Here is a 69,608-nt window from a genome sequence, read left to right as displayed (position 1 = left end):
GGCAGAGGAGCAGGTGCCAAGGGAAAGAGCAGTGTGACAGGGACGGCCCATCATCTCACCTGGCTGAGCAGGTGGGTACCCAAGGAAAGGAAGTAGATAGATAGTACATTAGGCCCAGACACTGAGGCTGTCGGTGCTCAGGTTGGGGGACAAAGGAAGCTGTCATCAGGGTACAAGATGGTCATCCTAATCAAGCAGAAAGGGAACAAACTGAGGTTGGCCAGGGAACAAGACACACGTCGAATCAGAGTGGGAGATGAGACAGAGATGCGGAGGAAGCTGGGGCTCCCTCCTCCCTCAGTGTTTGAAGTGAGGCCACGTCTTGATGATGTCATACAAAGCCTTCCCAGGGGACAGAGTGTTGACAACATCACTGTGGCCCATCAGCAGGTAGTTGGAGGTTAGGTAGCCCTTGTCAACAGCACACTGGATCAGGTCCTGGGCTGCCGCCAGTGCTATGGCATTGGGAGGGGCACCTGCAAAACATAGCCAGCCCACTGGTCATCTTAGGTCTTCCTGAGTTAAATGCACTAAGCCTGGAGTCATAATGACAGTTCTGCGTATGTACGATGCCTTTCTCCACTATAAAAGGTTAGTCTGGTGGGGAAGTTTATCCCCTCCCCCTCCCCCAGGTGACATTTTACATATATGGTGATATTTTTGGTTATCAGAATTGAGGATACTGTTATCATTTAGTTAGACGAAGCTGGAGGCACTGTTAAACATCCTGGAGGCACAGACAGCCCCACAACAAATGATTATCTGGCCTGCTGTGTCAATAGCATGGGAAGTTAGGAAAACTTGTTTTGGCCACATATATGCTTCATGTATCTTCACATGCCCAGATGCAGTGCTCAGCCCCAACTTGGGTCACCCCTGCCCTCACCCACCACCCCTGCCCCAGTTCAGGGCCCCTTCCCTTGCCCTATGCCCACTTTAACATCAGCCTGAACCAGCTTCTGATGCAGCTTCCACTTTTCAAGAGATTCAACAAAGGAAACCTTGATTGTCAATACACTCCAGTCAAGCACTCTGAGCCATGAAAATTCTCCATACAGTACACCATTTCAGTGTGTTCATGGCTCATCAGGGCTTTGGCATATAAGGCAGCATGGACTCCTGTTGTTGCCATGGTAACCACCTGCTCACCAAGATGAGCTAAAACGATGCATTGGTCTTTTTCGTCCCTTAGGAATTGGAAGACAGTGACATTTAACTTGTGCAAAGGAGGTAAAGTTAGGGTAAGCCTTGTGTGTAAGGATCAACTCTGGTCACATTCGTTCTGCTTTGTTACATGTCACATAAGTTTCATCACTTAGTTACATGTTGCATGATGCTCCAGCATCCAGCATGATTCAAATGAAATCTGTGTCCGATGTCTTTGTCGTCCACATCAGTCAATCTCCCTCCAACAACATAGAATGTCCACCACTACCCAAAGCTTCCACTTACCTGAAAAGGTTCCCATGAAGGTGATGGACAAAGCAATGTCGTTGTAGCCAGCATTGCGCGACCCTTGGATGTTCCAGCCTACCCCTTCATAAATACTGCCATCCTGGCCCACAGCGAAGCTAGAGGTCCACAAGGGGAGACGGCGATCAGCATGAAAGTAAGAAACTCTAGGATTGCTTCTCACATGTGTCCTCACTTGTCAGACACTATTAAATTCTAAGTTCTGAGTTACAGAGTCAAGAAAAACAGAGTACTTGCCAGTAATGTGCTAGCCTAGAGGCATGAGGAGACGTATCTCTGGTTTATACCATTTGCAGACTTCTATAGGAGAAGGTCCCTACTATGATGTTTAGACTCCCAATGGTTTCATTTGTTTGGTTGTTTCTTTTTGGTGATACTAAGGTTTGTGTTTGGTAGGCAGAGCTTTGTGTTTGTTTGCAGTGCTGCACCCCTAGCCTTTTCAGCTTTAGTTATCTTTCTAATACGGTCTTAAATTTATACCTAAGCTGGTTTGGACCACAATCCTCCCATTTATGCTTCCTACACAGCTGGGATGAAAGGTGTAAACCACTAAATTCCAGCTTATTTACTGATTGAGATGGAGGTCTCACAATTGTTTTGCCCCAGCTGGCCTCAAACTGCAATCCTCACTATCTCTGCCCCTGGAGAAGCTACAAATATAAATTTGAGCCAAGATACCTGGTTATTAAAGCAGTACTGGTTTGTAAAGCAGTACTCTTTACCAGAAAAATATGTCACAGAATTTTGAGACACATTTAGACTATACTTAATAGGGAGGAAAAGAGGGGAAAAGTTTTCCTTTCTCAGTAAGGTCAAAATCAACACAGTATTTATGAAAGAACCACAGTCCTTGGCACTACAGAAATTGAAGTGCACCATCTGGGCCCTCCCTCAGACAAGAAGACTCTCCCCCATGAAGGTTCACAGCCTCTAGAGGAACACTGAGGGAGAACAAGCCACAGGACTCAAAGCCTGAGCCCTGAGTCCTAAGAGGAAAGGCATGGCCTGAGGAAAAACATGGAAAAGGCATAACCCTGAGATGAACTTCTCTGTAGGTCCCCTGCTCCTTCATGCAAATGGATTCCTCTAATGTCTTTTCAGCATCTTTAGCATACATCAAGTCATATACTATGTTTATAGTAGCACAGGCTTAGAGGTGACTATCCTTAGCTATCTCCATAAAACCATCCCAGGTTAGGAAATCAATGTGGTTGTACCTCAACTGTCTGTCAGACCATGAGTCCTCAGCGGTATGTGCTCCCTTTCCCCTTCCTCCAACATCTTCCTCCAAGAGAAAATAAGTCTCCCATCCTCAGGTCTACTTACTTATACCCAATGTCACATGCATGGAGCGTGTCCATGAAGTAGGACTGGAGATCTCGGACCAGCAGGCGACACTCATCATACATGCTGCAGGTTCTCCCACCGGTGTGAAGGATGATGACATACCTAGCAGGCAGGGTCATACTGAGGCAATTGGCCTTCCTAGCCCCCCAGGCAGACCGTGGGACAATGTTAGGGCAAGCTGTGATGGGAGAAGAAAACATGGAGGGTTTTGCCAGCTCATGTCAACCTCCTGACTACTGAAAGCCAATGTAACCCTCAGGATGTTGAGACACTCCAGCCACCCTGGGGCCCACTGGACCCTGACTGTGGGACTTGGGAGCAAACTGTGATCCAGCTGCAATATGTGGGTGCTTTATTCTGAAAGACATCCATGAAATCTGCCAATAGGAAGGAAGCATTCATGTTGACAGAAGGCACCAGTCTAAATGCGGAGATCAAATTGACTCAGAATTATAACATAGCTATAATAAAGTCTATATCTATAACCATAGACTTTATTACGTCAAAGTAAAGGCTGATCATGCTTATTAACTTTATTGTTTCTGTTTTTATTTGCTTGTTATTATCTTTAGTGGTGCTAGTGGGTTTTAATTCAACAGGTCAGTTTATGAGTCCAATGCATCTTTGACCAAGGCCACCCCCTCCTATCATTCTTCTCCATCTCTGCCAACCCCACCTGTTACCTAAAGTTACTTCAAGTTTCATTTTTGTATATGTACAATGAATTTTATGACAGTAGTCACTCACTTTTCTCTCCATTTCGCTTTATTGCTTTTTTTATATTGCTCCTGCTGCTGCTGCTGCTCCTGCTCCTGCTGCTGCTACTAGGGTGTGTGTGTGTGTGTGTGTGTGTGTGTGTGTGTGTGTGTGTGTGTGTGTGTGTGTGTGTGTGGTGTGTGTGTGTGTGTGTGTGTGTGTGTGTGTGTGTGTGCATTTGCGCACAGTACTAGGGCTTAAGCCTAGGCCTGGGCACTGTCTCTGAGCTTGTTTTGCTCAAGGCTAGTGCTCTACTACTTGAGCCACAACTCTACTTCCAGCTTTTTTTGGTAGTTAAGTGGAGATAAGAATCTCATGGACTTTCCTTCCCAGCCTGGCTTCAAACTGTGGTTCTCAGATCTTAGCATCCTGAGTAGCTAAGATTACAGGCATGAGCTACCAGTGCCGGGTGATATTGCAGTTTTTTTAAACCAAAAATGGCATTAACCTTATTGTCTGAAGTAATTCTATTTTCTTCTTTTAAAGTGAGTGTTAAGTGGTAATTCTGTTTTCCTCAGCACTTAATTCGCAGTGCTATTTGACTTATTGTATTCAGAAATATATGCTTGCTTAAGCATATGAACATCTAAATATATATAAATAGATGAATCTATATAAATAGATATAAATGCCTTATGTATAAATATATAAATTTCTTTTTCCTTCTTAGCACTTTTTTTGGGGGGGGTCCAGTCATGGGGCCTGAACTCTGGGCCTGGGCGCTGTCCCTCAGCTATTCAGCTCAAGGCTAGCGCTCTACCACTTGAGCCACAACGCCACTTTCGGCTTTTTTCTTTTTGCTTATGTGGTGCTGAGGAATCGAACCCAGGGCCTCAGGCATGCAAGGCAAGCGCTCTACCACTGAGCCACCTTCCCAGCCCCCTTCCTAGCACTTTTTTACCACATAACATACCAAGTATTTTTTCTATGTATTTATATGTTTTCTTTCTCTAGATTGAAACTCCATGAGCTCAGAGATCTTTGCATCTCATTCCTTAATGTTTCCTCAAGGTCTGATAAGTATAATAAGTGCTCCTTGAATAACTGAAGAAATGAGTGTATATTTATGACACCAGGCATAATGCTAAGGCTCTATCACTCTAAGAATCTGAGCGGTGAAGAGGTGGCCTGGGGAGTCCCAGGAGGAGGAATCCTAAGCCCAAGGCTGGAAGGGGCCCTGTGAAGGCCAACAATCTCACCTTTCTTCAGATTCTCCTTTTGAAGAGGGGCAAGACAGTTCTCGCCTTTCACAAGAAGTGGCTGGATATACCCAGATGACAAGTAGCCTTTCTGGACAGCATAGGAGATTAGGCCCTTCATGGCTGACAAGGCAGCAGGACTGGGACTGTGTCCTGGAAGAGAGCAATTCATAAGAAATCTCAGTCTGAGCAAGATAGCTGGAGGAAGAAGGAAGACCCCTTGTCTTCCTCTGCATAGCTCTTGGAGGCACAACTTATGACTCATCCTTCAGGTCAAAGAAATGAGAGTCAAGGACCTGCTGCCACAGCAGCCAAGGACTCAAGGCAAAATCCTTTTCCAATAACCTTCCAAGACTTCACTCATCCCTTTCCTCCACCAAGCTCTCTGAGAGCACACAGCTGCTCAGACCAGTGCCTGCCATCCACAGGGGCCCTTCTAGGCACAGGCCAGGCCCTTTCCCTACAATAACCCGCTTCATCTCAACACCGACCTCTGAGGCAGTTGCTAGTATTCATAAAGAGACATTTGAGGATCTAAAACCTAATACTGCCAAAATCCCAAGCCAACAAATAGCAACAAGTGGCCTTTTATTTGTACTCTATAAATAGGCAGACCTAGTGGTTCATATCTATAATCCCAGAGCACTGAGGAGGCTGAGACAGGAAGATCATAAGTTCAAGGTTAGCCTGGGCCACATAGCCAACCCTATGTAAAAAATATATATATATATATATTAATTTATAAATAAATATATTAAATTGATTCATAAATGACTAATACATTTTGTTTATAATTTAATAGATTAATGTGTTAATTTATAAGTATATAAATGAACCGATTATTAATTGGCAAGCTGAACACAGCTTCTGGCAGGACTGAAACTACCCTGAAATTGAATAAAGAAGGGCCAGGCTCGTGTTCTGATTCTTCTCCTCACAAGTGTGTCATTTTGGATTCCTTTCTTCTCTGAAACACAGGATACACTCTGTGGGAGTAGGAATCATGAAATCTACCTAGACTGTCTCCATGGGTACCAGGAGGGAAAATGAAGAGCAAGGCATATACAATCTCTGTTCAAAGTAAGGGTATGCACATTGTAAGGACTCATTCTGAAGATCACAGATTCCACACACAGGTGAAGGGGGCTTGGAGCAACCAGAAGACAGTCTGAGATTAGAGGCTTCAAGGTGTTTATTGGTTTTATGTATAAAAAGCTAAGAGTGAGAGATGAAAGGAAGAGAGCACTGACAGGCAGCTGGAGGCACAATTTATGGCTACCATGTTGTCCATGTCAGAGAGAGGAAGACAGGAGAGTGGCTCATACAGAGGTGAGAAATGATGCCCAGATCTTCCCAACTGGAGGGCAGGAGAGCTAGCTTGCAGAGAGAAGATGCTAGGCATCTCTGCCTATGAGGTGGCTGGAGCTGTTGCAGAGACAGAGAAAGGAACCACAGCAGTTACAGAAGGACCGTTACAGCACTATATCATGGAAGTCAAGGAGAAGAAGAGAATCATGAGAAAGTATGGATCATCAGAGAAGACTGAGATGGCAGCAGAACATTGTGATAAGACAGAAAGAAAAAAAAAACAACTCTTTGGAGAAAGGTCAGCCAGGTTGACCATTACCTTCCTTGGTGCCAAAGAAAGCAAGACCCAGGGAGATGTTGTTGTAGCCTTGGGTGTGCGAGCCTTGGATGTTCCAGCCAACACCTTCATACACCCTGCCATCATCCCCAACCAGAAAGCTGTGCAGCAAGGAAATAGGGGTTAATAGCTAGCACTGTCACACATTGAGACAGGAAAACACCTGCTCAGACAACACAGTTGGCTGTAGATCCTTTGTACTTGGAAAGAGACATTCCCAAAATGCTGGCATCTCCTGAGATTCTACATGTCCTTAAACACGGCTCCCCTGGCTCCTCTAAAATGCGTGCCACCCCTGCCGTCCCCACGCAGGCTGCTCTTTTGATGTCTCCCGGCCAGCAAACTGTCTTGCATAGCCCTGGTACCTGAGACAAGGCCCTGGCTGCACTTGGGAAATGATCCCAGGAGCCATAGTGAGGGAACAAGGAGAGAGAGTGAGGAAGAAGGGGAAGCCCAACAAAGTGCATAACCCAATCCTCTGGCCTCACAGCGGCTACCTGGAGCTGAGCCCTGGCTGCCACACACACCACATCCATCTGACCAACTGTGGACGTGCACGTTAGAGCTGTCCTTCAAAGGGCTGGGACTGAGGAAGGTACCCACCAACTCCTGTCCTCCGGAGCACATTAACTCCCATTCCCCATCAACCTCTGGGGAAGAGCCCAAAGTGAGAAAGCAGACATGTGGTGGGCACTTGAGCCAGGAAGTCATCACCATGCTCAGGAACTGTCCACCACTAATAGAAGTCGCATGTGGGTCTCCTGGACTCGCCATTGGGGCTACAGGTTGGACAACTGCCCCTCCAGTGTCAGAACCCATGTACAAGGTGCAGTGGAGAAGAGTCTGCCATGAACCAAGAGGCAACTTGAAGCCGGTTTAGGCTTCACGACCCCACAGCTGGGTGACTTCTAGGAATGATCACCTTTCCTCCCTGGGGAAGATTGCAATATCCACTGTACCAAATTCAGAATTTCTGGGGAGCAGAGGCAATCAGATACACAGAAGGAAGTTGCCTGTAATCACAATGTGTAGGCTAAAGCAAATTTGGAGGAGGTAGTAGGGACAGTGGAATTATTTAAGTTCCATGCTTCCTTTTGGAAGATCTTCCAGACCAGAGCCCTCATAGAAAAATTCCAGTGGATTTGAAATTTCATGTGGGTTTCTTTTATTTTTACGTATTATAAAGCCTGCAATAACCACAACCTGGAAAATGAGGGAAAACACCAGAAGAAACAGAAGAACCCTAGGATGACAGCTTTGATCACCTATCCAAGACCCAGGCCCAGCTACGAGACTCTTACTTGTAGGCCACATCACATGCACTGTTGTTGTGGACATGGTAGGCCTGCAGTTCACGCAGCCTCTGACTACAGACAGCCTGATTATGGCACTCCAATCCAAAGATGTGGTGTGTGACAAGGACATCCACTGGCCTGGTCAGCGGAGAGCTGCAGCCAACATCTTCTGCCCCCCACTCCTTGCGAGAGGCCATGGTGACATCTGGGAGAGGAGGAGAGCCAGGAGACATCACTCAGCACATCCCACCTTGTGCCTGCTCCATTACTGGCTGTCCGAGCTGCTGTGGGCTACCTCTGCCCCCTGGTGGTAGGAGGAGGCCTCCTCAGGTAGACACATGCTGCTCACTTCCACATGCACAGTCTGCACCCACTGGAGGCCTAGAGGCTTTGCCATTTTGTTCCAGATCATCCTCCAACATAGACAGACCCTGCTGTCCAGCTCCTTCCATTCTTCCCCAGGCCCCATACCCCAAGGATCTTCTTCATCTCACCCACTCTTCCTGCCTGAGCCCTCATCATGTCATTGTGCACTCATACCTCTGGGTATCTGAGCTCCTCAACCTGGGACTTCATCCAGGTGAGGCTGTGTCTTCTCATCAATCTCTGGATTCCCTGAGCTGAAAGCTTAGGTCTCCATCTTCAGGCTACAAAGGCTATTTCTCCCCTTCCTAGGTTTCCTTCCTTTCTAGTGTCTGCCCTATTCCCGCAAGTGGCTGGCCAGTGCTTCCCTCTACAAATCAACCCAGATCACCTCACCCCAGTCACGTGTCTGTGCAGACCTAAGGAATATTTATGGCTGCCTCAGAGACCCCACCCAGTCCCCCAATCCTCCTCACCATCAAGATTCAGTTTGCCCTTTTCAATGAGCTGGGAGATGTTGCCAAACAGGTACTGCAGCCCCTCTGACAGCTGTTTAGTTTGTGTCTTGTTCCAGGAAGAAACACCTGAAAAAGAATGTTTCACTTTGCATGGTTCTTCACCAAGCCCGGTGCCAGGCATCCCAGTGGCACAGGCTCTGGCCAGACACAGCCCCTCCCTCTTTACTACCCTATGTATTCCCAACTCTCCATGCCCCCTCCAAGAAGCTGCTCTAGGCTGACCAGGGGAATCACCTCTCAGCAGATTATATGCCCTTCTCCAAAGCCATTTTAAGTAGTCCTCCAAAATGATAGCTGATAATTAAGGGGAGGGAGGACTCAGAAATATTGTCATGACCTCCATCTATACACCCAGTTTGACCCCCTGGAAATGTATTCAGGAATCTCAGTGCTCTTCCAGGTAAAGTTTCAACATAATAGAAACTATGGAGAAGCCATTCAAATTGGCTGTGAGAACTCAGGCCAGTTCCTGGTTGGTCTGGAAGCATCTGTTATGTGAAAGATCATGGGAGGATGATCATGGGTGCTTATTTACATCTTTACCCCCAAGGAACTTTAATTCATGGACAGGCATCACGCCAAATCAGGTTAGATTCCAAATGACCTAACTGTAATATAACTATAATATTGCTCCCATCTATTTGCTTTTACTGACTATGTGCTAAATCCTTCACATGCATCCTTTGGTTTATCATCATAGTACATTTAAGAAGCTGGGGACTTTATCTCCATTTTCAAGTGGGAAAATTTAGATTTAAGGAGCTAATTGCTTGCTTAAAACCATTTCCAGAGGCAGGGCAGAGAATCATAGTTTAGGTTAATAGATTCCAAATCTTGAACTCTAAACCTAAAGCTATTCTTCCATAGCAGAGAAGAGCAAGTACTTAAATTTTTTCCGTTACAAGACATTAGGATACCCTTTGGTCCAGAGAAGGAAAACTTACTCCAGGCTGGAAAAGCCAAAACAGAGAAGACAAAAAGCCAAGGCAGCATCCTCGTGTGGTCCCAAGATACCTATGGGGAGAATATGGTCACAGCCCTGGTCAGGCAGTGATTCTGGGAAGAACACTGAGAGTTTGCTCATGCTGCACATGGACTGCCCCTGGACTGCATGGCCCCCTTGCCTGTCTTCACATATAGACTGCAAGCATCCTGAGGGTCAGCACCTGGCTCAGGCTTCTGTGTTTTTCCTCATTGCAGCAAGTACACAGTGTCCTTCACCTGTGACATGTTACTCACTGGGTACCTACCCTGTGCCAGGCCTGAATAGACACCTGCACACAGTCTTGCTTAATCTTCACACTAATTTCGCAATGTAGGTTTTTATCCCCATTTCTATAGATGAAGGAAGCAAGATGCAAGAATAATCCAGACAAAATTCCAAATTCACATAAATAGATCGAATACAGAGAGATCCTCCCCTGTTGGGGAAGGGGAGAGGACAGACAGGAGTTGGAGAAAAGGGAGATCTCACTCTAGGAGAGAGGATAGCTGATCTTAAGGCTCCATCTGGTGGCTCAAAGTCCTATTTTTTTTTCTTTTTTTATTGTGAAAATACTGTACACAGGGGTTACAATTACATAGGCAAGGTTATTGGGGGGGGGAGGGTTCGGTCGTGGGGCCTGAACTATGGGCCTGGGCGCTGTCCTTCAGCTCTTCACCTCAAGGCTAGCGCTCTACCACTTGAGCCACAGCACCACTTCTTTTTTTCTTTTTGCTTATGTGGTGCTGAGGAATTGGACCCAGGGCCTCATGCATGCAAGGCAAGCACTCTACCACTGAGCCACCTTTCCAGCCCCATGAGTACATTTCTTATCAAGCATTGTTGCCTCTTCCTTTGTTTCCCCTTACCATCCCTTCTCATCTTCCCCCCTCCTTTTCATCCCCCTCCCCCCCCAAAGTTATAAAGTTTGTTTTTGACATAACATCTTGTACATTTCATTGTTGCAATGGGTCCACCTGTATCCCTTTTTAAACAATTTGTCTTTTCCTTTCCCCTTCCCAAATTATACCAACATCAAATACAGTGAAAACAGGGTAGTTATATTGTGGGGGAGGGACATACAAAGCAACAAAGAAATCATCTTATAAATATGTTAGAAACAATAGCAAAGAAAGAAAAAACATTGGAGTCCTTATCTTGGGGTTCATTTCGCCTAACATCAACTTATCTGACCATTTCTGCTTGTCCCAGACATATACTAGTAATTGTAAATAAGGGAAACCATGGGACCTATGTTTCTTTGGGCCTGGCTTACTTCACTTAATATAATTTTTCTTTTTCTTTTTCTTTTTTTTTTTTTGGTCCGGTCGTGGGGCCTGAACTCTGGGCCTGGGCGCTGTCCCTCAACTCTTCAGCTCAAGGCTAGCGCTCTACCACTTGAGCCACAGCGCCACTTCCAGCTTTTTTCTTTTTGCTTATGTGGTACTGAGGAATCGAACCCAGGGCCTCAGGCATGCAAGGCAAGCGCTCTACCACTGAGCTACCTTCCCAGCCCCCACTTAATATAATTTTTCTAAGTCTTTCCATTTCCTAACAAATGGGGCAATGTCATTCTTTCTGATGGAGGCATAGAATTCCATTGTGTATACATACCATATTTTCTTGACCATTCATCTACTGAAGGGCATCTGGGTTGGTTTCATATCTTAGCTATGGTAAATAATACTGCAATAAACATAGTTGTTCATCACATCAACAAGAGCAAGGATAAGAACTACATGGTTATCTCAATAGATGCAGAAAAAGCATTTGACAAGATCCAAACCCCTTTATGATGAAGGTTCTGGAAAAATTAGGAATCCATGGAACATTCCTCAATACAATAAAGGCTGTATATGACAAACCTACAGCCAGCATTATACTTAATGGTGAACAACTAAAGCCATTTCCTGGACATGGATGTCCACTCTCTCCACTGCTCTTCAATCTAGTATTAGAATGCCTGGCTACAGCAATAAAACAAGATGCAGGGGGGGAGGGGGGAGGCTGGGAAGGGATGTGAAGGGTAAACAAAGGAGGAGGCTGCAATGCTTGGTAAGAAATGTACACATTATCCTGCCCATGTAACTGTAACTCCTCTGTACAGTATGTTCACAAATAAAATTAAATTAAATTTAAAAAAATAAAAAAAATAAAAAATAAAAAAACAAGATGCAAACATAAAAAGGATCCAAATAGGGAAAGATGAAGTAAAACTCTCCCTCTTTGCAGATGACATGATCTTGTATTTAAAGAATCCCATGGACTCCACTCCCAAATTACTTGAGCTGATTCAAAACTTTAGCAAAGTATCAGGGTATAAAATTAACCCTCAAAAAATCAATGGCTTTTCTGTATGCCAATAATGAGAAAAGCATGGCTGAAATCAGGAAAGCAACTCCATTCATAATAGCCCCACAAAAAATAAAATACCTAGGAATTAACAACCAAAGAAGTGAAGGGCCTCTATGATGAAAACTTTAAAAACCTGACAAAGGACATCAAAAAAGAACTTAGAAAGTGGCAAAACCTCCCATGCTCCTGGATTGGAAGGATCAACATCGTGAAAGTGGCAATACTTCCCAAGGCTATCTACAATTCAATGGGATGCCTATCAATATTCCAACCTCATTCTTCAAGGAAATAGAAAATGAAATCCAAAAATTCATAGGGAACAATGAAAGACCCCAAATAGGAAAAACAATCCTTAACAGAAAGAACAGTGCTGGAGGAATATCAATACCAAATTTCAAAGTCCTTTCTTTAGGCAGAAGCTTTAGAAGAGGAACCTCACTCACAGAAATACCTGAGGACCTATGTTTTCTCAGTCCAGCGGCTCAGGGTGCTGTCTGCTTGTCCCTCATTGGCTGGCAGTTCCTTCCCTTCAGCCTTGGCCTCCAGATCCTACCCCTCTTCCGGCCAAGGCCCCTCCTCTCCCTTGCACTTAGGGGCAATTTCTCCCCAGAATGGAGCCCTAGACTCTGGCTTCTCCAAGAGGAGCAGACAGCCTCTGATTCCGGACAGCAGATGGAGATGAGAAGGAAGGCAGAGGTATGTAGCTCGGTCCACAGCTCTGAGAAGAATTCAGCTGAAATCAGACTCAGGCTGAGAGCACCTGGGAACCCGCCCTGTGAATAAGCCTATCGGTTCCTCCTCCCTGGGAAAGGGCACAATTGCCCAATCCTCCCGGAGCTCCTTCCTCATGCCTAGCACTCTGTAAATCCTGCCAACCCCGGGATTGCTATGGGCCCTGAACATGGTGTCACCAACATCAGGGACCTTCCTGCTGATGGAAGTCTGAAGGCTTCCAGTCTAGGTTACTCACCAATCACCACTCCAGACTCTCGCTTCCACCAGGGCCTCCCATAGAGGCCTGGTGGGGAACTTAGAAAACTACATTCCCAGGAGACAGCTAGCTCACTGAAGCCTATTTCTGACCCTGTAGCCTACACATACATCATCCTCCCTTCCCATCAGGCCACACCCTCACCATCAACCTGTCACTCACCAAGGGAAGCCTCCCACAAACCAGCTCCTCACCCAGTTCTGACTAAGAGAGATATTATACCCTTGCCTGACCGGGTTTCAGGGTCAGTACTCTGGTCCCTGGAAGGTGTGAAACTCCAACTGGTACTTTCTAAGAATGTAGCAGAGACCACACGTCCATGGGCCCCGCCCCACTCCAAAATAAACAAAAGTAATCTACGTATACACTACCATAGTGGGGAGGGCACACATTGAGGCAAGAGTTGAAGGAAATAACACCATGACACATCTAGTCCTTCTCTCTGTATGTCCTTCCCCGGGGAGGGAATGTGGCTCTGCATCCTGTCTCACTGCACACACTGGCCATCAGCCAAGCCACCTAGTTAGCCTAGTTGTTGTGTTTTTTTTTTCTCCTTTGCAAAATGGCTACATATTTGTTCTTCACGGAGTCATTCTGAGGATTAGATAATAGCCAATGAAAATATAATATCATCTGTTATGTATGAAAGTGAACTTTACAGCAAGAAAAGCATTCCTCTACTTTCATTCTGAAGGTAGCTAAAAATGAGCCCCTTAAATGTGCACCAAGTTCTCCCAGAATTCTCTCCAGTCATGTGCACAGGCCCGAGCTCCAGCAGTGGCCCTGCTGAGCAAGAGTGAAGGAGATAGACAGAGAAGGAGATTAAGAACTCCAGTCCATCCAGGTGCTAATGGTTCACACCTATAATCTAGCTACTCAAGAGGATGAGATCTGAGAACTGAGGTTCAAAGCCAGCAGAGGCAGGAAAGTCTGAGAAGCTTTTCTCTTGAGAATATAGCCCATATTAACATCTAATGATCCTCCTGCCCCAGTTTCTCATCATGCCCTACTTTGAAACAGTCACATTAAGAAAGTAAGACAAATATGAGATATTTCAGCCCATCCTCCACGGTACTGACTGAGCTTCAGGCCTAAGTAGAGGAAGATGGGGCAGGGGACAAGAGCTATGCATAATTAAGCAGTCAATGTGTATTCCAGTTGATTATTATCCCATTTCAAGCTCTACAAGATGACCTAGAAAAGTCCTTATCAGGATTCCCAAGAGACAATGGCTTGTGTTTGGGGGTGATCTCATCAGAGTGATTGACCTGTGAGGCTCTGTTTCTGGGGAGTCTAAGGTGACTGCAGGTTAAAGACAATGACTAGAGACTTTCAGGCGCCTTTTGAAGGCAGATGAACTAGGTTGGGGAGCTCTAGTTTTAAGACAGACACTGCTTGCTGAACATACCTACAGGCAGGGTTAGGCATGAGTCTGGCCCAAAGTTTTAAGGCAAAGAAGACAAATGCAAAACAAAGGCAAGGATACCAGATTTTTCTCTCATTTTTAGTTTCTAAGTACTTGTTACATACCAATAGTTATTTTTAAATATATTAATATATCCATCCCTGCTTCCAACTACTTGCCCGTGAGAGGTAGATTTTAATTTCCATCTTCAACCAAAATATGTTGAATGTAGAAATAGATATGAAAATACAGCTGTCTTCTTCTGAGCCTTGCAACGAAGTCTGCAAAAAGACACTTGTCTCACTAGCTTCGTAAAATATGTATATATTTTATATTTTTAAATGTGTAAATCTGTAATGGCTTTGTTGATGCTACTTTAAACAACTTAACCAGTATTTTATTTGCTTTCAAATTCTAAGGTGTTAGATATTGATAGATATAACACATAAAAGCTCTTTGGGGTGCTCAACAATTTCCCTAAGTTTTCTATACTTTTTGTCCTGAGGCAAGAGATTTAAAAAGAACTAAAAGTTCAAAATCCAAGACCAAAGGGATGCCACAGGCTGTCCTGATACAGGTAGGCCACAAGGTGGCAGCAGATGCTCTTTGATAATCTTAGGATCCACCTTTCATCTGGATTTCCATCAGTCTTTGTCATCATGTCCTTGTCTTCCTTCTCTGCAGTCTCCTCCTATGTTACACAATTTCTTAATAGCAAGAATTAATCTAAACATATATTCTATCAAAAACAAGCCGATCATTCATTCTGTCCTGCAGACACTTACCAGATGCAAAGCTTGTCATCATCCAGGGATGAGCAAGTGGAGAAGCTGGCTCTCAAAGGGTTAATAATGCAGTGAGGGAAATGAGCACAAAGGCCAATAAGGTTAATACCAGTGCATTGAGAAAACCCTGTATTTTCTACAAAGAAGTATAAACTTCAAGGAGGTTCCTAGGAGGAGGAGTAAGCCCAAAGAAAGATACTGAGATAGTACTTATTAGTACTGGGGGCAGGGGGGGAGGGGGGGAGGGGAGATGAAACTGTGATGGGCACAAAGGAAGGACAACAGGAAGAAAATGGGAGAGAACAGGAAAAACAGAAGCCAGGAACAGAAGAGGGAATGCTTTCTCAATTTGGAAGGTAAAAAGTTAAATTAGAAAGATTCTGAGCAGAGGCAGCTGGGTCAAAGTCAACAAAGGTTTCCAGGCCTGGGAAAGCTTTAGGATGAGGGTGTAAGAAGCCAGGTTGGAGCCTGGCGCCGGTGGCTCATCCTAGTTACTCAGGAGGCTGAGAGCTGAGGATCATGGTTTAAAGCCAGCCTGGGCAGGAAAGTCCATGAGACTCTTATCTCCAATAAACCACCAGAAGACTGGAAGTGGCGCTGAGGCTCAAGTGGTAGAGTGCTAGTCTTGAGCTGAAGAGCTAAGGGACAGCAGCCAGGCCCAGAGTTCAGGCCCCATGACAGACAAAAAAAATTAATTGACAAATTTTATAACTAGGAATTCTTATATTCTAGGAATTCTTAAATTCTTATATTTTTTAAAGTTCCAATTCCCTGAATGTCCTGGAGATCCAGGACCACCTAGGACACATGAGCCTGAGTATGGCCTGTCCCTTCAAACAGGATGTTTGAAGGGCTGGGAAGGTGGCTCAGTGGTAGAGCGCTTGCCTTGCATGCATGAGGCCCTGGGTTCGATTCCTCAGCACCACATAAGCAAAAAGAAAAAAGCCGGAAGTGGTGCTGTGGTAGAGCACTTGCCTTGAGCTGAAGAGCTGAGGGGCAGTGCCCAGGCCCAGAGTTCAGGCCCCATGACCGGACCCAAAAAAAAAAGGTGTTTCCATTCGCCAAAGTCTGCACCACTCCCTAGCGTCCTCAACCCAAAATCCCCATATCCATTACCTTGAGTCACTCACTGACCAGCCAATTTTACCATGGATCTTCTATAGGCATGTATAGATCCTTAGTGTGTGTGAAAGTGCTGCCCTAGGCAGCAGGGGGCGCTAATGGAACGCATAGGAAAGGCACCCACAGCAAGGGCCTGATTGCCTAAAACTAGAAATATCTTACCAGCCTGAAGAGGGCAGCACACAGGATCCTGGCTGGCTGTGCTGCCTCCATCAGCCTAAATAACTCAGTGAGAGGATGAACCTGAAGTTTCCATGCAGGTATCACTGGGCTGTGTTGACCCTCTCAGTCATTCATAGATCATTTATTCATTCATTCAAGTATGCACTCAGCAAGCATGTATTCAATCTTTGCTGTGAATTTACCACTAGACCAGGCCTTGTCCCTAGCTAGGTAACTAGTAACTAGGTAACTAGTAACAATGCCTCTTGTTTACCAAGCTCTTCCGAACTTTGCATAATCTTCAGGGTAGAGTCTGTTCTTATGCTAGTTTATTGATGAAGAAAAGGAGCCACAAAGAAATAAATTTTTCTAAGGTCACATTATGAGATTTTTTTTTTCCACTTCTTCCTTCTTTTATTTCTCCTTCTTTTTCAGCATATACCCACTGCACAAAAGAATGTCATTGTAATATTTTCATACATATGTATCACATACATGAATCTAATTCAGCCCTCTATTGATCCTTCTTATCTCCCCTCCATCTGAACTCTAAAAAACTACTGCATGTGCTGTCTTGGTGATTCGAGGCAGGATGCGTTCAGGGCCTTGTCTCCTGCCCTTGGGCTTTCAGAGGGCAGAACAAGCAGGAAGAGCCTGGGCCATGAGGAAGAGCCTGGTGAGGATTGTCTTATTCATAAAGACCAGGCAAAAAGACTGGTTGGGGTGGAAAGGGAAAAAAACCTTCCTTGAAAAAGGCAGCAAGGAGTCAAGGGAGTGCCCACAGAAGGTCCTGTCTATATGCATGTTTCCTGGGGCAAAGGGTGGGGATGCTAGGATGGAAACACAATATTCTGGAGACACAGGGTGTCCCATATGCCAAGCCCTGTCTGTGTGCATGGGAGGAGATGAGCAGAGATAAGAACCTGTCAGCAAAGATGGATAGCCAATGACTAGACAGACGCGAAATATGCAAATCTGAATGTTCTTCCAGGAAAGCCAGAAGTGGAATGGGGGAAGTGGTTTGGGAAGAGAACAGAGCAGGCTTACCCGGCAAGGCAGCATTTGAAGTGAGCCATAAAGCACAGGAAGGCTATCACCCTGCAGAGTCGGGCGTGGGCACTCTGAAGTGGCAAAATAAGAAGTAAACCCCATGTACTACAGCAAGAGTGGGAGTGGGGGCTCAGGAATCTGAAGGAGAAGCTGGCCAGACAGATAGGGCTCATATGCAGAGGGCTGTGCATTTGGCTAAGGCATCTCAGCTTCCTCTGTGGATAATGAAGGGAAAGACTGGTGTGATTTGTAGCAGGGAAGGGGTAGGGGCTGAGGGCTATATTGCCTATGATGACTATATAAAAATAGCTGTCATATAGAAGCAAAGAAAACCCCCAAGTAGCCAAAGCTATCTGAATAAGTAGCAATGCTAAAGGTGTAACAACTTACCTCAAATTATACTACAGAGCCATAGTAGCAAAAGCTGCATGGCACTGGATCAAAAGCAAACCTGTAGACCAAGAGCATAGAAGACTCAGAAGTAAGCCCAAGAAATAATCCCAGTCCCAAACCCAAGGGACTGTCATTTGATTCTTGGCAAAGATGCCTATAACAGAAATTGAAGCGAAGACAGCCTCTTCTACAAATGAGGCTGGGAAATTAGATGTCTACTTGTATAAGATTCAACCTAGACCCTTATCTCTCACCCTGTACAAAAATCAAACTGGACCAGAGACCAGAAACTTTAAAACTACTATGGAAAAACACTTCAAGAACTTAAGCATAAGCAGCAACTTCTTGAATAGAACTCTAATGGATCAGAAAATAAAAGCAAAAATGGACAAGAAGAATTGTATCAAATTAAAAACTGTCTTCCCATGGGCTGAGAAGGTGGCTCAGTGGTTAAAGCGCTTGCCTTGCATGCCTGAGGCCCTGGGTTCGATTCCTCAGCACCACATAAGAAAAAAAAAAAAAAAGCCGGAAGTGGCGCTGTGGCTCAAGTGGTAGAGCGCTAGCCTTGAGCTGAAGAGCTGAGGGACAGTGCCCAGGCCCAGAGTTCAGGCCCCATGACCGGACCCCAAAAAAAAAAAAAACTGTCTTCCCAACAAAGGAGACATTCAACAGAATGAAGGACAACCTACAGAAAGGGAGAAAAGGGGAATGAATTTGAACAAGGTGCATCGTGTGTATGTATGCATGCTCATGTCAAAATGAAGTCCTATGTACAACCAGGATATGCTAATAAAGAAGAAAAACTTTAACAATAATTGGAGAAAGTCTTTGCCAGATATACATCTGACAAGAGATTAATATGCAGAATATATTAAAGACTTCCAAAAATTAAGACACCAAAAGAGATAATAATCCAATCAATAAATCAGCAAACAAATTGAATAGACACTTGCTTAGTGTTTTTAGCTATCCAAGAAAAGCAAAGCAAAATTACAGCCATCAGAATAGCTATCTAAGGGTTGAAGGTGTTGACAGAGCCACAGCTAATGAGCAAATGCTTCAGGTATGGAGTTCAAGCCCCAGTCTCAAACAAACAAACAAAAACAATGACTGTCTGGAGGTGACATGGTGGAAACTAGTTTAGCCACTGTGGAAATCAGTAGGCAAGTTCCTCAACATTTTAAGACAGAACTTCCATATGATCCAACTATATATCTTGTATCCAACTATACCCAATTACATTCCAATTATATTCCTTGATATCTACCCAAAAGAATCAAAGTTAGTATATAATAAGCACTACCTTCATGTTCATGTTTATTTCGGCAGTCTTCACAGTAACCAAGTTATAATACCAACCTGGGAACCCATCAGCCAATGAATGGATAAAGAAAATGAGGTCTACACGTAATGGAGTTTTATTCAACCACAAAAAAAGTATGAAATTGTATCAGTTGCAGGAAACTAGTTGATATTGAAGAAAAATAAGCCAGACTCAGAAAAATCATATTACATTTTCTCTCATATGTGTAATGTAGGGGCGGGGGGGGGGGGACATAAAAGTAGAAGGAGAACTATTAGGGATATAAAAGGAGGAAAAGGGAGAAGGAAATGGGAATGAGAAGGAAAAATAAGTTGTATCCATGTTTGAAAGTGTTTTAATTTATACAGTTGCTTTGTAAAATTGGTAGTAACATTTTAACGGCTGTCTTTTAGGTCAAAGTCCCTGGTGAGTATGGTCGCCAGTTGGGAGCAGTGTTTAGGAGAAGATGCTGAGAGATGCTGGAAATGTATCAGCCCTAGGGCTCTCTCGCACAGACTGAAAGAGGGAGCTTCAGCCAATTAGCTATGTGACAGGTCCATCAGTGGGCTTCGAATTCTTCATCCACAGTATAAAGGGGTTGATCACACATCCACGGGGTGAGAGTTGGGATTAGAAGGTTCCTCAGAGGTGATCAACCCTTGGCTAAGCCAAGCCCTCCTAAGTGTCATGCAAACCCAGAGGGAAGTTGAGCCCATAAACCAATGGAACAGATTGCCCACATATGAGAGGCAGAGGGGCTTGGGGCAAAACGGGGCGGGGGGGGGGGGGAGCCCCAGGGATTCTTAGCCAGACTTTAGCTCTCACAGATGAGGACAGGAGGGAGCCCAAGGCATGGCAGGCTTGTTGACTTGCTCAGAAAGATCATGGGTTGGAGTGGAAGGAAGTTAACCAACCAGCTTCCTCCCAAACTAGTACTGGGCCCAACAGGGGGAATTTCACACACACATACACACAAAAAAAAAAAGCACTATGTGAACACTTCCTGCCCCTCCTCAGCCCCAGCCCACTCCCTGGCAGGGTTTCCACACTGTGCACCTATGAAGCAATCTTTCCCAGAGAAGACCATGAAACCAGAGACTGCCTATAAAAGCCAGGGCCAATCTGCTCTGTCAAACGCTCTGTGGGCTTCCTTGACTCAGGTGAGTGAGTTGCCAGCTCTCCCGGCAGGAGCCTGCCAGTTCTTTTTCTCATCCTACCCCACTTATTTCCAAACCCTCTGCCTAGAGCCCTTTCTTAGTTGATGCTGCTCACTTTATCACTCCCTCCACAGTTTCTTGGAGGCTTGTACCCTCAAGTGCTTTGCTTCTTAGCATTCTCTGATGCACTACCAGTCATTTTCCATATGTGGGTGGCAGTCTCCTCGTTAAGTGGCAACTCGTGCCTTATTTTCATTTATTTATTTAGTTAGTTATTTAACTGATTCCTTATTGTTAGCTTTTTTCTTTTCTGTTAGTTTTTTGCACAGTTAAGAGTTTGAATTCAGGGTATTATGTTCTCACTCAAATTTTCCACCTTTTTTTTTTTTTTGACAGTCAATTAGTGATAGTCTCCTAGACATTTCCGCCCAGACTGGCCTTGAAACTCAATCCTCAGATCTCAGCTTTTTGAGTAGCTAGGATTACAAGCATGAGCTACCAGCACTGGCTTACTCTCTTTCTTTCCCTGCCCCTTCCCCGCTCCAGTCCTGGGGCTTCAAGTCAGGGCCTGGATGCTGTCCTTGAGCTTCTTTTGCTCAAGCCTAGTACTCTATCACTTAAGCCACAGCACCCCTTCTGGCTTTTCTGTTTATGTGGTGCTGAGGAATCCAACCCAAGGCTTCAGGCATGCTAGGCAAGCACTTTACCACTAACCACATTCCCAGCCTGTACTCTCTTTCTATTTTGTGCCTCCTCCCCTTTCTGTCAGTGCCAGAGTCAATCTCAAGGAAGCTGGGCAGCCCATTTCTCTAAGCACCCCAATCTTTGCTTCTCCATTATTCAGATAGTGCAAGAAGATGGCAGACACAAGATCCCAGATGGAAAAACACTTAGAAACCATCGTCAACGTTTTCCACCAGTACTCTAACCGGCAGGGAAACCGAGACACCCTGAACAAGAAGGAATTCAAACAGCTGGTGAAAAAAGAGCTGCAAAACTTCCTCAAGGTAGAGTGGTTAAGGGGCTGTTAAGTGGTTGTGGGCTCAGAAGTCAAGGGGTCAATTCCAGCCCCTTCCACTCAGAGGCACCCAGAGCTGTTACTAGAGGGGGCTAAAAGTTAAATGACACCAACTGTCAAGAGATTGGTCCATTGAACATCTGCTGTGTGTGACATCCTGTTCTGAGCACAGGGACAAGGTGGCAAACAGGGAACCCACGATCCAGTGGGGGCAACGCACAACACAATAATGAATGAAAACAGGTAAATCTAATGTCAGTCAGTAAGTGTCAGATAGAGTCTACACTCTAAGGTGGTCTACATGAGGTGGGGCAGAGCTGACTCACGAGGGTAGACGCAGGGCCCATTTTGAAGAGGTGATATTTGAGTACCTGGTTTCCAGGAAGGCAAGCACCTGAGGATGAACTCTAGCAGGAACATGAGGGCCACTGAGGCTCAGGTGAGAAACCAGAGTCTAGGATCGAAACTAGAGAAATAAAGAGCACATGGAATGCTCCCAGCGCAATGCTGACAGTACTCAAATCAATATCTGTGCATTCCCTAGGTTGGAAAATTCTTAAGTAGTTCTTGTGAGGAGCAGAAAGAAATTTCCTCCAGTAGTCTTTGTATTCTCTTTTCACCTTGGAGCACCAAAGGCCTGGATGAAGAAGGCTGGAATGTATGAGTCCCGGTCTCCATTCTAGCCCTAAAACCAGCCATCGGGGAGCAAGTGCCCAGCTCTCCTGGATCTTTTCTCTCATCCTTATAGGGTAGAGAAATGCCACCATGGGCGGTATTAGGGACACTGATGACTCCCCAGCAAGATGCAGAGTCAGAATAGACAGAGAGAAAGGGGAGAGGAAAGAGTGAGTACAGCTAGGGCTTTAAGTCAGATCTGAATTTGCATCTCAATCTCTACTCCCCTGCTTTTGAGGCTTTTCAACCTATAAAGTTTACTAACCAATTTATAAGACTCAGTTTCCCCAAGGCTTTACCAAGGAAGAGACTATGTCTGTTTCTTGTTAGAAGGTTGCTACAAAGACCAAATGAGAGGAGATTTCTAGATTTATGGACTATCTGACCTTCTTTTGTAAAATATTCATAGTACTCAAGTTGTACGCTGCCTAGGGAATAAATTAGAAAGTGCTTAGCATCTGCTTCATGTCAATCCTCTATCTTTTTAAGGTTTTCCTTGGGTATTTGCCATCTGCTCATTCTCTGTGCTCCCTAGTCTCCACCTCTGGCCACACCCATCCCTAATGGTCCTCTCTCTTACATCTGCAGAAGGAGAATCGGGATGAAAAAGAAATAAATGAAATCCTGGAGGACCTGGATACTAACCAGGACCAGACGCTGGACTTCAATGAGTTTGCCATCCTGATCGCAAGGCTGATCAACGCCTCCCATGAAGAGATGCACAAGAATGCCCATGGGGAAGGCCACAGCCACGGACCAGGCCTTGGGGGGGGTTGCCAGGGCTCTGGCCGTGGTCAAGCTCAAGGTCCTGGACATAGCCATGGTCATGGTCATGGCCACAGTCATGGCCACAGCCACTAATCAATGAGGCAGGCCACTCTGTACCTGTCCAACTAGAGCCATGGGGAATGTCATGTCAGATCACCTTGGCTGTGGGGAGGGAAGATGACAGAAAATAAAGTCTTTCTCTATTCCAGTGCTCTTTGTATGTGTGTTCCCTTCTCAACTTTTTCTCCCCAGAGGTCTAAACACTGGGAAGCCCTGTCCTGGTCTGCCGCAAAATGTCTCCATTTAGTCATCAGAAAATGAGAACAAGGCCAGTTGTAGGTGGCTCACGGCTGTATCTTAGGTACTCAAAAAGCTGAGATCTGATGATAGCAATTCAAAGACAGCCTAGAATCATAGTTCAAAGCCAGCCTAAGTAGGAAAGTCCATGACACTTATATCTCCAATTAACCCCCCCCCCAAAAAAAACAACTAGAAGTGGAAGTGTGGCTCAAGTAGTAGAATGCTAGCCCTAAGCAGAAAAGCTAAGAGACAATGCAAAGGCCCTAAGTTCAAGCCTCAGTAGCAGCACACACACACACACACACACACACACACACACACACACAAAGAGAGAGAGAGAGAGAGAGAGAGAGAGAGAAGAGAATAAAATGAGAACAAAGAAGATGTGAATCTGTTCTGAGCCCCCTATATATACCTCTGACTGTCTTCATCTCTAATGTTAGCCTAACTGCTCAGGTTCCAGTCATCCTGTTCAGCAAAGACGAGCTATCTCTTCCCTTCAGGGTGCCAGCCACCTTCCTATCCAGCCCAGCCCTTGTTTGCCCATGGCTTTCCACTCTACACTTTCTGTTAACAAAAATCTATTCCATCCTAGCTACTTCAGAAGCTGAGACCTGGAGGACAGAGGTTCTGAAGCCAGCTTGAGCTGGAAAATTCTGTGAGACTCCATCCCTAATTAGCCAGCAAAATGGTGGGTTGAAGATGTGGTTCAAGTGGTAGAACCCAAGCCATGAGCAAGGAAGCTGAGCAAGAGCATGAGGCCCTCAGTTCAAGTCCTGGTACCAGCACACACACACACACACACACACACACACACACACACACACACACAATACTTTTTATCTGGAAGTCTTCTTGAGATGAATCAAGACAATGCCTAGTATGGGGAGGGATACTGGAACTCAAGCAGTGGGAACAAGAACAAATTAGGTGTGATTTACCTGCAAACATTTCTGGATCCAAGAGGGAAGTTGGAGCTTTTATTGGATCCTGGCAGGGAATAAAAGGTGGTCACATGGGAAGTAGGAGTTAGCCCTTTGCCTACTCTAACCCTAGCAGGATGGTAGAGTGAAAAGAGCACTTGCATGCCCAACAAAAGAAATGAACTCCAAACCATGCTGTGTAATTAAAGTCACCATGAGTCACAGAAGGAGCTTGTGCTCTGAGTCCATTGAGCTTCTAGCAACTGAAGATTCTTACGTTAAGCCTTAAGAGATGATAGAGAATCCTCCAGTTGCTAGTCAACAGCTGAGAGCTCAAGCCAGCAGGGACATTTGTTCCTCTCTGTAAAATCTGTGACCTGGCCTGACTCCATCTTCCCCAGAGTTGCTGTCTTTTGCAGCCTTTGGACCCAAGTACCTACCTCAGAGAGACTCAAGTGACTCCTCTTTCATCTCCATAATCTCTGACCATAAAGTGCCTATGCAAGCTACAACCATATTAAGATTCTCTAAACAGGGGGCTGGGAAGGTGGCTCAGTGGTAGAGCATTTGCCTTGCATGCATGAGGCCCTGGGTTCGATTCCTCAGCACCACATAAACAGGAAAAAAAAAGCCAGAAGTGGCACTGTGGCTCAAATGGTAGAGTGCTAGCCTTGAGCTGAAGAGCTGAGGGACAGAGCCCAAGCCCAGAGTTCAGGCCCCACAACCAGACAAAAAATAAAAAAAAAGATTCTCTAAACACACACACACACATACACATACACACACCAATCCTTTCAGTAGAGTGAAGATTCATATGTGTGAATTTGTGGCCACTGGAGAAAGACTACAGTCAATGGTTCACTAAAGTATAGAGCAGAAGAGAAATCAGCCTGAAGGTCACCCTGTAGTAAAGCTGATTGATCCAAGTTGTACAGTGAGACAGGGGGTCTGGAATTCATTTGTTTCATTGCCTGAGCCTCCAGGGTCTTTCCCCAGGGCTAAGCATAAAAGGTAGGAGCTTCCAGAGTCAATGTCAACAATCTCCTTACTGCCACTATGGTTGGGACTCCAGCCTTCCTGACCACACTCTTGTTCAAAAGTCCTCTTCCTAAATCCATCCCTACCCCAACCACCTCCTCATCCCCTACAGCTCTGCTATGGGAGAGAACAATGAAGGGCCTGGGAACTATCTCCACTTAGTGAGCTTGTGTAACAGAGTCAAGAAGCCCTTGCCAGCACTTCATAAAAGGCTTGACTTGGAGACCTGGAGCAAAGAACATTTACTTATCTGACAACTTTCTTCCCCACGCTCACATCTAGGGATGCATCACCATCTTTCTTCCATTATGCACACAGATTCATACAGGGGAAAAAGGAGCAGCCAGGAGGCCTGAGTTCTAATGCTAGCCTTGCCAGGACCCTTGCTCTATTCTGCTTCAGTCAGAGTAGGAGGGTGCTTCTCCCACTTCCTCTGCCACCATTACTCATCATAATGTGCCATAAATATGTCTGTGACTATATCCCACGCTAGACTGAACCCCACAAGGGTAAATTCCATGCCTCTGTCTTATACTATAGATACTTTATTCCCAGCACCTAAAGTGGGCAATGGCACAGTATAGACTCTCAACATATATTGACTACACAAATGGCTAAATTTGTCTAAAATTGCTCACATGTCTCATGCGCCTTTTTTTTTTCAGGAGAAGGTATTGGCAGGGAAAGAGGAAAGAGAATGGGATCAAAAACACATAATGTAAAAAAAAAAAAAACATGTAATGTAAACCTTCTGGGTGATCATCATAGCTTCTCCAGCTTAAAGGTAGGAGTCAGCATGTTTATGGGAATCTGAAGTCATATTCAAATCTAAACTGGACATTTAGATGCAGAGAAAAAAGATTTGCTGTGGGGAAAAAAAATCTGAAAACTATTGATTCACAGGCCCACCCTTGAGTGAGTTTCACTAACATCCCTGCCGTGTGATTGAACCAACCTTACCTGCTCCTCCAGAAAGAGATTTCCCTCCTTTGGCAGTGACATTCAAAGTATTAATTACTCTGAGTCAACAGCTGCCTCCTTGTGACTGCCAGGCACTCATGCTATTCACCCTCCTGACCTTTTAGGGATATTCAGTAAATTTAATCCCTTACATGCTTTCTTCCACCCATCCATTCATTCATCTACTTTAAAACTCTCTTCCTAGGGCTGCGTGTGTGGCTTAAGTGGTAGAGTGCCTATCTAGCAAGTACAAGGCCCTGAATTCAAACCCCTAACTGAGCTTTGTCTGGCTTCTTCACCTCTGTGCCAGAAATACTTTTCTCCATTTTGGTATATCTAATGCTTTTTTGAATGCCCCAGCTCTCAATCAGTTATCTGTCTCCATGAATACATCCCCTCCTGTGGGAACCACATAACTCTCTAACAGGTCCGCCATTCAAAATTCTGAATGGGGAGCACTCATCTGCAAGCCTGACTCTGAACTCCTTGACAAAAGGGCCTATGTTAGCCTGCTCTATACCCCCAGATGCTGACATGAAAGAAGTTCTCTGTGAACAATGAGATTGAATAAACCAAGGAAGGATTGGCATAGGGGCCAATAGATATGGAAACAGGTTAGATGAGGGAGAATATAGAGCTCTGGTGTTAAGTAGAGCTGAAGATGAGGAAAGAGCTTTGAGGGACTTCATTATGCCAGCTGACTTGGAAGCTGGCAAAGGGCAGAGAAGAGAAACCTTTTTAGATATCAAGAGTGCTTCATCTTGTCTTTGGGACTCCTGGAACTCAGTCTGAGTGTTAAGACATACTCAGACCTAGAACTTGCTAGAATGATATTTGTTGTCGAAAGCCATAGATCCTATGGGATTTTCCTATAACATGGTTTAACAGAGGCAGTTATGATGATTTGGCCCCTTTCTTTCCATTAGTCCCCTTCCATTCAAAAAGAAAAATAGGTTCTGTGGAAAAGAGAGTAGGAGTTCTTCCCTCACATAGAAAGTAAGAGAACTACTGCCAACACTAAGATTGTCACCCTACATGAGAATCAAAGTCTGCATCTATGATTAACGATGCCTTCAGGGAAACATAAAGTTTGGGTGTTTTCCCCACCACCACAGTGACTAAAGAACCAGACAGCACCTGTCGTCAGATGATTGCTTCCCAGTTCTTATAGAGGAAAACTGTCCTCCTTTTGTGGAGTTCGCAGTGGAACCTGAACTTCTGGCTATCTTTCTGGAAAGGATGAGGGAGACCCAAACAGTAGCCTGAACTTGCTGAATTTAGTCCAGACACATAGCAGTCGTTCTAACATGCTCCAGGATCTGGGTAGTGTGAAGTGGCTAGAATTTTGGAGAAGAATGAACTCTCTCCATTTACTTGTCTACTTTTTCACGCAAAAGAGATTAACTAGGCCTTTATGGTAGTATGGGTTAAGCATTGCATAATGCTCCTGAGGACTACTGTGGTGAATAAGGCTCAGTCTTATTTACCAGGAAATCCAGGTCTGCATAACAGACAAGAGAACTGCTCCTCAAGTCATTGTAATATGAGAAATGAAAGGCCATGGAAGTATGCAGTGAAGTGGGACTTGGGGGTAGGAATACCTCCCTTTGTGAAGCTATCTCCCTGGAAGGATGAGGGTCCAAGTAGCATTGAGGCTGGAAGCTAGAGACATCAGAATTAACAGAAACATGTTCTGAGAGAGGAGAGTACATGTGCAAAGGCCTGCAGGTGTCAGACATGGGCATGAGAGAGAATGAGGAGCGGAGGGGTTTGAAGAGGAGAGATAACACCTATAACAAGACAGACACTAAGCTAAGAAACTCACCCCTCACAGAGTGAACCATATACTCCATGAAGGGGCTTTGGGTAGGGAAGGTGATATCTGTGCTTTATGAAAGTCTCTCTTCCTGAGGTTTATGGCCTGAATTTGGGGGACAAGACCACAGACACTCTAGGAGATCATCACAACAGTCCAGGTAAGAGTTAAACAGAGCTTCTGCTGCCACTTTGCAGAAAGTGCAAATTTGGTCAGAATCTCAAACTAGCCCAAGCTCCATCTCAATGAAGCAAAGTACAACCCACAACCCCTTTGGAACAAATAAAGTATTGTCAATTTTGTGCTGTTTGCCAAGACCTTACTTCACCAGCCCCGTGAGGCAATCTTACACAACCCTAATACAGTTCCTGCTCTGAAGTAAACTCCAGAGCCCAACCCAGGGTCCGTCCCTTCCCAGCAGTTGCTTGAAATATCTATTTTAGAAAGCCCTGGGTCATGGATTTTGACATCACAATTACCAAGGTGACAAGACTGAAACAGCTGGTTGCTTCAGCCCTATTGCTTGTTTACCTAAACCAATTCCTCTAACCTAAGACCTAAGCCCTACTGGACCCCCTCCCTCACTCTGTCTTCTGAAAATAGACCCAAAAAGATAGATAAATAAGCCCCAGCAGGGAGACCATCTTTGTATGTAGATCTTATGGTGAAGGAAGGGAAGTGTTGCCAAGACCTGAGGTAAGAGAGAAAAGGTGCACAGGCAAGCATGCAAGAGTCGGGATTCCAGCCTGAAGCTGGGGATGTACCACCTCAGTCAATCTGTTCCTTTCTCCCTCCTCTCCCCGTCTCTCTCCCCTTTCCTTCTTGACCTTCTTGCCCTCTCTTTCACCTTCTACCTTTTCCTCATCCTCTCTGAGAACTTTCTCACTCTCTCTAATTAAGAGGACATACCTTTGCAAAGTAACTAAAAGCATTATTATTAGCATTATTGTTCATCTTTAAATAGTTGTATGAAGGAGTTTCAGTTCAACATGTTCATTTAGGAATACAATGCATCTTGGTCAATGTCAGGCACTAGGATCATTTCTAACCAGAGAAAATGCCTCCAAAACACAATGTTTGGCTGCCAAGTGTCCTGTTAATAATGAAAGAGGAAAATCACCATAGGAAAATACAGTTATATGCCATTTTCTGGTGTTGATTTTGGTTTGTTTTTGGTTTTATGTTGGCCCTAGCAGATCTGAACTCTTGCTTGCTAGGCAAGTGCTCTATCACTTGAGTTATACAGCCCCCTCAGTCCATTTTGCTTTAGTTTATTTTTCTGCTGTGATCTCATACTCTTTGCCCTAGGTGGGCCTTGCACCATAATCCTCCCATCCCTTCCCACATAATTGGAATTGCACACAACATCACAGCCAGCCCTTATGCATAACAGGGACAAGGCAATTTGTTCAAATCTAAGAGTATGATTACATGAAGCTGGACAATAGAGTTCAATCACTCCGTGGCCTCTTGACGCAATCAGGAGACATAAACAGATGTGTGAGGCTGCTGCCTTAGGTGAAACACAGCATGTTGCTTTTCAGTAAATGCTTTTGTAAGTAGGAAAAATATGCTCTAAAAAATGATAAAAGGTATCAGGATGCTGGTGGCTCATATTTACAATACTGCTACTCATGAGACTGAGATCTAAAAATCACCATTCAAAACAAATCCAGGAGTCTCCAAATAAAATCCAATTAACCAGTAAAAATATGGAAGTAGAGATGTGGCTCAAGTGATAAGAGTGCTAGCCTTGAGCAAAAAAGACCAAATGAGAGCACAAAGTCCTGAGTCCCAGCTCCAGTACCAGCACCCACCCACACATACAAAAAAAAATAGTACCAAGAAGAAAGCACAAAACCCCCTGGTTTCCCCAGGGGGTCCATGTTTTCAGATATCATCTAACAAGCCCAGACAGTACTCATCAGCCCAGAGACACTAACAATCCAGCCATCATCTGCTGAGAGGAAGAAAGCCTTAACTCCTCTTACTCAGTGTGATCTCCTGGATCTCTGGGCTGAGAGCTGCTATTCACAGCCTGAGCCAAAAAGCTAATTGCGCGAGGGGCCCTAAATTCAAGCTCCAGTATCGGCACAAAAGAATAATTAATTAATAATTAAAGATAAAAGTACATAAAATGATCACTTAGTCATGTATTATCAAGAATTATGTACTGACATAGTTATATGTGCTATGCTTCTATAGAAATGGCAGTGTGACGTTCACACTACCAGCACAGCAAACACAGCTGTCATGCCTTGCACTGCATTGTTATGTGGACATTACTGAGCAATAGGGAATTTATTCAGCTGCATGATAATTGTATGGATCACTGTCATACATACTGACTCACAGCCAAACATCATTTTGATTATAGAAGGGTTTGGGGTGTTGAGTCTGGTAGAAGCAGAAAGGATTGCATTTTAACATGAACTTTGGAGTAACACAAATACCTAAAGCATAGCAAACACCTCCCTCTGTGCTGGCACTAGTGGACAAAGCATAGTACTCGTCTCTCTAGTCCCTTCTCCTTTGTTCTTCTCAACTCCTTCTCACTCTTTCCCCCCTTCGAGAGAATCAGAGAAATTGAACTTTACTATCCCATGTTCATGGACATGTAAATTCTGAAGCATTTTCCTCCTTTACAAGTATGACCCAGATATCCCCTCTTTGAGGAATTTTAAATGGCTTCTCCTTTCCCCCAAGCAAAGCCACCCTCCTTTTCTCCCACAGGCTCCCACATGTCCTGTGCTTTACTTCTGTCAAAAGCACACATCCCATCGCATGGAAATTTCTGTTGACTCAGGTTTTCTCCAACCAGACCCAAGCATCTTACAACAAGGACTTAAGTCTTGTGTCCTCCAATATCCAGCACAAATGGCGGGGGGGGGGGGGGGGGGGCCGCGGTGATTTTTTTTCAAGTAATCTTTTATTTCTCACTTCCCACCTCTTAAATGTCTTCAGCATCTGACCACCCCCAATGCCTAGCCTTACTTTATGTCTCCAGTGCCCGGAGGCTGCACCATTCAATACAGTAACTGTGAGCTGCATGTGGCTTTTTGAACCCTTTTGAAATGTAGCCATAGCTATGAGATCGATGTATCACAAGTGTAAAATATGTACTAGAACTCAAAGGCTTAAGACAAAACGAAGAGAATGTAAAGAATCTCAATAATATTTATATTGTTGAAGCGATCGCATTTATGTCATCTGTAGATACACACGCAACTCTCCATTTCAGTGACTGTACTTCATGCACACCAGTTATACACTGGCTTTTGTGCTGTCCTTTAAACCAGCCAATCATGATCCCATCTCAAGGTCTTGGTGCATCTCCCAGAAACCACCAGACCATCTGCAAGCTGCTCTTCTTCATTTCTTTCTGATTCCTGCTCAAATGCATACAATGACCACCCCAACATCCAAGCCAACAGCCCACTCCTTCCCCTTTCACCCTAACCCAACTTCTCCACTTTAGTTTTCTTTTCTTCACTTATCATTACCTACCAGTATAGCATATGCTGCATTCTTACATATGTATGCATTTGTTTGTTTCCCAATAGATTGCATAATTTGGAGAGGAAAATTACTTAGTAGGGTCACTGGTCTCTGGCTATCATAGGTATTCATCGAACATGTGCAGGTTGAATAAATGGATGAATCAACAATGGACTTTGCATAAATATCTGGTGAGCAATGGAGCAGGGGCTATAAAGGGGTCTAAGTGAGACAGTTGGCAGGGATAAGGCACCAGGAATCAGGAGACCACGGTTCAGAGAAGGAAAGACAAGTGTGCAGACACCATTCACAATTTTTCTCAAGTACATTTATTCACACTCTACTGCCCTGGGCAAGGCAGGGCTTTGATGAGAAGAAGTAAATGCCTTCTTGGGGACCTTGCTGGTGAAAAGGCCCTCAGAGAGTTTTCTATTCCTTGTGGATGTTTTCATGGGCAGTCTCCAACACAGAGGCCAACAGGAATACGAATTCCCTAAAGTTGACCTCCCCGTCACCATTATCATCCAGCTCCTTGAATATTCTGTCAATTGTAGCTTGATCTTTGGTGTTCTAAGAGAAAGAAAAAGCAGAAACCCTTGAGCTCAAAACCTCCATTAAGACTCTTTTCCCCACTGCTCTCAGACCTCTCATCCCTCAGGGTTCGGGGTAGGCAGGCCGAGAAACATTAAGATATTAAACGGCACACGACAAAAAAAGAAGAAGAAGAGGTTGTACATGTCATGAACCATCCTGGAGTCACACAAGGCTTGACCTAGAACATGCTCTAAAGTTCACCTCACCCACCACTCCCTTTACTTATGAGGAAACAGATCCCAGGAGAAAAATAAGCAAAGCCAAGGGGTTGGAGAGTTCCTGAGAGGGGGCAGGCGAGGCCCTACTCCACCACAGGGAGAGAATATCCTTGGGAGTTCAAACTAGAGCAATATCCACCCCAACTCATGTTCCACCATCCTCCTCCAGGATCTGCCATTCCTTCCGCAAGGGAGAGCAGCAATGGTGATGAAAAGAATATCACCTACCTTGATGGTGTTTGCAAGCTCCCTTATAATCAGCTTCTTCAGCTCACTCTTGGTGAGGGTGTCAGGATGATCCGTCCGAATTGAGTACTGGTGAAAGATATTGATGATGCCCTCCAAGTAGTCTTCCAGTGTAGGCATCTTCGCAACTTCACGTTAACCTCTTAGAAGACAATGGAGATCTCGTGGCAATTCCTCCCCTACCCCATTCAATGTCTACTCTTCCCTCTTTCTGCCTCTAGGACTCAAAGCATGAAGTCCTCCAGATTTACTCCGTTTAACCCATGGTGAAATTTTTAAGTAGATAGAATAGGGAAGAAAAGTTTATGTGACCATGTCTAAAGTCTGAAGAAAAAAAAATATTCTTCCAATTAGCCATGGTGCCCCCTACCACCTCACCCACCAGGCAGGATCATTTGGAAGTTATTGCTCACTCAAACTCATCTAGGAAGGGTTTTGGGTTGGCCAGGCTATTCACTTTTTTGGCTTCATGTCCCCTAAAGACCATTACAACTCCACTCCTATGAAGAGCTTGAATTGAATCCAAACTACAGTGTTAGCCCAGAAGTGCCCAGGTAAAAATAGAGATCTGTGGTTTCCAACACTGTGATTGCAACATGGCCACCAACAACCACAAGCCTATGGACCACTGAAGGACCCAGTCAAGGAAAGGGTACTTACCACTCAGTGCTCAAGTGTGGAGCTTTAGCTAGAAATCAGCACTCGTGTTAGACCCCAGGCAAGGAGGCTTTTATAAGACAGTCCAGGCTTCAGCTTCAACCTTGCGTGAAGAAATCTCTCTATGATTCATCTTGAGATAGTTGTCTGACATGGCACAGTTACACAAGAGCAGATTTGACCTGTGGCTTTGACTGTAACAGGAGCCACTCAGATTTCACTCATCCTGAAGCAAAACCCGACACCACCCACCCATCCACACTGAAATGCCCTGCACATTTCTGGCCCTGACAGGAGAAATTGCATTCAAAAGTTAAGTAACTAAGTGTCAAATCCAACATTGTCTGCCTTTAAAATCTTTGCCACTACAATCCCACCCCCCCCCCAAATGTCAATAGACATATTTAAAAATCCTGTTTATCCATCTTGTTTTAGAAATAAGATTTTTGGTAGTTGTAAAATATCTTGTATCTGTTCCTGATGAGTTTTTCCCCCAGTCTTTGTCAATTCCCAATTGACCTTTTTAAAAATGTATGTCCTCAGATTTTCTTTTTATTTTTTAGCATATACATTTTTTAATTTTATTTTATTGTAAAGATGCTGTAAGAGGAATTAGTTACATCATGAGTAAGGTACCTTTCTCATTGAACATTGTTACCCACTCCATTGTTGTTTTCTACCATCCTTTCCTTCCCCCTACTTCTCCCCCAACACCACCACAAAATTGTAAAGTTCATTTCCGACATAGTGTCCTGTGAGTATCTTTGTTGTAATAGGTCATCTTTTGTACTTCTTTCAGCATTGTGTTATTTCCCTTCCCCCAATCATATAAATGCATCTACAAGATAGAGGCTACTACAATCAGAGACAGAGATTGTCAGGGATAAACCAATGGAAAAAAGAAAAATGAAATAAAATAAGAAGGAAGAACTAAATACAGTACATTGTCGACATCAAGGTTGACAGCTTAAAAAAAAAAAAAACCTGTTGTTTCTGTGTTTTAGAGTTCATTTTGTGTGGTCATATGTTCATAGATCTTGAGCTAGTATGATTCTCTGTCAGGACTAACTTAGGCTTATACTAATTATTACAAACCATACAACCATAGAGCCTATGTTGGGGACAGCCCATACCCCCAAAATCACTGTATGAAAAACACCAGGTTAAGCTCAGGAATGCAGGAACAACAACTAAGAAGAAAAGATGGCTGTCCTTCCAGAACTTACAACCAAATGAGTTCAGATACCTTTCTAAGCCATAACACAAAAAGTTTACCCAGTGAAAGAGAGGAAGTGCCAAGGACTGTCGGGATGACAAGCTTATAGCTTGTCCATGCTAGGCTGGGACCCAGGTTCACTCAGCCCATGAGCTGGGACCAAGACTGCTTGCCAGCCCAGTGTGGAGCCCCATGAGGGTCTTTGGACCAGCTCTGAGCCCTTGGGCAACCTTGACCTCTGTGAGCCTATATCTTCATCTGTGAGGTTATTGCCTCAGCCTCATTTGTTCCTGGAGTTGAGCATAGCAGAAAGAACATGTGAGAAAGTCCTGGAAGCAGACTACTATGATTTTTTGCATGTTTCTTCTACTGCCTTTCACCCAGACCCATTGTGGGACATTCAGCCCAGCCAGCACAGACTTGAGCACCTATGCCCAGCCCAGACCCAACTTTTAAGGGGCCTGACCACCAGGTACCAGGAGTTACCTAAAATCTGAAAGTAGATCTATAGCTCAAAGTGGTAGAGCATTAGCCTTGAGAACAAAAGTTCAAGGACAGCCCCCAGGCCCTGAGTTAAAGCTCCACAACTGACAAAAAAAGAGGCTAGTGTGTGTCAGCTTACTGTCATTATAATGAATTATCTCAGAAAATTAACTTATAAAAGAGAAAGCATTGGCTTTTCTCACAGTTTTAAAGATTTTGACACGTGGTCCATTGGCCCTATTGCTTTGGGCCTGTGGTGCTCATGGTGACAGTATATGGCAGAAGGAAACTATTTTCATATCAGGAACCATGGAACAAAGAGAGAGAGAAAGAGGATAAAGTCCAAAGCCCGCTCCCCCACCCCCACTGAGACACATCTCCAGTGACCATCTCCAAGGACCTCTCGCTAGGCTCCACCTCTCCAAGGTTTCACTACATCCCACAAGAGCAGCAGCCTGGGGACCTAGCATCCAACATGTGAACTGCTGGGGAAGATTCCAGACCCAAGCTACAGTAGGTGGATGGACACAGGTATGCCAGAAAAACAGAGGCAATGCTGTTCGTTGTTTTAGGGGTAGGTTAGCATGTCCTCAGTTTCAACAAATAGGATATCCCCTCAATTGTTTATGTCGATGGAGGTAATGAGGCCAAGGAAGCAAGGAGTGTTCTCCCTAAGTTGTTCAAGGATGCAAAGCTGGAGCAGAACATTTTCAGAACCGACCCTAAAGTTTCCAGAAAAGAAGATAAACCAATAACTCCATGACTTCCTTCTGGTTTATCCATTACACTCCCTAAATTTGGAGTAGGGTAACCACTACCTGTGAAGTAGGTTCACTTCCCACTGGTTACTTTACCATTTGCAGGAATCCAATAAGGCAGGACACATGCACACACAAGGGTGATAAAGGCAAAAAAAACTTTATTACTCACAAATTGGCAACCATGAGCAGCAGAAGCCTAGGATTCATAGTAAAGCAGTTCAAGATTCAAGAAAACCACCAGGCATCAGTGGCTCATGCCTGCAATCTCAGGAGGCTGAGATCTGATGGTCACTGTTTGAATCCAGCTGAGGCAGGCAAGTCCCTGAGATTCTTTTTTTTTTTTTTTTAGGTCCGGTCGTGGGGTCTGACCTCTGGGCCTGGGCGCTGTCCCTCAGCTCTTCAGCTCAAGGCTAGTGTTCTACCACTTGAGCCACAGCACCACTTCCAGCTTTTTTTCTTTTTGCTTATGTGGTGCTGAGGAATCGAACCCAGAGCCTCATGCATGCAAGGCAAGCGCTCTACCACAGAGCTACCTTCCCAGCCCAGTCCATGAGATTCTTACCTCCAACTAACACCACCAAAAAGCCAGAAGTAGACTTATGGCTCAAGTTGTAGAGCACCAGCCTTGAGCAGAAAAGGCTAAGGGACAGTACCCAGGCCTTGAGTTTAATCTCCAATACTGGCAAAAAAAAAAAAAAAAAAAACTCAGGACAACCACCAGTGGTATATAGAGTGTCATCTATCTGCAGTCTCCATGTTGCACTGAGCTGACTTTAAAAATAATCTATTGGATTTTATATACCAAAGGCAACTAGATCACTGAAGCAGCCAAGACTATTAGGGGGATTTGTTTCTTCTACTGCATCTCTGTAGCTACTGCATCTTCTACTGTATCTCATTTAGCAATGCTAATTCATTTCATATACCCTCAGTCCTCCCTGAATCTAGGGCCCAAGGTCTGGCTATTAAATCTGTATGACACCTGAACTGATACAATCAGAATGCAATATTGTTGACCCACAGCAGAATACATCCTAGTACACCATAAAGACCTTAAAACAAGTAGGAGGAGCCTCCTAGATTCCAGCAGAAGTTGCTAAAGAGTCAAACGATCCTTCAGATACACCCACTGTTTGCAACCAACAGGGGAAAACTTATCTGTTTCCACTGTGTCTTTAGAATAGCTGAGATGTTTCTGGTGCAGCCAGAAGTGTTACCAAGGACTCAATGTCATCCTCTTCATCTGAGAGGCCCATGCATTCCAGTAGTAAGTTCCTATAGCCAAAGTCACAGAGATTCAAGTACTTATAATTCCATTGGGTGAGCAGGCTTTAAGAAAAGATCTCAATGGCAGTGCCTGGGCTGAAATTCATCTACTTGCTTCCACAACTGGCTGCTAAAATGACCTCATTTAAGGTTAGCAATTTTTTTAGTCACCTTGACTAAAAGGCCCAAAAGAACAGATTGGGTACAGGTGGCCTTCAATACCCAAAGAGCTTAATCTTGGGCCTCCACTTTATAAAAGGTGCCATTGGGGCCAAAAATGTTCTCTTGACTATATCTGAGATTCTTCTTTGACATCCTATCTAAGTGGCCCATAGGAATTGCACCTATTGTCCTGGGCCCTGGACTCCTTCAAGGTCAGTACTTTATCAGCCATTGCTCAATATGTCAATGACTTAGCACAGTTCCTGCTCCACTTGCATGTTGTGGATGACCAAATCTTGTCATGGAGACTTGGGCTTGTGTTATTGTTGTTCAGAGATAGGGTTGTACAGTTACTGGGACTTGAACTCAGGCTCTCACACACACACTTGCCTGTTTCACTCAAGGCTGGTGCTCTACCACTTGAGGTATACCTCCATTTCTGGCTAGTTAATCGGAAATAAGCATCTCTTGGATTTGTCTTCCCAAGCTGGCTTCAAATCTCAATCTCCAGATCTTAGCCTCCTGAGTAGCTAAAATTATAGGCATGAGCCACCAGCACCTGGCAGACTTGGATTCATTGAAAGCCAAACTCAACCTTCTGATAGTATACTATATGTGGGAGTTGAGGTGTTCCTCACAGGTGCCCAGTGAAGCCATACCATGGAAAGATCTACAATGAATGCAAACCCTCCCTATCCTCAACCCTCAAAGGGATTGAGAAAAAGGCATTCACCAAGACAATAGTACAATAATCTCCAAAATGGGTTGCCACTGCTTGGCAATAATGACAATGTCTTTCACCACAGACACCGAGGGAAGAGCCATGGTATTCAGCTTGTGACCATCTCTGTGTCTCAGATGCCTGTTACCTTGAGAACAGGGTTTTTTATAACATTCATGTCTGCACCAAGTCCTGAATTATCAAAGTAGTGTCCTGCTCTCCACTTCTCTTGTTTGAATAACCAGATGTGGCTGGGATAGCTTAGGCATGTGGCAGGCAAGAGTGCATATGCCCTACTGCTGTGGCTCCAATTCTTAGCTGTGAGCAGCTCAGCCCCTCAGGCAGCAGGGATGTTCTGTGCAGCCAAGGTGTCAACACCTGTAATGCATTCAGCAGCGAGAACCACAGGCCAGCATCCAAAAATGCCCTGTTGCACCTGTTACTACCATGGGTCAGAATTCACTCCCACCTCCCAATGGCATAGGTTTAATGCTTCTCCTAATGGGACCTACAGATTGTCATATGTAGGTCCCAGATACCATGAGTCCAAGAAAAGTCTGGGTCTCCTCTTTTTACCTTTCATTTTGATAGGAGGATAGAGCCACTGGCCTCCTGGGAACTTCATTTTTCAATCTGTACCATTCATCCTGAGACATTTGTGTTTTCAGTGTCCCTTTATCAAACAGTCATACCAACAAGTCAGTAGGAGACAACCCAGGCTTTTGTCCATATCTGTGCTCATTTGAGTACACCAGTTCCCTCTCAGGTACATCCAGGTATGTGAAGTACCCATTTCCCAAGTTCCTGAGCCCCAAGAATAGGTAATCATACAGAAGGCCAGCAACCAGGACATCATGTCTTGCTCTCCTGTGCCCACATCCACCCCTTACCCAGCTCTCTCTGCTTTGATCTATGCTGTCAGTTTATTCACATGCATGGAGTGTGTCCCAACTGTCACTCTTTGATCCCAATTGATAGTCCACATACATGTCTGGCCCCCTTTGCTCAGTGAGTTCAGGGAGTCTTGTTGGTCCTCAATAGCTTGACTAGTAAGATTAGCTGTCACTGCCAAAGTCAACAACAGGTTGGATACCATTTTTCCATGAACTGTGTGCTTGTGCCAGTTTGAGAACACAGCAGAATGATTTGAATTCCTTAAAAGCTACCTCAGGAAATCCTCTGATATCACGGTGTAAGTTTTCCCAGTTCAAACTGCTATTTTGCACACAACCCTGAGGACCCAAAATTCCCAGGAAGATGCTCCATCTGAAGGTGACAAGCACACTACAAAGACTATATAAGCTTGGGCTGAGAATGTGTTTTAGTGGTAGCGTGCTTGTGTAGCATGCATGAAGCCCTGGGTTCAATTCATAAACAGAAAAGGTCAGAAGTGGTGCTCAAGTAGCAGAGTGTTTGTCTTGAGCAAAAGAAGCTCAGGGACAGTGCCCAGGCCCTAAGTTCAACCCCCAGGACTGGCAAAAATAAAAGAATATATAAGTCAAGGGAGCACACATCCCCTGGTCAGAGAGTGGTCATTATTAGGGTCTCTAGTTCAATTGTGCAAAGCCTGTCTGGTTTGGCCATGAGATAGGTAGCAGGGCAAATGTGCACAATGTACATGCATTCCTGTGCCATGGGCGATGCCTAAAATCTGTCTGATTTTACATCTATGTTCCAGATTACCTTCTCTCTCCAATCAAATGGGCGTTGGCTAATGGAAACTTCAGAGCTTCTAAGACTAGAAGGAAGTTTCCTCCACTCTAAGAGGAAGAAGGAATTGTTACTGGGGAATACCCTAAGAGTTTAGAGAAGCTGAAATACCAGTCTTCTCATTCAATGTGTGAGAAGGGCAGCCTTGTCAGGAAGGTTGCTCATACCAGGAAAGACTTGCTAATACCTCAGGCCCTGCAGCGTGAGCAGGAACAAGAACAAAGTCCATCAGGCACCTCCTTTCATGACCTGTCACTGTGGACTGCAAAGACCCTGCAGGGGGTTAAAGAGAAAGAGTTAGAGAAGCATACAAAGGGAAGGCTGGATGGAAAAATAGCTTCAAAAGAGCATCTCCGGTCTGAAGTAGACTCTCTGACCTATGGTAGAGAGGAATCTAATCTTAGCTTTGCCACTTCCCAGACTGGTAAACACCATCATTTCTTTACCCCTCTAAATTTTCTCATATATGAAATAGTAATAGTGATTACCTCTCTTATATGGTTGTTACAAGACAGTAATGAGGTAAATTACCACTGTGTCTCATACTAAAAAAGCAAAATTATTAACACACATAGTAGACATATCTTTTTTTATCTTTTTTCCTTAAAAAAGATAGTTGGAACAAGGCACAATGGGACTAGTTACTTGGGAGATCAAGAGACTCTTTCCAGGCCAATCAAGGTAAAAAATGGAGACTCAATTTGAGGAATAACAAAAGCAAAAAGTGTTGAAGTTATATGACTCAAGAGCCTGCCTGACATGTGTAAGGTCTGAGTTCAAATCCCATTACCACTGAATATGTAGGTTAGTCAGACAGCCAGGCACAGTTGGGCACAGTTAGGGCAATAGACCTGGAAAAAGACATCTCTAGGTACAAGGCAAAGTACATTCCAAAAAATTCAACCTTCACTTTGTTCCAGAGATGCAGGAAAAGGGAAGGTAGGACAGACTTGAGTGGAAACCACAGGTAAATTTCAAACTGCAATGGCTAACAGCTCACAACCAGGGATGTCTCCTTGCAGCGTCGGCGTGAGAGCAGACTCCACGAAGAGTCATGGCCAGACAAGCATTTAGGAAGTTCATTCCTCTGTTTGACCGAGTGTTGGTCGAAAGGAGTACAGCTGAAACTGTAACCAAAGGAGGCATTATGCTTCCAGAAAAGTCTCAAGGAAAAGTATTGCAAGCCACAGTAGTGGCTGTGGGATCGGGCTCTAAAGGAAAGGGTGGAGAGATTCAGCCAGTTAGTGTGAAAGGGGGTGATAAAGTTCTTCTCCCAGAATATGGAGGCACCAAAGTAGTTCTAGATGACAAGGATTATTTATTATTTAGAGATGGTGACATTCTTGGGAAGTATGTAGAGTAAATACATCACTAAAATGGCATCCTGTGAAGCTGCCCATTCCATGGAAGTTCTGAGATCTTTCATCATGTAAATAATTTCCATATCTCCCTTTTATAATAAACTGATGGTAACTAAGCTAAAAAAAAAAAAAAGCTCACAACCAATCAAAATATCATAGACAAGATCAATGAGCAACGTTCATTGGTTCTTCCAAGCATCTAATTATCATAGAAGTTTATCAATGCCTGAAGCTATACAGATAAAAATTTCTAGACATAGCCCATTGTGTAGCAACTCCCTCCCAGGACCACCCTTGCTCATCAAGAGTTCTTTTTTTTCTTCTTCTTACTTGAATAACTCCATACTTCCATGCTTACCCTTCATTGTCCATGGATTTCATTCCCTTAATTCCTGAAAACAAAGACCCTGTGAGTCAAGAACAGCAGGCAACACAAGGCAGCCAGCTTCAGAGCACCATCCAGGCAGGAGTTGCCAAGATTCCATCAAAAGAGCTGTAACTCTTTCAGGGTTCCAATGGGTCACCAGCAGCCACCATAGCAGAAAATAAAGCAGTATCACTGCCAAAATAGATGATAGATGAATAGATAGATAGATAGACAGACAGAAACCTAATTGGAAGAATATTCAATAATATATAAAGACTTCCAGAAAGAAATACTTAAGCAAAAATACAATTTTTTAACTTTGACCCTTTTAATATTTAACAAGATGCAAAAACCATGGCAGTTTGGGTTTAACATCTCAGCTAAACTATAAAACCATATGACCCTGTCCAGCAGATCTAAAGTTTCTCTTCTTTACCTGTTGTGAGCTGTTAGTTAAATGTACTTTGCCACTTACTTTTCTTAAATATCAGAGAATGACAAGGAAGAAGCAAGACCTACTTCAGACAGTAGAGTGAGATCAGAAACATTTTGTCTTTTTCCAAGTTTGAAATTATTTTCCTTTCACACTGACACACAGCTAGAGCCCAGTAAGCATGGGTATAACTCCCTCCCCTCTTCTGCTCATATGAATTTAGATCGAATGGAATCTGGACCCAACCAAAAGGATTTGGTTCCCCAAGTAGAAAATGTCCTTCCCATTGGAAGTAGCTCTTTTACTCAGTTGCTAAAGAACAGTTGTCCAATTCCAGATTTTCCCCATGCCATTTTAGACAATTGTCACAAGAAAGCCAGGACCCTTGGGTGAAGAAAATGCAAAAGCAAAATTTCAGACAAGGTCATCCTTATAAGGAAATCTCAGTGGCTGGATCTGCCTCAGTGGGTGAAGCAAGATCTCTTTTGTGGGCTCAAATGTTGCAGGAGAGTTCCTGCCCAAGCTGTTTCTTTCTCAACTTCCCAATGCCTTGTTTTTTTTTCTTTTGCAGCTGGGGAAATCGGAAACCAAATCACCTTACGCTGAGCCACAAACCCGGACTGACTGTGCTTGGAGGTTCCTGTAATGCATGAAATGTTGTTTGTAAATGATGATCTCCAAATCTGCTCCCCCACAGAGCTCTGGGGAACTTCCCTCCTTACCTTCTCCACTAGCTCTACCTGGGCCTCCTCCTCTGCCCAACCATGAGCTCTGGAACCAACTCTTGGTAGCTCAGCACTAATCCTGCCCTTCACAACCAGTGCTCCAGTACTTATGGTTGAACTTAACAGGGCTCCAAACACCACCTGCCTGATGGCCTCTCTTATGAGCACTGAGAAAGCAGACTTGCTGAGCTTTCAGATAAAGGTAAATGTTATCGATAACAGTAATAACAGTAAATCTTTCCCCCAAACAATGTGTTACTAGCAAATCTAAAGTCTACTTTCAAGCGCAATCAAAGATACTAGGATATGTTGTCCTTAACCTCAGCATGCATGCATGCGTACACACACACACACACACACACACACACACACACACACCATCATGAACATCACCATCATTGCCATCATCATCATCATCATAATCATCACTACCATCCCTCTTAGGTAACTGAGATGTAGAATCAAGGTGGTTGCTTCTCTGGTATATTACTGAGTTAAGTTGTCTACACTTTATACTCTGTTGAATGAAGGTGAGATGTAGATAGATGAACCTAGAACCTTCCTGTCTTTTTTCCCTCTGGATCATTTTGGTGCCTGCTACTCACCTTCAGACTATGTGTTGGAGAAAATTGTGGCAAGATGACTATGGTTCCTCTCGGAAGTGACTAGGCCTTATTTCTGCATGGTAGAGTGTGTTTCATGGTCCTGACTTGGGGCAGAGCTAGCTTTGAGAAATGGAGAAGGATAGCCTTTAGCAACACTGAGAAAGAAGCAATTCACTCCCTGAGCTTCCCATTTACCCTAGCAGGGGCCCATGTCTGTATGCCAGAACTAGATTCCCATTCCACTTTATTTCCCACTTGTACCTTTCAGCAGGCTTTCTGCCAACCATTTTCACTGATCTGTTGTTGATAATAAAGCTGGCAGGTAATTAAAAACATTGGACCGTAAGAGATTAAGCTCTTCCTTTTCCTGTTCATTCGTGTTTTAATGTATTTAAATCTACTACAAACAAAAAGTCTAGTAATCTGAAGTGAGTCATCTTGTTGGAAGCCAATTAACCCAAGAAGGATTTTGTTGAGGCAGAGGTTACTACTGGTATAACCCTGGTGCAATGGCCACCTGGTATGTCTTGCTTTTCCAAACAACTCTCCTCATCAGCCCAGAGTTGAGTTTCTTCTCTTCAGCCCAGGATCCTGGGGTCCAATATACAATAATAATCATCCCAGAGCGGGTTGAAGGTTTGTGCAGTGTTTGTGCAGTGGCTTGGTGCCTTGTGTGATGCACAGGGATTTCAAGCCAGCCTTTGGTCTCCCTGAGCACAGGACACCCCCAGCTTGCAGAACAGAATAGATCATGAAGGAGCTTTGGGAACAGAGCAGGAACTAGTCCAGCCTTTGGGCAACACACAGCCCCACAAATATTCTAACCAGCCCCAAAAACATAATGTCCACAGCAATACTCCAGAAGCCAACAGCTGGGAACAATGTTTTTAACCTTGTTGAGGATTTTGTTGTTGTTGTTTTTAAGCATCTAGTGGAAGCCAGAGAAGAATGTTCTGTGCCTACACTCAAAATATTGATTGATAATGGTTGTGGAATCAATGGCAATTTCATTTCACAGAGGTATGGACTGGCCGAGTCAAGGACTCTGGTTTAGTTATTCTGATGACAGCTCCCTACCCCCACCCCATCGCTGACACCACTGCCACAGCACCTACGTGAGGATGGCAGTTTCTCAAGCCACAGTTTAAAACTTCCTTTTAGGCGGTTAATCGCTGGTGAAAAGTGCCCGTTCGTCTCTGGCCATCTCATTTTACCAAGCCTTTGGATAGCTCCGTGGTTGCAATGATTGGGAAGTTAGTTTAGTTAATTCATAGATCATCAGAAATTAGAGGAGCATTTGGGGGAATTATCCTTTGATGTGAACATTATTGACATGTTGACCCATCCACCCTTTCAGATACCATTTAATTGGGTTGGTATTATTGGTGGGGTGGGAATAGATAGGGAAGGAAAGCTTCTGAAATTCTTATGGTTGAACTGCAGAAAGAAGGGGAGGGCTTTTCTAGTGTTATTTAAAATGAGATTCTACAGATAGTAGTACATCAGCCTCTCTTTCTCTCTCACAACACACACACACACACACACACACACACACACACACACACACACATACACATCTACATAGCTACTTCCCTAATATCCCAAGAGCCCAGTCTAATTTATTTAGCTGGAAATTCAAATTTAGCTCAGTGCTTTAACATCACTCTGTTCCCAAATCATTCATTTAAGAACCACTTGCAAAACAGCTCTGGTGTTGCAGACTTTTTTCTAAGTCTGGGCTGGAAGAGATTGAAAAGCCTAGGGAGCATGCAATGAAGACACAAGATGATGTTTACAAGCACAGACACCCAAAGTGCGATGAAGGTGAGCACACGACAATTTTCTTCAACCTCTGAGTTTTCTTTTTTTTGGGGGGCGGTCTGGTCGTGGGGCCTGAACTCTGGGCCTGGGCGCTGTCCCTCAGCTTTTCAGCTCAAGGCTAGCGCTCTACCACTTGAGCTACAGCACCACTTCTGGCTTTTTTCTTTTTTTGCTTATGTGGTGCTGAGGAATCGAACCCAGGGCCTCAGGCATGCAAGGCAAGCGCTCTACCACTGAGCCACCTTCCCAGCCCCAACCTCTGAGTTTTTCCAACCCTTCCTTCACCCCCTGGAGCCTTATTCCAAAAAAGAAAAGCAAGAGATTCAGAGTCCTGAGGTATGAATGACTTTATTATTCTATAAGAACATGCCCATGTGCCGCTCTCCAAGCCTGCACAGTTCTGCTAGTTCTTGTGGCTGTCTTCATGGGCTAACACACCCATCTTTATCACAAATATGAGGAACTCCTGGAAGTTGATTGCCCCATCTAAATTGACATCCAAAACTTTGAACCAGGTGTCTGCATCCTTGTTCTGTGAAGATTGAGGGGGGGGAAAGTCAAAGGGTAAAAGATCTTGGAGAAAACTGAGGCATGTCTATCTACAGTGGCTCAGAGACACTGGCATGATTGGAACCAGGCAGAGAACCCCAAACACAGCCAGCCCCTCCTCACCTTCAACAAGTTAGGAACCTCTGCCACTAGCAACTTCTTCAGGTCATCCTTGTAGAGGGAGTGATAATTCCCTTGTGTCAGGGAGTACTTGTGATAGACATCAATTATCCCGTCCAAAGCACACTCCAAGTCAGACGGCATGGTGCTCAGTGATGTGTCCACCTGAAAAGAAGAGCCACACGGGAATCCTGACATGGGGGTGGTAGAGAGTGAAACTAAAGAGATACCATTGGAACTCTAGTAGTGTCTTTGGCCTGGCCTACACCATCCAAATAGCTAAACCAACAGGTGTCTGTGGCTCTGGTGGGAAGGAGTGGGATAATATGGATATAGGCATGGGAGAGGGCTCAATACAGACACACACACACACACTTATGGAAGGAACATGCCCTCATCCACTGCACAGTGCTAGAGGAACATTCCTTCCTCTTCCCTGTCTCACTCTAATCCTCTCTGAGCCCCAGGATCTTGACAGCAAACTACCCTGAATGTTCTCTCTTCTCTAGAAGATTAGTCCACTTTCCCAACTCTCCCCCTAAGAGAAGTCTAAAGCAGAGGGCAGACTTGGACAGTCTCACTTACCAAGTGTCCCTGAAACAAGAGTTGACAACGGAGGTACAGGGCTGAGCATCAGCTCCCTTTTATAGCGGAAGGCTTGGCCTCGGGCCATTCTGCAGCAGCAATCCCTTGCAGAGTTGCAACATCCCTGGTTTCCCAACCAGGTGGATGTGCCAATTATTATGTAGATTGAACATCTCTGAGGGCCAGGAAGGTAGGGAAGAGTAAGGCAGAAGGCATTTGCTGGGCACCACCTGGCAGAAGAGATAGGAGGGGACTGTAGCACATACTCCTTTACTCTAGAAGCCTGTCCCTTTCTTCTCCCAGACCCCCACATCTGAGCCCTCTCTGGTGTTTCTGATGCTACTTGGGTGCCTTTGGGTACCCGTAAGTGCACTCTCCAAAACTGAAGCTGAATGTAGCATTTTGAGTATGTGCATAGAAAAGCATTCCCCCAGAAGCTTTCATCTGCTACTCAACCAGATCTAAAGACTTCAAAAAGGCTAAAGAAAACAGGGCTCAGCTGCTGGCTTTTGGTAATGAAAGCTGGAATCTTGCTGTGGGAGTTGTTTGGGGGGCTTCCTGGAGTCTTCATGGGGATGTGTATCGTCAAAGACTGGACCAGTTCCTACCCTGCTATCCACACTCACCATGACCATTCATTCCACTGTGCAAGCTGGGGGGTGTCCTGGGCTATTTGAAGTCCCTCTGCAGTGCACAAGGTACCAAGCCAATGCAGGAACACAGCAGGGAACTTTCAACCCTCTCTGGGATGATTATTGTTATATGCCAGACCCCAAGATCCTGGGCTGAAGAACCCAGCCCTGGTGTGGTGAGAAGGCAGGTTCTTGGGAGAAGCTAGACATCTTCACTCCCAATCAGAGAAGAGGAAGTGACCACTTTCCCAAGATTTCAGAAGCAAATACCCCATTCCTATCTACCACCACTAACAAAATGCCCACTCCGATCAACACTTCCATGGCTGAAGATCTGTGGTACGATTTTTCTCATAGCACAATACATTTCATATTCATGTTATCTCAGAGCCTCAGAAAATGCCTGTTAGGAAGTCAGGATACAGAACTTGCCTGGTCTGCAGATGAGGAAACTCGGGTCTAGAACGGTGAAGGGATTTACCCTCAAGTTTCCCGTGGCAGATGTGTCATCGTTGCACTGAATCCTAGAGAATCAGGCTTCAGAAGGTGATCTAACGAGAGCATGACTTCCTTCCTGCATCAAGTCAACTAATATTGACCCTGTGTTTCACCAAAGCTGGGCCATCATCTCCTCCTTGTGGTAGTAAATGGAATTAGCCTGTCTCCTTCAGGTTTCCAGGGCCATGTGGGCTCCATTATACTATTTGCTTTTTAGCCTTGTGACCTTGAACTAGTGACCTACCCTCTCAGTACATTAGTTATGTCAATTATTAAGTAGATATTAACATTAGAATACTCTTTGAACCCATGGGATGGGTGAAAACATTTCTAAATTGTGTTTCTGACAAAGAGTTAATATCCAGAATGTTAAAGAGCTTCAGCAACTCCTTAACAACAAAACAACCCAATAAAAGAATGGGCAAAGGATTTAAACAGATATATCACCAAAGAATATATACAAATGACTAATAGTCACATAAACAATGCTTAACATCGCTAGTCATTCGGGAAAGGCAAATCATCACCTGTGTTCAGTTGAATACTACTTTGTTTTAAAGCAGAAAACAACAAAGGTTGACAAAGTCATAGAGGAATTGAATGTCGACGAAGGTTGACAGGGCCTGGGAAGGTGGCTCAGTGGTAGAGCGCTTGCCTTGCATGCATGAGGCCCTGGGTTCGATTCCCCAGCACCACATAAGCAGAAAAAAGCTAGAAGTGGTTCTGTGCCTCAAGTGTTAGGGTGCTAGCCCTGAGCTGAAGAGCTGAGGGACAGCACCAGGCCCAGAGTTCAGCTCCCATAACTGACAGAAGAAAAAAAAAGGTTGACAAAGTCATAGAGGAATTGAACACTGTTTCTGGGAATATAAAATGGTACAACTTCTATCAAAAACAGCATGGTAGTTCCTTGATAAACATTGTGTTATCATAGAAAAAGCTAGAAATGGTGTTGTAGCTCAAGTGGTAAAGCACAGGCCTTGAGTGCAAAGAAATTCAGGGACAGCACCCAAACCCTGAGTTCAAGCCACCAAGACCCTGAGTTAAAGCCCAGGCAAATAAAAAAAAAAAAAAAAATGAGTTACCACCTGATCCAGTAATCCCACTTGTAGATGACTACAGTCAGAGTCCAAAGCAGGGTCTCAAAAAGATGTTTGTACACACAGGTCCATGTCAGCTTTGTTAACAATAACCAAAGGGGACAAAGAACTCATGCCCACCAATGAATGAGTGGATTAATCAGTTGTGGTGTGCACGTGCAATAGAATAACATTCAGCCTTTACAAAGGAAGACTGTAGCTACAGCATGGACGAACCTTGAAGACAGCATGCTAAGTGAAATAAGCTAATCTAAAAAGACAAATGCTGTATAGTTCCACTTAAATGCATTACTGAGTGTAATTAAATTCATAGGACAGTAAGTAGAATTCTCACTGCCAGAGGCTGGAAGGAGAGGAAAATGGACAGCCATTTGATGGGTATGGAATGTGTTTTGCAAGATGAACAGGGTTCCAGAGCTCAGTTGCCCAACAATGTAAATGTACTTTAACACTACTGAAATGTACACTTAAAATGGCAAAAATGTAAACAATGTTTTATGTATTTAATACTATATGTATTTAATATTATATGTATTTGACCACAAATCCATAATTTTTTCAATTTTTAATGGTGACCTCTTTAAAACAAAAATTCTATCTTATGAGGATTAAAAATAGAAGCAAGCTAGGTGCCAGAGGCTCCCACTTATAATCCTAGCTACTCAGGAGACTGAAATCTGAGGATCATGGTTTGAAACCAGCTCGAGCAGAAAAGTCCTCATGAGACTCTTATCTCCAATAACTACTCAAAAGCTAGAAGTGGCATTATGGCTCAAAGTGGTAGAGCACTAACCTTGAGCAAAAGGCTCAGGGACAGCACCCAGGCCCTCAGCTCAAGCTCCAAGACTGACAAAATAAATAGATAGTTTTTTTCAAAAAAGAATCAAAGCTAGGCACTGGTAGCTCATGCCTATAATCCTAGCTACTCGGAAGACTGAGATCTGAGGATCACAGTTCAAAGCCAGCCGGGGCAGGAAAGTCTGTGAGACTCTGATCTCTGAAAACCGGAAGTGGTGCAGTGGTTCAAGTGGTAGATCACTAGCCTTGAGCTGAAGAGCTGAGGGACAGCACCCAGGCCCAGAGTTCAAGCTCCATGACTGACAAAAAAAAAAATCAAAATATCTGTAAATTGCCCATTTTCTTACTGTGCATTATATTTTCATAAGAAGTTAATTTAAAATGTGTAGAGTGCTGGGTGGGCTAAGTAAGATGAGCAAAAGCCTTGAGTGCTGCTGATCTATGCCTGGTTCTTGGGCTAGACTGGGAACCCTCCTGGCCAGACTTTTTCTCTGCAGGAGGCATCTTTGCCTCCTAGGACCCAGCACAATGCCTGGCACACACCACAAGAGCAACCAAAGTTGTAGTAAGAGTAGCTAATAATACAGCTAATACAGATCAGCTAACATTCACTACGCATGCGCCACATGTCAGAAAATCTCCTCAGTGCTTTACCTACACCTGCTTAACCTTAGGGGTCATGTATATACTACACACAAGAGGAAACTGAAATCCTTGGAGAGACAGGATATTTAATCTCTGTACGATTTAGATGACATGGTACGATGTGACATAATTCCATCCTATGCCTGCTGGAGCCACTCTACATCCTACTGACATTTCCTCATCCTTCTCATCCAACTCTGACACCACCCGCTGACCCTCATTGCCCTACCCCACCTACCCAGCTTACTATCTACTCTGTGCCACCCAAACCTTATCCTCACAGCACCGACCCATTGGTACAATGATCTGCCTGCGTATTGTCTGTCTTCTCTTTGGGGATTGGAGACTCTCTAGAAGAGAAGCCACACTCACTTCACTCGCAGGATCTAGCACCTATTGGGTGCTTGGTGGCTATGGAGATTATAAATAAGCACAAAGTTGAACTGTTGGCCTTTCCCTCACCCAATGAGGTGATTCTCCTTTTCACATATAATCACTTTAGGTCATTTTTTTGGAAGAATGCACAATACAAACCCATCAACCATCTAACTTCCTTGACAAACAGTAACTCAGTCTCTAAGTTGGAAGCCAGTGGCCTTTCTGCCAGATAATATGACAAGTTTTCAACCAAGGTTTGACCCTAGCTCATACCTATGATGCTCTAGGTACCATTTTATATGACCTGGCATACATGCCTTACCCCAAAGCTGTAATCCTACTTTGAAAAGATTGATGCCCTCATTTAATATTCCTGGCAACCTTGTGGAGTGGACATTATTTAGGCACAATTATCTCTATTTGACCAATGGGGAAATCGAGGCCCAGGCATTTCTCAAGGTCCTTCCCCAGGATCTTGAGTGAGTTTCTGTCATGAGTTAGTTGTAGCTTCCTGCCAGAATCCTGTATAGACTGATCAATGAAACCATGAACTGTCACCATTCACAAGTGTGTCCCCCACCCCTTAGGAAAACAGCCTTGAGGCTCCACAGAGAGCCAGGAGCCAGGAGCCAGGAAGAATTGACTTCACAGATGTGGGTAACAAGAATTGGGTAAACATATTGGGGAAAGGCAGAGCTTGCAATCAACCAACGGATATGGGGCAAGTTGCGGGGAGAGGAACATGTCTCAGTCCTCAGATGTGTGTCCCAACAGATCTGGCCCAGCCCATCCTGATGCTAAGGAAATGAGGACAGACAGAACTGGTAGAGAAATTCCCCAGGAGGGGGTTGGAGGAAGTCACAGGGGCCTTGGGCTTGTTGTATCCTTGGGTAGAACCCAGCACCTCTCCAACGAGGTGCAGGAAGGACTCTCCCTGGCCTGGAGGAAATGTGGGCTGAGTAATCCAGCCTCTTGTCACCATGACAGAACCAAGATGTGACCAAGGGGCCCCACAGGAGGGAAGTCAGGTCCAGGTCACTAGATTCCAGTCCCTCTCCTCACCTTCTTGTATTCCTTCTTCAAACACCTGCTAAGGTGGTGGAGTGCTGGTGCTGGGCCAGGTGTAGGCCAGGTACCGGAACCCAGCACAATCATAGCAGAGCACCCGGGGTAAGGCCGAAAGGGAAGTGGGATGCAGAATCTACCCAAGAGCAATGAAATGAGCTCTTGGTTTGTGGGGGTTTTTAAATCTTTAAGTAGTTATTCAAAGGAGTCTCACTTCAACATGCATCTTAACCAATAGCACCCTTTCATAATTCTCTCTCATCTCTCCCAACCCCACCCATCCCCTCAATTTTCCTAGTTCAATTTTTACATATATACATTGAGTCTGAGCAATGCATTCGCCGACCCTTCCCCTCTTCATCATGTTTTTTTTTTTTAAATGTCTCTACCTCAGTAAACTCAGGACACCAGCTCCCAGACCCATCCTCAGAAAAGATCACCCACCAAAGACAGGCTATGGCAGTGCCTGAAGGCAAAGGAAAGCCTCTGGGGGATTTCCGCCTTCAACTCCTAGGATCCCAGGGAGAAGGTGACCCAGAGTACTGACACACAGGCACGGGTCTCAGTTAGGAGGGATCAGGGACCACAGCAAGGCTTGAGCCACTGAAGCATGAATAAGTCAGAGTCAGCAGCAACACCCATATCTATCATCAGGTTTTATTAGCAAAACACAGACCCAACCCTGCCCTCTTCCAGGAAGCCTGCTCTGGTTGACAGTTCTCAGGTTCCGCTCCTTGTTCTTCTGGTGACAGGTGACTACCATTCCACCAGGTTGAGTTGTCAGCCTAGCCCTGTTTCTCTCTCTGACTCAGCACACACAAAATCCAGCACACAGCCTTCCCTGGCTCACTGTTTCCCACCCTGATACCTGTAATATCCAGGCCATCTACACCAAATCAGTCACTAGTGCCTGAAACCTGGACCCCACTCCGGCTTCCTCTCCTCCCTCAATTTGTCCCCGTGTATGAGATGTTTGCATTTCTCTCATGTCTACTTGCTCCCTTCCATCCCCACCCATTCTCTACTGACCTGGTCCTCACTGGCTCTACTCAGCTGCACAGAAACCCCTACTGGGGATCCCCAACCTCCCTCTTCTCATCCATCCTCCAAGCTTACAGATGGTTTCTGAAAGACCCAGAGCTGGGCATCTGCTCCTGCCTTCCTAAGTTTAAACAAGATCAAGTTAAAATCCCAATGCTCAACTTTCAGGGTCTCCCAGACTCTGGAAAGTCCAGATCCACTCAATCAAACTGAGCATATGTGATCTCTCCTTAGAGAACTTCCAGGTGCATTTCCCCTGCTCCTGGATGCATGCTGAGTCTCCACTGCTGCTCCCTCTGTTTGAAATGCACCTCTCCTCCCCATCCTCCTCCCCTTGTGTAAGATCTCCTTTAAAACAGGGACACCTTCAAGATTAGGGTTCATGCAGTGCGCCCTTGTCTACAGGGCTCCCCTCTAGTCTTGCCTGTGCCAAATGAGCAGCTAGTAGTATGACTGTGAGCCTTGGCTTCCTTTCTTGGTCACCTGACTGAGTAAAGAGCTGCCTCCTCACAGACTGAAGCAGAGGGCAGGGGCTGTCTCCCCGACCCCCTCAGACAGCCCCCTGGAAGCAGTGCTGTGCTTCCTCCATCTGACAAGGACACCTTGGGTTCAAGGGCTGTTTCTTCCTCCGTTCCCAAATGGAATGAACCATCTCACCATATCTTCCTGGACCATTAGGGGTTATCAGGAACCATGAGCTGAATGAGAGCAGAATCATTTATGAGACTGTTTATACATGTATATGTGCATACACACACACACACACACACACACACACACACACACCGTAGTGTTCCTGCTCCGCTGCCCATAGCTAGACCACATATTCCCTGGGGCAGCTGGGAGGGGTGGGGAGGCCAGCTGCTCTCCCTCTAGTAGAGGTTGTGCTGGGCACAGTAGTGGGCACACAGCTGCCGGTGGTACTGCAGGTGGTAGTCCTTCACCAGCTTGCCCAAGATGTATAGGAACTCCTCGAAGCAGATCTGGTTGTCCTTGTTCTTGTCTGCTGCCCGGAACAACTCAGAGATGTAGTACGGCTCGTTCCGGCCCTGAAGAATGGCAGAGGGTCAACCATCCATGGAGGCACACAGTCCAAGCACCAGCCCCACTCCACCCCCACCCCTCAGCCCCGGTTGGGCTGGAGGGTCACAGGATGATGGAGCAGGCCCCTCCTGCAATGGGCCTGCAGGGAAACAACTCAACACTCCTAGACTTTGATGACGATGCCACAGTCTGCAAAAACACTGATGAGGCACGGGTGTGTGCACAGAGGACAAAAATGGTGCCATTCTCGGGCTGTACACAGATCCTGAGCAGCACTGAGCAGCTGGGATCTGCAGATGCACGGTCAGGGAGTTTGGCTTCCCAGCTACACCATAAACTCCCTGAAGGGACACCCAGGTGGGCTTCCTGACCACAGGTCACTGCCTTCCTTCCTACACGGAGCACTCCTCGAGGGCAAGGTGTCCCTCACACCTGAGTCGCAGCGTGACTACTGGGCCAGCATCAAGCAGGGGCATATATTGGCCTACAGAAGCATCTGCCTAGACATTATTTGTGACACTTCGCCTGTGTCAACCACACTGAGTGCAGAATAATGGGAAGGACAAAGCCACACATCCTGGAACTGTCCAGAACGTCCCTAGCAGGTGGAGCTGAGGACTGGGAATGGTGGAGAAGAAGGAGGTATCTGAGGTGGAGCAGGGGCATGAAGAAAATCAAGGATCCAAGCAGAACATGGAAATGGGAAAAATGGAGGCAAAACAGGTGGGGCAGGGCCCAGAGTATGGCAGATGGAGCAGGTTATCACAAGGTTTGGCTGGTAGGCATGAGCATGCTTCACCCCAAGCGGAGCACTCTGGAAGTCAATATATCTGGAATCTGCTGCAAGGAGGTTCCCAGCCTCTCTCCCTTCACCACCCGCTACCATCTACTGGTTCTGCAAACCTATCGCCAGAGGCTTCCTGCCTCCAGCCAGCTGTCTCCACTGCCTGGCTCCAGACTTGCCCAGGCTCCATCAGGCAGGTCTGCCACTTGTGCCCAGGTGTCTGTCCCTGAGGGCCCTATTATCAAGAGCCCTGTCTCCAAATGGGATTGTGAGCCCTTTAATTAAGTGCAGAGCCTGGCAGGCTAGAAATAGCCCCATGGAGTTTTCCCCTGGAAAGGAAAGGGTTTCCTGGAAGCAGGATTCAACACAATAAGGTTCTGCCCAAATTCTCCCTCTCTGGACCTCAGAGGCACACTCTAGTAAGTGGAGGGTGAGATTGCAACTCTGCCCCTTCCCAATGCTGGACATTGGACTCCAGGATGATCCAAGGAGACTCATTTCCTGGAATGGGTGGAACCTGACATTCTCTAGAGATAACAGCCCAGAGACAGTGGAATGGGACAGAGAACAGAAGGCAGCACTGGTGGACACTCTTCCAGGTTTTCCAGTCCTGACGGAGCCCCATAATCACAGGCTAAGCCTGATGACAGAGAAGATAACCAGGCCCCAGTGGATGGGTTTCCAAACAGGCAGCCCAGAGCTGGGCCCATCCGACTGAGAAACTCCAAGGACAAGAGGTCGAAAAGGAGATTATAGTTCTTATCCAAGCCCAGCCTAGGGCCACCCCCACAGCATCATATGGCCTCCTACAGACCAAGGGGCAGAAAAAAACTAGAGTTGTAAGGGTTGGGAAAGTGGTGCGAGGCTTGTGGCATTGGCACTGATGAAATGAGCCTCTGAGAAGAAGGGAGGTGTAGACTGGGATCGTCAGAATAATCACCAGCTTCCACATTAGGGCTAAATCTCAGGGATTAGCAGAGAGCCTCTGGAGAGGGAAGGACGAGAAATAAAAGTGGCAGAGCCTGCCCTCCACACTGCCTCCCTTTCTTCCCTCCTCCAAATTGGAGATTCTGGTGGAAGTCAGCTCCGCCTACCTAAGTATTCTCCTCGCCACTGACCTTCAACTATAACAAACCCCATGTGGATATCCAGGTCCCCTCTCCCTCCTCTACCTTGATCCTGGATCCTACATACCAATTTCTCCATGAAGCGGGGCACATTGTCCATGAGCAGGGCCTTCAACTCCTCCAGGGACAGCGTCTCCATGTCCCCTTCCCGAGCGGCATAGTGGTGAAAACAATGGATGATCTGGAAGAGGGACTCCTCCACTGGTGTGTCTGGCATAGTAGCTGGGTCCCAGCCCAGGGTAGGGGGTGAATGTGGGAGGGATGAAGAGGTGGCACCGTTGGGGACACTTGAGAATCTGGGAGAAAAGAGTAGCATCTGATCTAGATCAGCCCAAGGAGGGACAGATGCTTCCTTCCACAACTTTCCACCACATCCTGTACCCTGTCCTGGGGACTTGCTTCCCATGGTGGCTGGCCCCCTGCCAACCTGACTCAAAAGCACTCATTCAAGAAGCTTCCCTGCACAAGCTCAGAGACAGCTGTATCTCTTCACTGGGACTCGGGCCTCCAGGGTACAGAAAGCTGTGTTCATGTCCCCTCCATCCCATCTGTTAGGAAGACAAGCTAAACACTCTAAAGTGACTTGGTGTTTCTGTCATTCACAGTGGAAATTTTAATATCCCACGCCAGGATGCCCTCCCCCCCCCTATAATTTTTTTTAATGTTTTGCCTGGGATAGGCAAATAATTATACCTCCCAGGAAACTCAACCCAGTTCTTCTGCTGCTGTTTTCTTTCTTACTTCAGTGTGTGGACACACAGGCATTGCCAGCCATCTTTACCCCTTCCATCACCTTTTGCATGACCCTTGTAAGAGTTGACATACCCTCAGCACAGTCCCTGTGACCCTACAGTCCTGGGTCCTGCCCTTAGCTTCCTTGAAGCACTCATGTGGCTCTCTGCTGCCTGTGACTTACTGCTCCCCACTTCCTACAGAGACGGAGATGGGAATCCCTGTTCTCAGAGGACAGATTCTTTATGATAATCATGGCTTCTGCCCCTGTGGAGCCAGACCAGCACTAGCAACACACCACACTAGTGTGTGTCTGTCTGTCTGTCTGTGTGTGTGCGTGCACGTGCACACGCGCGTGTGCACACAAGCCCTCAGCTATTTTTCTCTAGCACTTGAGCCACAACTGTACTTCCTTTTTTTTTTTCTTTGTTTTTTGGTGGTGAATTGGAGATAAGAGTCTCACAGACTTTCCTTCTAGGGCTGGCTTCCAACCACATTCCTCAGATCTCAGCCTCTTGAGTAGCTGGAATTATAGGCCCAAGCCACCAATGTCTAGCAAGAGCAGCATCTTCTACACATTACCCCCATTTCCTCCTCACAATGGCCTTAGGAAAATGGCATTGTTACCCCATTTTCCTGAGAAGAAAAGGACAAAGTTCTCTCCGTTTAAGGAATTTCCCAAGATCACACAACTAGACCCACTTAGAGCTGGATTCAAACACACGTCTTTGAACTTTCCATTTGGAGTCCTCAACCCCCTCGCTGCCCCAGCTACACATTGGGAAACCTGTCCACACTGCACTTGCCCTCTGCAGCAAGTACGCTGCCCAGCTCTGTTCTCCAGAGGCTACAAGCACACACCCACCACATTCTCTCGGGAAGGGCTCTGACCTGTGGCCGTTAGGGCAAGGCTGCTCAGAATCCACAGTCCAGCTGTACTTGATCCAGTTGATGGTCCAGCTCAGGCAGAAGGCAACTGTGTTAGCAGAGGATCCCCCACCAAAGTCCACATCCTACCCATCCCTGGTGCCTCTAGTTCTGACAGCTGATGCCCTTTCCACGGATTCTTGTGCAGCCCAACAAAGCCTTAACTGCATTCCTGAGATGACGTCATGACACTTAATGGCTAAGACGGACTCAGCCAGTTTCAGGGACCCACCTGCAGGAATAGGAGCAGCTAAGAATCACAAAAGACCGATTATCCTTCTTCTGCCTAAAAGCTCATCCTCCCAGCTCCAGAGCTTGGGTGGAGTCGGACCCATACTTAAACACATCTGTCTTGGATGTCCTCCTTCAATTAGTGAATCTCTAAATGCTACAGTCAGGAAGCACATTCATTTATTCTTTCATTCATTCCATAAATCGTTTTGCAGTACCGCAGTGTGCCAGGCCCTCTGCTAAGTAATAAGAATATGACACTGGGCCAGCTCAGAGGGTGGGGATGAATAAGAGAACAGAGTCATGCACCATCACCATGCACCAAGCACACTGAGTGACAGGGACCAGGAGCTCAGAGCACCCAAAAAGGGAAATAAAAAACAAACAAACAAAAAAAAAACCCTTCCTTCTGCCTGGGAAGTTGAGGGATATTCCTTGGGGAGATGATATTTGAGTCAGGACTTGAGGAGAAGTTCTGACTTGCGATAAGGAATGGATAACCAAGTACCCCGGGCAGAGGGAAGTAGTACACAGGCAAAGGCTTGGCCTGCTTTGGGGACAGAAATCACAGGATGTGACCTGAGCAGTTAGAAGAAATATGACCAGAGCAGCAGCATGGAAACAAAAGGTAAAGCGCCATTGCATCAAGGCTGGGGCTGCCCATTACCCTGCATGTGGAGAGACACTCAGAGAGGGTTTTCAAAGAGCCAGGTGCTGGGTGGAAGGTGAAAGATAAGTGTCAGGACCAGCTATATCCTCCAGGAAGTGCCTGCCCACAGCATGGAAGGGGCTGTACTGACAGGAGCCAGGCCTGTAGGCTTGGCCTCTGTACACATGCCTGCTGGGCTCTTGAGTGCCGGCTGGTCTTCCCTCCACCATCTCACCCCAGCAGATGCCTTCCCTCAGTGGGGCCTTCTCTCTGGCAGGACAGCCACTAGCCCAAGCCGCTCCTCTGGGAAGAGCTGCACAGACTTATGAGTGATTCTTCCAGAAGGGGGTGCCAAAGGACAAGTAACTGACCCAGAGTCTAGGAATCCCTGAGAATTTCAGAAAGGAATAGGTAAGTTCTTGGCGCCTGCATTCTTTAGACTCTGGGTTTGATCCCTAGCATTAGAACCACAACAACAACAAAATAATAATAATAATAATAAAATACTTAAGCCAATAAATGTAATTTGCAGTTAGCCTTTCTCTACCAAACCTAACAATTTCCTCAACCAGCAAGTGCTTCATTAATATATTTTTATGTTCCTAACTTATGTGGCTCATAGCTGGGCGTCAGTGGCCCGTGCCTAGCTACTCAGATAAGGATCTAGGTTCAAAGCCAGCCCAGGCAGGAAAGTCCCTCGGACTCTTACTTCCAATTAACCACCAAAAAGCCAGCAATAGAGCTGTGGTTCAAGCGGTACAGAGCTACCTTTGAGGAAAAAAAACAAAACAAAAACAAAAAACAAACCCTCAGGAACAGTACCCAGACCCTGAGTTCAAGCCCCAGAACCAACAGACACATGCATACACATCTACAAAAAAAGTAAAAACATTTCAAAAGAGTAAAAACATTTAGCAATGCCAAGCTAGAATCACAGAGAACTGTATTGAGTATCTTTGAGTCAGTCATTAATTAATCAGATGTTAAAAAGCAATAATCAGAGAAATAGTCATCACAGCAATATATATAATCAAGAAACAACTGGTGTAATTAATGACTTTAGCATGCCAGTCTGATTCACCCTCGGGTGATACTTACCCTGGGTAATCTTTTATGTCTCAAAAAAAAAAAAAAAAACCCTCCATTTATGAGCTATGGTTGGGGTGGAGGGGAGCAGTCAGAGTCCTCTTTCCCCTGTCTTTTGTTTAGTCTGAGATAAAACACCCCCATTTCACCAATGTACAGAATGATCCCCCATAAATGTGATGGAGCATGCTTTGCTGTTGTTCCAGAACTGGGGCTTGAACTCATGGCCTCATGCTATTTCCTAGCTTTTGCACTCAAAGCTGGCACTGTACCACTTGAGCACACACCTCTACTTTAGGCTTTTTATCTGGTTAATTAGAGATCAGAGTCTCACAGGTTTGTCTGCCCAGCTGGCTTTGAGCCATAATCCTCATAGCTCAACCTCCTGAGTAGCTAGGATTGCAGAACCAGGCTTTGGAGCTTCCGTTCTAACCTAAAGATATTGCACACCAATCTCACAGGTTAATCAATACTATATCTGATTTTTAATGAGTACATAGTGATCATCAGCAGGTATAACATTTATCTGAGCTAATTCATTATTAGTAGATACTTTTTTACAGAAACAGATCTTAGTTTTTCTTTATTTATTTTTTTGTCCAAGACCAGGACTCAAACTCCATATCTGAACTTTGCTTTTGATCATGAGCAGACATTCTACCATCTGAGCCATGACTCTAACCCCCAGATTTTAGTTTTTAATAAGCTTTTAAACAACAAAGGCTCCCATTTCAAAGTAAAAACAAAATCCTGGATCATATAGACATTTACCGTGATTGCATTTATCTAAGCTACACACGTGATCAGTTGTAAGATGTCAACTAAATTTCTGTGACAAATATGTTTTTGTTTCTTTGAATACCAAGAACAGGATTCATTTAATGCAGTCTTAGGATTTAGTAGCCACTAAGCTTTTCTTAAATGGATGCTCTTATTTCTAGCACAGGCAAGCAGGTAGAGTCTTTCATAGGTTCAAACACTGGAAGTTTTGGTTGCTACCATGTCAGCTGGCTTACAATCAAGAACTCTCAGTCTTTTGAGGATGACAAGTGTGAGCCACTGGCACCTACCTACGTTTTCTTTACAGTTCCATAGGTTTGAAGGAGAATAATGTTCACTGGGGTAAGTCCAGTCTCTCTCTACCACTCTAACTTTTCCCCTTCTGTTTCCCCCACACACATATCCCAGACATACAGTCATCTTGGACTCTAGGAAAGACAGCATTTTTGCAACTTACACTCTACCTGAGAACAAACTTTGCTCACTATAATATTGGCTTCAGATGAAAGACATCTTGTCTTCGACCAGGCTGACTTAGGATCTCAGATCCTTCATCAGACTAACTCCCAACACACTCCAGATCCAAGAGATTCAAGACAGATGAGGGAACCAAACGGGTACCCAAAGTCCAACAATGACACACTTGGACTGCTCCACTATTGCGTGACCAGTTAAGCTCCAGTAGGGGGTACCTCAACCAACATGCTTAAATGAGACACCACAGTTAAAGCAGGGGATGACCAAAAACATTTTTAGACAACCAGAACTGATAGACCGGCCATTTAACCGCATGGATTGGGAACTCTTCGTGAATGCAAACAAGTTCATGGACCATGGAAATGCAGTGTTGGGTAGCAAGCCCACAGGAGGTCATTGAGTCAAAGCTGCCCCTGACAGGTATGTGTCCACACAAAAGGCTGAGTTGAGAGCCATCTCTGGAGCCTTCCCTTTCAGAAGGGACGAAGCTAATATTTATACTGACTCCAAGATATCTTCTTGATTGTCCATGTCCATGGGGTCATATGGAGAGAGAGAAGAGGGAGAGAGCAGGAGAGAGCAAGAGAGAAAGAGAGATAGTCAGAGAGGCAGAGATCTAGCTTCTAATAAGGTCATAAAACATCCTCTAGAGGAATGCAAACTCCTGGAAGCTGTATTCAGGCCAAAAGATAAGTGAATGTGGCCAGGCACTTGTGCTTCACATCTGTGACCATAGCTACTTGGAAGGCTGAGATCTGAGATTACAGTTCAAAGCCAATCCAGGTAGGAAAGTTCATGATATTCTGATCTCCAATTAACTACCAATAGACTGTATATGGTTCAAATGGTAAAATACCAACCTTGAATGAAAAAATTCAAGTATTGGCACATATACATGCATGCATGCATACATACATACATACATACATACATAAGATAGGTGGGTATCATTCAGTGCCCTGAGCATCAAGGGGAAACTATGACAGTTGTTTGAGCTGTCCATAAGAAGACATTCTCTCTGCATTTAAATATAGAATAAAATTAAGCTTTATATTCAACAGCTTAACCAAGATCTAATCTCTAGGCACAAGTTTTCTTCTTCTGGGATAAAAGTCTACCCTGAGTATCCCCTATAGGTCGAGTCCTGTTAAAGATGTGGAGAGCCCAGACTAGAGTCACATCCTGATACTACACTTGTGCTGGTATGCTAGCATTCTTGGAGAGAATCTGCTGGCCTTGATTCACTGGTGGGGGCAGCCAGTGCCCCCATTAGTGCCTCAATCAGAAACTTGCTTCCACAGATCCTAGGGAGTTTTGGCTGGCAGGCCTGTTTCCTCATCAGCCTTAGAGGGTTGATACCTGCTGCATGTATTGTAGTATATTGTAAATCCTTTTCTCTCTAGGGTTACTACAGAGTCCTCAGGAAGGGGAAGCTGGCTAAGTAGCCTGTTATCAAGAAGGCCAGATTCTTCACAAAAGAGCTGAGGAGAAAATTGAGGATGTTAGGGAACCTGTGTCCTGGTGGCTTAAAGACATAAAGAAGGAGGCTCATTAAATGCTAATGTTCTTTTTAAGAGAGACAGACAGACAGACTAGAGCCCAAGTACAGTAATCGAAAAGTGGACTATTCTTCACTGCTCACACTTCCTTCAAACTTGCATGTGCCACACTGTGGATCCGCCACACCTAAGTAAAGAGTTCCACACCAGAAAACAACCCTCCTGGCCCTCCAAGGGATCAACTGCTGCCCACACTGGGTGGCAGCACCAAAGGAAGATCTCAAATACCCCTCCAAAAGGCCGTTTCCATTTGTGATAGCAATATAATCCTAAATTATATTTCTGTCACTCTCTGCTGTCTATGCCTTTTCCTTATTCTAAGCCAGTCCCAGTCTAACCTGTTTCCAAACTGGGCTCCTACAGCTTCTAAGATCCACCCATAGACGAAGTTTTGGGTATGTAGATAGCTGCCTCCCTCTCTCTACCACCAGAAGTCTGCCAGGGAAAATAAGCCCATCTGTCTGTATGGCAAAGTCTCCAGCTGGTCTGGGAATCTGAGAGAAGGTGTTTTTCCCTCACACTCAGGAGAATGTCTCCTCCTTTCCTCCAAGCAAGAGCAACCTGAGGAGCTTCAACAGCAGCTGCAACAGAACAGCACACGTTTCCTTTAATGTGAGAACAGTCACTGCCGTTCCTGCTGTGGGGCCTACAATGGATTTGGGTAGTTACTGGCAGAACAAACAAGTTGGGTTAGGTCAAAAGTTCATTGAGTCTCCTGAGACTCTCCCCAAATCATGAGTCAGATACTCCACACAAGAAATGTGAACTATGACAATCACTTTAACTGAACCCAGGTGGCTTGGCTAGCAAAGTCATTCTAGAAGGACAGGAGTACATCCCGAGCCATGGGGATGGGTATAGGCTTGTGGAAGCCCTGGGTGGCCTTATTTACAGTATAATTTTGGGTTTTTGGTGGTTTTTCTGGGTTTTTTTCCTTGTTTCAGCATTTTATTATTCCCTTTCCCCTCTCTAAATTAGATAAATGGATAAGCAAGTTGTAGGGTACCAAAATCAAGTACAGTGACAACAGGGGAAAAAAAGACAAAAGAAACAATCAAAAAAAAATCACATAGTACATTAAAAACAACAGCAACAAAGAAAAACCTTTTGTGCCTATATCTTGGGGTTCATTTCACTTAGTATCATCTTATATGGTCATATGTACATAGCTTTTGAGCATTTCTGCTCATCTGATAAGATTATTCTAAATGTATACTATTACAAATAAGGGAAACCATGGGACCTATATTTCTTTGGATCTGGCTTACATCACTTAATATGATTTTTTTCTAAGTCTTTCCATTTCCTAACAAATGGGGTAGTGTGATTCTTTCTGATAGAAGCATAGAATTCCGTTATATATAATATATATATATATACAGGGAACTCAAGAAACTAATCCCTCCCAAACCTAACAAGCCAATTACTAAATGGGCAAGGGAACTAAAGAGAGACTTCTCAGAAGAGATAAAAATGGCAAAGAAACACATGAGGAAATGTTCATCATCCCTGGTTGTGAAGGAAATGTGAATAAAGACAACCCTGAGATACCACCTTACCCCAGTCAGAATGGCCCACATCCTCAAGTCAGCCAACGACAAATGCTGGAGGGGATGCGGAGAAAGAGGAACCCTATTACACTGCTGGTGGGAATGTACACCAGCAGTGTACATATGTAAATATGTACAATGCTCAAAAGCTATGTACATATGACCATATAAGATGATACTAAGTGAAATGAACCCTAAGATATAGGCACAAAAGGTTTTTCTTTGTTGCTGTTGTTTTTAATGTACTATGTGATTTTTTTGTTTGTTTCTTTTGTCTTTTTTTTCCCCCTATGGTATATCCCCTGTTGTCACTGTACTTGATTTTGGTACCCTACAACTTGCTTATCCATTATAGATAGATAGATAGATAGATAGATAGATAGATAGATAGATAGATAGATAGATAGATAGATAGATCTGTTGACATAGAAATCTGTTCTGTACTAATAAGAAACAGTCTGTTCTAAACTCCAGATTTACAAATGTACTTTTGTGATTGTTTGTTTCTCTGCATACATGGTTTCTCTGCATACTGAGCCATGTATCTTACTCTTCTCCTTTCTGCTCTGCTGCGTTCTCTTTACTGATTGGGTTCTTTTTTTGACCCCTATTTTTATTTTTTTTCTTTTTGTATCATGGTCTATAACATTTATGAGTTCTATGAGCTTTGCAATACAGTTATTTCTTCCGCATTGGGTGATATGTACATTTCTTTTGTTTTGCATAGCATCAGCTGTTCCCTCTTTCCCACTTGTTCCCTCCCTCCCATCGCTGCCATTGTGTTGTTTAATTCATTTTGGTCAATGTCCAGTGCAGCTGATGGGTACTGCTGTTATATGTTTTTCCCTGATTCCCTCTAGTTCTGTGTCGTCTTCCTGGTTTCCCTCCAGTGTGCACATATATACCATACATGTGATCAGCAGCATGGGGTTATTTAGTGGTGATTCGACCAGATGAGTGGAAGTCCTTTGTTTCTTAAGTCCTGTTAATTTTGTCATATCCTTAACATTTTGGATTTAACATCCACTTATCAGGAAGGCCATGTGCTATTTGTCTGTTTGCTTTTGGCTTACCTCGCTCAACATGATTTCTTCTAGCTCCATCCATTTCCCTGCAAATGCCATTATTTTGTCCTTTCTAATGGCTGCATAATATTCCATTGTATACAGATACCAAAATTTTTGGATCCATTCATCTGTGGTGGGACATCTGGGTTGTTTCCATATCCTGGCTATTGTGAACAGTGCTGCAATAAACATGGAGGTACACGTGTCCTTGTATATTGGTTCCTGTTGTTCAGGATAGATGCCTAGAAGTGGTATAACTGGGTCATAAGGGAGGTCAATATTTAGCTTTCTGAGGACCCTCCAGACTGCTTTCCAAAGTGGTTGTATAAGTGTACATTTCCACCAGCAGTGTAATAGGGTTCCTCTTTCTCTGCATCCCCTCCAGTATTTGTGGTTGGCTGACTTTAGGATGTGGGCCACTCTAACTGGGGTAAGGTGGTATCTCAGGGTTGTCTTTATTTGCATTTCCTTCACCACCAGGGATGATGAACATTTCCTCACGTGTTTCTTTGCCATTTTTATCTCTTCTTCTGAGAAGTCTCTCTTTAGTTCCCTTGCCCATTTAGTAATTGGTTTGTTAGGTTTGGGAGGGATTAGTTTCTTGAGTTCCCTGTATATACTGGATAATAACCCGTCGTCTGATATACTGCTGGCAAATATTTTTTCCCAATTAGTTGGTTGTCTTTCTAGCTTGGTTACTATAGCTTTAGCTGTGCAGAAGCTTTTTATTTTAAGGTAGTCCCATTTGTCAAGTCTCTCTCCAATTTGTTGTGACCCTGGGACTCTGTTCAGGAAGTTCCTGCCTGTGCCTATAAGTTCAAGTGTCTCTCCTACTCTGTCCTGCAGTAGTTTAAGAGATTCAGGTTTGATGTTAAGGTCTTTAATCCATTTGAGTTGATGTTGGTGCATGGGGATAGGCTGGGGTCCACTTTTAGTTTTCTGCATGTGGCCGCCCTGTTTTTCCAGCACTAGTGGTTGAAAAGGCTGTGTTTCTTCCACTGTATGTCTTTGGCTCCTTTGTCAAATATCAGCTGACTGTAGGTGTGTTGTTTTATTTCTGGGTCTTCTATTCTATTCCATTGGTCTTCGGGTCTGTTTTTGTGCCAGTACCCTGATGTCTTTGTTATTATGGTTCTATAGTAGAGTTTGAAGTCCAGCATCGAGATTCCTCATGTTGTCTTTTTTGCCTAGAATTGTTTTGGCTATTCTAGGTCTTTTGTTGTTCCATATGAATTTTTGGACTATTTTCTATATTTCAGAAATGTACGTCATTGGGATTTTAATAGGAATTGCATTGGATTTGTATATTAATTTTAGCACTATTGCCATTTTCACTATATTAACTCTGCCTATCCAAGAGCATAGAAGGTCTTTCCATTTCCTAGTGTCTTCTGTAATTTCTTTCTTTAAGTTTCTATAGTTTTTGTTAAATAGTTCTTTTACATCTTTGGTTAGGTTAATTCTTAAATATTTTATTTGGGGCGAGGTTTATTGTGAATGAGGTTGCTTCCTTTATTTCCCTTTCTGCTTGTACATTGTCAATGTACAGGAAGGCAACTGATTTTTGTGGGTTGATTATGTATCCTGCTACTTTGTCGAAGTGATTTATAATTTCTAAGAGTTTGGGGATGGAGTTGTGGGGGTCATGAAGGTATAGTATCACGTCATCTGCAAAAAGGGATAGTTTAACTTCTTCCTTCCCTATGCAGATCCCTTTAATGTTTATTTCTGCCTTATTGCCCTGGTTAAGGGTTCCAGGACTATATTGAAGAGTAGTGGAGACAGTGGGCATCCTTGCCTTGTTCCTGATTTTAGGAGATAGGTTGAAGTTTTTCCCTATTAAGTATAATATTGGCTATTGGTGTGTCATATATGGCTTTTATTGTTTTAAGGAATGTTCCTTCTATTCCTTCTATTCCAGAGCTTTTAACATGAATGAATGTTGTATTTTATCAAAAGCCTTTTGTGTATCTGTGGAGATAATCATGTGAAACTTGACCTTGGCTCTGTTTATGTCTTGGATTACATTTATTGATTTACGTATGTTAAACCATCCCTGCATCTCTGGGATGAAGCCTACTTGGTCGTAGTGTATGATTTTTTAATATGTTTCTGGATTCTGTGTTCATCAAGGAGATTGGTCTGTAATTCTCTTTTTTACTTGGGTCTTTGCCTGGTTTGGGGATGAGTGTGATATTGGCATTGTAGAATGAGTTTGGGATAGTTCCCTCCTTCTCTGCTTCTCTGAAGAGCTTGATTAGTATGTGTATTAGTTCTTCTTTAAAGGTCTTATAGAATTCTGTTGTGAATCCATCTGGTCCTAGGCTTTTCCTTGTTGGAAGACTTCTGATTGCTTCCTGTATCTCGTTGTAAGATACTGGTTTATTTAATTGATTTACTTCTTCTTTGCTCAGTTTGGGCAACTTGTATTTCTCTAAAAATGCATCCATTTCTGCAAGGTTTTCTTTCTTTAGAGCATATAACTTTTGAAAATTTTGAAAATAGTCCTTTATAATTGTTTGGACATCTTGGGTACTTGCTGTGATTTTTCCCGTGGCATCCCTGATCTTGTTAATTTGGGTTTCCTCTCTTCTTAATTAATCTTGCCAAAGGTCTATCAATTTTATTTATTTTTTCAAAGAACCAGCTTTTTGTTTGATTAATTTTATCTATAATTTTCCTATTCTCTATCTCATTAATTTCCACTCTTAATTTGATTATCTGGCTCTGTCTAGTAACTTTAGGTTTCATTTTTTCATGTTTTTCTAGCTGTTTTAATTACAACATGAGATTATTTACTTGGTCTGTCTCTATTTTCTTGATGTGGGCACTGAGAGCGATAAATTTGCCCCTCAGGACTGCTTTTGTTCTGTCCCACAAGTTTTTTTGTGATGTGTCTTCATTTTCATTGAATTGTAGGAACTTTTTAATTTCTTCTCTAATTTCTTCAGTTACCCAGGTGTTGCTCAGAAGTGTGTTGTTCAATTTCCATGTATTTGAGTGATTTCTGCAGTATGCTTTGTTACTGAGAACTAGCTTGATTCCACTGTGGTCGGATAGGATACAGGGGATTATGTCAATCCCCTTATATTTGCTTAAGTTCCTTGCATGAATTATGATATGGTCTATTTTGGAGAAAGTTCCATGAGCTGCTGAGAAGAATGTGTACTGTGTTGTTTTAGGGTGAAATACTCAATAAATGTCAGTTAGTTCAGCTTGAAGTATGGCTTCATTTAATTCGGTAGCTTTTTTGCCAATCCTCTGGTTGGTAGACCTGTCCTTTGGTGAGAGTGGGGTGTTAAAGTCTCCTAGTATTATCATATTGGGATCTATTTTATTCTGTAAGTTTGAGAGTATTTGCTTAACATATTTGGGTGCTCCAAAGTTTATGAAGTATAAGTTGATAATGGTAATATCCTCTTGGATTGTTCTCTGTATTAATATGTAGAGTCCTTCCTTGTCTTTTTGTATTGATTTTAATGAAAAGTTTATTTTGTCAGATATCAGGATAGCTACACCTGCTTTCTTACTGGGGTCATTTGATTGGTAGATCCTTTTCCAACCCTTCACTCTGAGTTTGTATGTTTGGCTGAGAGATGGGTCTCCTGAAGGCAACAGATGGATGGGTCATGTTTTCTGACCCAATCTGCAGTTCTTTTTCTTTTGATTAGTGAATTACAACTGTTAATATTTAGGGATAATATAGAAAGATGCATTGTGGTCCCTGTCATTCCCTGTTTTCCTAAATTTTTCTTCTTTCCTTTCTTCCTGTGCTTACTACGTTAGACTTCTATTAATGCCTGTCTGGTGCGGGTCCCCATTCCTGGTTGCTTTCTTCAGGTTGTGTTCCCCCTCTTAGTATTCTTTGGCTTATTGTTTATGAATTCATTTAGTTTTTCTTTACTATTAAAAATTTTCAGTTCTCCCTCGAATGTGAATGCTGGCTTTGCTGCGTATATCAGTCTGGATTGGCAGTTATTGGTTCTCAGGGCTTATATGGTACTTTCCCAGGCCTTTCTTGCATTCAGTGTCTGGAGAGATCTGCAGTGATTCTAATTTTTTTTCCCATTGTAGTATAGCTCCTTCTTCATTTTTGCTGCTTGCAAGATCTATCATTTTTACTATAATGTATCGACAAGTGTTTCTCCTGGGATCCTGCTTGTTAGGTGCTCTATATGCTTCTGTTATGTAGGTAAGATGATATTTTTTAAGATGGGGGAAATTTTCACTGATAATCTTGTTGAACAGGTGTTTCATTCCCTTGCTTTGATATTCCTCACCTTCGTCCACTCCAACTACATGAAAGTTAAATTTCTTGGCACTATCCGCTTGCTCTTGGATTTCCCTTTGGCATAATTTAAGTGATTTTTCCATATCTGCGATTTTTTGGTCCAGTTGGTGTATTCTGTCTTCTGTATCTGACACTCTACATTCCATTTGGTTCTCTCTGTAAACTATGGCTTCCATTGTGGTTTGCATGGAAGAAATGTACTCATTTATTGATTCGATGTTGGTTCTCAAAGTACTAATCTCACCTCTTAGTGAGGTATGTACTACCTCTATTTTTGTACTAATCTCACCCCTTAGTGAGGTGTGTTCTGCCTCTATTTTTGCGTGTACCTCCTGTTTGAGACCCTGCATCTCTTTCGATATTTCATCCCTGTGTTCTTTACATTCTGGTCTATTTCCTGCTTTAATTCTTTTTTTTTTTCCAGGGCTGAGGACCGAACCCAGGGCCTTCCGCGCAGAGCAGGTGCCCTTCCGCTGGGCTAAACCCCCAGTCCCTCCTGCTTTAATTCTTGAGTCATTTCCTCCAGCATCTCTTGGATGTAGCTTTTGTCTTCCATTCATGCTTTGCTCCCAATGGGGCTCTCCCCTGGGTGGCTGCTGGCTTTTGGGGATACCTTGCGATCCTGGGTGTTGATAAACCTTGTAATTTTTCTCTGTGATTTTCACATGGATATTCAGGGATTATTGGAGACTAATATGAAATTTTGTCTTGGTCAATAGGTGTCTGTCTTTGCTTAGTTGCTGTTTCTGGGCTGGCAGAGAGAGTCTGTACCTGGTCTCGGTTCTGTTGGGGGCTGACCTCCAGCTGCTGGTCTGACCCACATAGGGTTCTTGGCTCTCTGCTGTAGATCACTGGCAGTTCCCACCTTTAGAAGGGTTGAGGGACCTAGATTGCTCCTGTTTTCTCCTACAGGTGCTCTTGGCGAGATCGAACTGTGGATGTACTCTCCCAATTGCTGGAGTCTGCTATGGGCTCCTGATTTTTTTTTTTTTTTTTTTGCCAGTTGAAATAGTTGTGGGCCAGGCGGTGGTGACTGTGTTTCTCCTCTGTCTCTGCCTCTGTTGATGTTGTTCAGGTCTGCACCACAGGATGGGCCTCCAGCTTCTGGCCAAGGGGTGGGGGAGAGGTCTCCGTGCAGGTTCTGAGCACTGGGGCTTGTCTCTATTTGCGCTCTCCGGATCAGCAGGTCTTCTGCTCTGGCCCGTGTAGTTCTGGGGTTCCTGCCGTGAGGCCGAGTGGGTTCGGCGGGATGG

At 44.4% G+C, this 69,608-nt stretch overlaps 6 protein-coding genes and 1 non-coding gene across 8 annotated transcripts; 3 read left to right on the top strand and 4 right to left on the bottom strand.

The window, feature by feature from the left end:
- Positions 1-269: 269 nt before the first annotated feature.
- Pglyrp4 (peptidoglycan recognition protein 4) lies at positions 270-9,589 on the bottom strand. Its single transcript, XM_042682180.1, has 8 exons — positions 9,541-9,589; positions 8,555-8,662; positions 7,722-7,920; positions 6,403-6,521; positions 4,776-4,928; positions 2,800-2,998; positions 1,453-1,571; positions 270-476 (listed from the first exon to the last, which is right to left on the bottom strand). The coding sequence occupies exons 1-8, from the start codon at positions 9,587-9,589 to the stop codon at positions 298-300; spliced, it is 1,125 nt and encodes a 374-aa protein (XP_042538114.1). The 3' UTR covers positions 270-297.
- A 10,621-nt stretch (positions 9,590-20,210) lies between these two features.
- S100a9 (S100 calcium binding protein A9) lies at positions 20,211-22,970 on the top strand. 2 transcript variants are annotated; one of them, XM_042681829.1, is made up of 3 exons: positions 20,211-20,304; positions 21,146-21,308; positions 22,583-22,970. In XM_042681829.1, the coding sequence occupies exons 2-3, from the start codon at positions 21,159-21,161 to the stop codon at positions 22,853-22,855; spliced, it is 423 nt and encodes a 140-aa protein (XP_042537763.1). In that variant the 5' UTR covers positions 20,211-20,304; positions 21,146-21,158; the 3' UTR covers positions 22,856-22,970. The 2 variants fall into 2 exon arrangements, with proteins under 2 accessions (XP_042537763.1, XP_042537764.1); XM_042681830.1 differs by lacking the exon at positions 20,211-20,304 and having other exon boundaries at positions 21,085-21,308.
- An 8,633-nt stretch (positions 22,971-31,603) lies between these two features.
- Positions 31,604-33,124, bottom strand: LOC122109506 (protein S100-A12-like). Its single transcript, XM_042681941.1, has 3 exons — positions 33,016-33,124; positions 32,338-32,497; positions 31,604-31,867 (listed from the first exon to the last, which is right to left on the bottom strand). Exons 2-3 carry the CDS (start codon positions 32,473-32,475, stop codon positions 31,727-31,729), a joined length of 279 nt encoding a protein of 92 aa, XP_042537875.1. The 5' UTR covers positions 32,476-32,497; positions 33,016-33,124; the 3' UTR covers positions 31,604-31,726.
- A 7,261-nt stretch (positions 33,125-40,385) lies between these two features.
- On the top strand, positions 40,386-40,815 carry LOC122109597 (10 kDa heat shock protein, mitochondrial-like). Its single transcript, XM_042682080.1, has one exon. It carries the CDS (start codon positions 40,386-40,388, stop codon positions 40,692-40,694), a length of 309 nt encoding a protein of 102 aa, XP_042538014.1. The 3' UTR covers positions 40,695-40,815.
- Positions 40,816-44,975: 4,160 nt separating this feature from the next.
- S100a8 (S100 calcium binding protein A8) lies at positions 44,976-45,995 on the bottom strand. The gene is made up of 3 exons (XM_042681908.1): positions 45,898-45,995; positions 45,316-45,477; positions 44,976-45,175 (listed from the first exon to the last, which is right to left on the bottom strand). The coding sequence occupies exons 2-3, from the start codon at positions 45,454-45,456 to the stop codon at positions 45,047-45,049; spliced, it is 270 nt and encodes an 89-aa protein (XP_042537842.1). The 5' UTR covers positions 45,457-45,477; positions 45,898-45,995; the 3' UTR covers positions 44,976-45,046.
- A 6,882-nt stretch (positions 45,996-52,877) lies between these two features.
- Positions 52,878-55,223, bottom strand: LOC122109477 (protein S100-A15A). Its single transcript, XM_042681907.1, has 2 exons — positions 55,074-55,223; positions 52,878-53,100 (listed from the first exon to the last, which is right to left on the bottom strand). Exons 1-2 carry the CDS (start codon positions 55,221-55,223, stop codon positions 52,924-52,926), a joined length of 327 nt encoding a protein of 108 aa, XP_042537841.1. The 3' UTR covers positions 52,878-52,923.
- Positions 55,224-61,050: 5,827 nt separating this feature from the next.
- Positions 61,051-61,181, top strand: LOC122109779. Its single transcript, XR_006147747.1, has one exon. It is a non-coding gene; the product is annotated as a small nucleolar RNA SNORA3/SNORA45 family (small nucleolar RNA).
- The last annotated feature ends 8,427 nt before the right edge of the window (positions 61,182-69,608 follow it).

Source organism: Dipodomys spectabilis, unplaced genomic scaffold (assembly GCF_019054845.1).
Source record: "Dipodomys spectabilis isolate Male_0828 unplaced genomic scaffold, ASM1905484v1 ptg000069l, whole genome shotgun sequence".
NCBI classification, from domain to species: domain Eukaryota; kingdom Metazoa; phylum Chordata; class Mammalia; order Rodentia; family Heteromyidae; genus Dipodomys; species Dipodomys spectabilis.
Note: the sequence above shows the minus strand (reverse complement) of the source record. Positions and strands in the feature narration are given on the sequence as shown.

Excerpts from the sequence above, each read along its gene's own strand:
- Pglyrp4 (XM_042682180.1), bottom strand. The coding sequence starts at position 9,589 with ATGCTGCCTTGGCTTTTTGTCTTCTCTGTTTTGGCTTTTCCAGCCTGG. Across the intron at positions 8,663-9,540 it reads TTTGGCTTTTCCAGCCTGGA|GTGTTTCTTCCTGGAACAAG; the intron begins GTAAGTTTTCCT and ends ATTCTTTTTCAG. Across the intron at positions 477-1,452 it reads CTTCATGGGAACCTTTTCAG|GTGCCCCTCCCAATGCCATA; the intron begins GTAAGTGGAAGC and ends TATGTTTTGCAG.
- S100a8 (XM_042681908.1), bottom strand. The coding sequence starts at position 45,456 with ATGCCGTCTGACTTGGAGTGTGCTTTGGACGGGATAATTGATGTCTAT. Across the intron at positions 45,176-45,315 it reads AGGTTCCTAACTTGTTGAAG|AACAAGGATGCAGACACCTG; the intron begins GTGAGGAGGGGC and ends CAATCTTCACAG.
- LOC122109597 (XM_042682080.1), top strand. The coding sequence starts at position 40,386 with ATGGCCAGACAAGCATTTAGGAAGTTCATTCCTCTGTTTGACCGAGTG.
- S100a9 (XM_042681829.1), top strand. The coding sequence starts at position 21,159 with ATGGCAGACACAAGATCCCAGATGGAAAAACACTTAGAAACCATCGTC. Across the intron at positions 21,309-22,582 it reads AGCTGCAAAACTTCCTCAAG|AAGGAGAATCGGGATGAAAA; the intron begins GTAGAGTGGTTA and ends TTACATCTGCAG.
- LOC122109506 (XM_042681941.1), bottom strand. The coding sequence starts at position 32,475 with ATGCCTACACTGGAAGACTACTTGGAGGGCATCATCAATATCTTTCAC. Across the intron at positions 31,868-32,337 it reads AGCTTGCAAACACCATCAAG|AACACCAAAGATCAAGCTAC; the intron begins GTAGGTGATATT and ends TCTTTCTCTTAG.
- LOC122109477 (XM_042681907.1), bottom strand. The coding sequence starts at position 55,223 with ATGCCAGACACACCAGTGGAGGAGTCCCTCTTCCAGATCATCCATTGT. Across the intron at positions 53,101-55,073 it reads CCCGCTTCATGGAGAAATTG|GGCCGGAACGAGCCGTACTA; the intron begins GTATGTAGGATC and ends GCCATTCTTCAG.